Source organism: Vigna umbellata, chromosome 5, assembly GCF_029865625.1.
Source record: "Vigna umbellata cultivar VRB3 chromosome 5, Vumbellata_1.0, whole genome shotgun sequence".
Taxonomy (NCBI): domain Eukaryota; kingdom Viridiplantae; phylum Streptophyta; class Magnoliopsida; order Fabales; family Fabaceae; genus Vigna; species Vigna umbellata.
This window is the reverse complement of record NC_142169.1, coordinates 6,456,493-6,528,581: the sequence shown is the minus strand read 5'-3', so window position 1 is coordinate 6,528,581 and position 72,089 is coordinate 6,456,493. Positions and strand designations below refer to the sequence as shown.

Below are 72,089 nucleotides of genomic sequence, written 5' to 3'. Positions count from 1 at the left end.
GATTATCCCAGAAAAACAAATTTTAGTACGACTCGCAGATAATCGATTATCTTAAGAAAAATAACTTTCAAAATGGTTCGCAAATAATTGATTATCACTAGGCACAATCAATTATTAGTGTAGTTGTGAAGAGACTCTTCAACTTCTTACCTTATTTCAAACTTGGGCCTATAATTCTAAGTACTTTTGAAACTTAATCTTTTATGAGAAGTTTAGTGTTTGTCCTAAAAACTCTCTATGCTTTAAGTGTGGCTCATAACCCTTGTGTTGGTAGAAGGAAGTGCTCCCTTTAATGTGTTTAAGTGAGTGCACTCTCTTGTTCCAAGGTTAAGTCTCTATCCTTTTGTGTGTCAAAAGAAAGTGTTGGTCATCTCTTATGTATTCAAGAGTGGTGAACTCTAAACCTTTACTTTATTGTTGTAAGTTTTGGTTACTTATTAGTTATTGGTTAATACTCTTTTAGAGAGATTAACAATTGGATGTAAGATCTTTTTATCTGAACTAGTATAAAATCACTTATGCAAACTTCTATTTCCCTACATTCGTTTATTTACTTGTTATTTGAAGTAATTATTTGTGTTGTTAAGTTACTTTTTAAAAAGGAAACATTTTATAAAAAGGCACTAATTTTATCGAGAAAATCAATTCACCCTCTCTTGGTTATTATTTGTCCACAAACATTTTGTTGCGTATTTCTAACATAAATGAGTTATGTTGGACGAAAATTTGAAATAGATCGTCATGGAGACGAGTTATCTCGAACTTGAGATGAGCTAACAATTGAGACACCTCGAACCAAGCTGAGGGTCAAGAAAAGTCTATCCAGACTGAAAGTCGAAATGTGTCAGCTAACGTCGAATGTCGAGACATGCCAACCCAAGTCAAAGTTTGAGATAGATTGACCCAAGTAGAAGGTCATGACAAGCCGGCTTGGCTGAAGGTTAGGATAGACCTACTCGGATCAAAGATCGATACAAGTTAATCCAAGAAGAAGGTCGACAAAAACATACTTGAGTATAAAGTGAAAAGAGAATAATCCCGATTGAAGATTAAGACGGATTACATATCCAAGGTCGAGATGTGTCGACCAAAGACAAATTTGATTGAGTTGGTCTTAACTTAGATTAAAGGTTTAGATTGATTGTCTTGAAGATCAATCTTCACTACTTTAATTAAAGTTTAAAACATATCTATTTAAGACAAACCACTTAAATTTAATAATATATTTGAAAAATATTTTTTCATGTTTATAAAAAAATTAATATTTTAATCTGAACAATAAAACTTTTGTAAATATTTGGATGTTATGAATTTCATTTAAGGACTTTTAACCTTATAAACTTTTTTCACTCTAAGCCACCAGCGTGACAACCAGACCCCATAGAATGGACCAGTATCTCAAGAAATTTTCCAACAACCCCCACCTCACCCAAAGTTTTATTGGATGAAAAATGGGCCTGAATTTCAAAATCATCATGTCATGCATATGCCTGCAAGATCCAAATTCCAGTTTAATCATTCAATGCGAATACAGAACAAAAGTCATGATTGCAATGTAAGTACAACATTAATGTGACCTTCTTTGGCTGAGACTCATGCCACCCACATGCATACTTACAAAACAACTAAACTATTTTCCGAATCCAATGTATTCTATCTTCAGACTTATATTATCATAATTTATTAAATCTTAAATTATTACATTAAAAAATAAACTATTATTATTTACGTCAATCAACGTTGAAAAACGTTATAACAAAATTAGGAGAATAAACTTACAAAATAAAAGAAATTGAAAAAATGATAATAAAAATATTTAAGCAATAAAAGTGGAAAATCAGAAGAGAAAGATAAAAATTAAATAAAAATAATATAATTTTTAAAAAAGAATTCTAATTTACCTTTTTCACCCAAATGCACCATATTATTTTATTCTCTAATTTCTTACCTATTATTTCAAGAGTGCTTCTAAAATGTTCTTATTTTTCATTTTCATTTTTTTATTTTTGATCTAATGGTTTTAATAAGTAATTTATCTCCGTAAATTGAATTAAAAAACAATATATTAAATTATAAATTATTAGTATCCATAAATGGAATTATTTTGCACTACTTTCACTTTGTTAATGATTTAAATAAGTAATTTATAATTTAATTATGAGAACGCCGTGTAGATTATATTGTTAAAATAAAAAAGATTGAAACACTAACGATTTTTTTAAAGATGGTAAAATAGATATATAATGATGATTTTGCAACCATCGTAATTTTAACCGTTGTTAAAGATGTAAAAATTTGACGACAGTTGCTTCACCATTGTTAAGAGTTTAAACAAGTAACAACTGTTGGATGAGAATCGTTGTTGAAAATAGGTGGAAACAAAAAAAAATAGTTTTTTAGCTCAACATAAATTGTGAATAAAAAATATACAAATTTGAGATATTCACTTGGTTTACCACTCAATATGTTATATTCATTGTAAGCACTACAATAAAAACATTTTATGTTAGATAATGTGATATTGTATATTCAAGGTCAATGTAATAATAAACGTTTTTTTAAAAAAACTTACTAATACTAACTATTTAAAGGAACTAGAGATCTTTTTGTGCAAGGAACAAAACTATGCAACAATATAATGAGTCTGATATAATTAGGATTGTCAATAACGACAAAAATTAAAAATTAGTTATAACATATTTAAATTGCCAAAAGCAAGTACCTAAATTTGATATATTATTAACAACATATGTGTAATAAGGTAATGAATAAAAATGATTTTAAAAAATGATCTTACATCTTCCGTAACTGCATAACAGATATGTTTAACTCTTGATTGCTGATACAATCTCTATCAAATTAGACATATACATGTACAAAGGAAGCTCACTCTTCTCCAAAAAGTAGTTACATCCCAATTGTTATTGGCTTTGTCCCTACAATTGTAACATTCTCCTTAAATGCGACCATTGGATCCTTGTTAGACACTATTTTCTTTTTGTTCACATGCATGTCTATTTGATGTTTCTACACACAAAGAGACATTGACATTTGTTAGAATATTATAAACTACATATGTAACAATATTAGTGGAGATACAAAGCGAAGTGTTTGATGCCATCCTCATGAAATATTGGGGACAAACGATGAAGGTTTGCAATGTTTCTTATTCAATGCCAACCTCCAATGTTGGCATAGGAACTGAAACATCACTATAGTATACCTTCTCCACCATAACCTTTACCAAAAGAGAGGGGAGAGGCTGACCATGTAACATGGTGATGTTACCATTGAAGAGCATTGGTAAATTTGAAGATAAATGATTTTGATGATGCTGAAAGATTATACATTGTTATAGTTGTTTTAAAAGCAATTTGTAGATTATAAATGTATTAGGAAAAGCCTTAAACATGTAATACTTAGAAAAATTCGTATTTTTAAAACTGTTACGCATTTAATCGATTATTAGAAGCTATAATCGATTATCCTGAGCCCTTCTGAAAAACCTCGTTGCTCTGGAATAATCGATTATTACTCCAAATAATCGATTATCACTAGTTCTGATGAGAACTGCCAAAGTCTCTGGAATAATCGATTATTCCTCAAGATAATCGATTATCACTTTTTGAAAACCCTGTAACGGACTCGAATAATCGATTATAACTAACAATAATCGATTATCTGCGGCAGTTATAATTCATCTTTGCGAACTCAGACCAGTTGGCTATATAGGTGAGTTCCAAAACTCTTAGAAAGAACTCTGAGCTTTTGAGAATACAGTGTGATCTGAGGAAGTTCCATAAGCTAGTTCATTGCACTGCCTAGTCTCGTGAAAAGGAGAAGCTCTTGCTTTGTGGGTTAAAGGTCGGAGCGATTCTCTTCGAGTTGGCAACGCTACTGTTCTTCTGGTTCGTTGGTCGAAGGAAGAACTGCTCTGCACTATTCCGGAGTCGAAGGAAAGTGTAGATTGCTTGCTTCCATTTTGTTGGTCGAAGGAAGGTTTTATATTTCTGTTTTTATTCACTCTTAATTGTATTTTGTTGAAACTGATTTTAGTGAAATCGTTAATAACTTTTTATAGTGATTAACAACTAGACGTAGATTCTTTTGAATCGAACCAGGATAAAAGTCCATTGTGTCAACTTTTCTATTCCTTACACTCGTTACTGTTTTATGCACATCAAGTGTTTGTTAAATTTTCTCTAAGAAAATTGATTTTCTAAAACGGACCATCATAACTTGATTTGTGACCGTAACACGCTTTCCTAGTATTTTATTCCGCTACACGACTCTATAACGGTACCGATTGTTCCGACAGGTGACACTTTTAAAGCATTTCCCTTGGGCCACCAATCGGGGGTCAGAATCATAACCAACCAATATGTATAACTTTTATTGGCCACTAAAGTCAATGACATCCCAAAATTGAGTTATAGTTGAAAACTCCCTTTAGTTCTAACTCTGATGATAGGAAGAAGGTCAAGTTGTAATAGTGGGGAGCTAATGTGAGAGTAATAAGCTCTTTAGCCGCTTGTCAAACTTCTTCATTAGCTCTTGTTTGAGGTAATCTTTTAGTTGTTTCCTTAGTTCCTTCATGTATACTTAACTAGGTGTTAAAGACCAATGGGATTGACATTGCAATAGGCTCTAAAGTAGGAGTGAACCCCTATTTCATATCCAGTAGTATGAACATGTATAGGGTGTTCGGCTCGTCTAATAGTAGAAGTAAGAATATAATCTCGACCTTGAGGATTAAAAGTACCCTAGGTGCGTTGCTCAACTAGAGAATCCTACAACAAGGCCTCATAAATTAGAAGACTTTATATTATTTTAAAATTTAAATTAACACTAACAAAACATGATTACTTATAATTCGCTCAGGTATCCTTTGTGATTCATTGGAAAATCCATTAAACACTTCAATCCCATCATCCCATAAAAACTTCAAATTATCAATCAATGGACTAAGATAGACATCTATGTCACCTTGGTTGTCGTGGACAAGAAATCATCATAGATATCTTCATATACTTTCTCTACATACAAAAACCTAGAGCTAACTTATAAATCACTAGAAAAATAAACCATGAACTATGATTGCTAATTAAATTTTCATAAGGATTCATTCCATCAATAGTAAGTTTAACCCATAAATACCTTGATTCATTTTAGAATTAGGATATTCTTTATCAATGTTCTTCCATTTCATAGAATCAGTTGGATGACGAAATAGTATGCCACATTTCTGCTCTTTAACATGTCATCTAAGGTTTTTAGCATCATCTGGAATTGCAAACATATGCTTAAATCGTGAAATTATTGGAAGATACTAAACTCCCTTTGTAGTAGGCTCGTGCTTTATGACTTAATCAACACTCTCTCGATCACCATCTTTGACCTTATAAAGTGAAAATCCACACTTGGGGCAACTTTTTAACTTTTCAAGCTCTTTTCTATATAAAATACAATCATTAGGACATGAATGAATCTTTTCATATTCCATACCCATAAAAAAAGAGTATCTTTGCCTTAAAATTTTGATTAAGTAGTGTATTACTTTTGGAAACATTTCCTTCAACAACTGAAGTAAATGCTTTTAAATTCATCAACCTTAGCACTGTTCATAATCATGTGAAATTATTAGAACCATGATATAACGAAGTATCTACATTGGTATACATATTTTCAAACATCACTTGAGCAAAGGATTACTCTCTAACATCACAGATCATGTCCTCTTATTGTCCAATCAACATATTCACTTGTTTTGCAGACACTTGGCATGTTTAACAATTCACTACGCCACATTCGTGTTGTATAATTCTTAAGAAATTCATTGCACAGACACATTCAAACAATTTACACAAAGACACCTTATCCTTACTTTATTTTCTACACTACCAACATTATGTTAAGCGAATTGTATAAATTCTTCTACCCCTATCTTGTAATCATCACTTATACATGGTGAATAAATCTAACTCTAATGTATATGTATTTTTTGTAGATGCGTGGTTAAAATTAGTTTTCTATAAATATATGCAAAGCTCATTTTTATAAAATGTGTGATCCTATCCTATTTGAGAATATTCACTTAATATATTTGAATAGTACACAAATTATAATCAAAATTCCTTATATTTTACAAAAATTAGTTGTATTTCAGAATGCTATTTAAGTGACACAAAATCTCCATAAACAAAATATGCACCCGAAGATTAACACTAAGTGCAATAAACCAAAATTAAGTAAAATATATAAAATGTAGATTATAATTCATTTATTAATAAATTAATAACACATTATTACCCTTTTCAAACTATCGAATAAGATAATTCAAAATTTAATACAATTATTCTCAATACATCATCCATTAGTTTTGATATAAAATTGCAGAAGTATTGGACAAATAAATCTATTAAATCTTAAACAAAAAACTAAGATCACTCAATGTATAACTCTAACAAAAAATTAGTAACTATAACAAATAAAAAAACAACAAATAAGTCCAACAAAATATTTGCTGGGAGTTAAACACCCCTGGACTCAACCACCATGTTTGAACCAAGCAAATATTTCTAAGACCTTAAAACATAATCTAAATAAATAAATAAAATACATTTTAAAATTAAATACTATCTAGAATTTAAAAATAAGTAAAGCTAACTAAATTTAAGAAAAAAATATACAACATTATAATATCTAACTTGGTATGCAAGTCCGAGGGAATTAAAAAACATGGGGAAAGAAGACCGTTGGGAGGGAGAGTGACACCGAAGAGGGTGAACAACAGAGAGGGAGGCACAAAAGAAGGGAGAACTATGAGCCACCAAAGGAGAAAACTTGAGACACGAGTGACAGACTTGACAAGACCATGGAGAAACTAGCAATGAGCGAACCCACGAGCGACCAAGGATGACTGTGGCGAATGCAATGTGCGGTGATCAAACCCTCTAGTGATGCAAACATAGAGACCGATGAGAACCACCAGTGGTGTGAACAACAATAATAGCGAGAACCCAACAACGTTGATGACTAGAGTGCACAAAACTTGCAAAGGCATGTGCGATGATATTGGACTGAGCGGTGACGATAATGAGGGGTCAAAGGAGGGAGAGGACAACAACATAAAAAAAGAAGGTGAAAACTAGGGGTGAAGAACACATGTAGTGCGAGAAGAGAAAATGGAATGTGGGGGAGGTGCAGAAATTTTAAAGACGTTTGTAGAGGCGACCGTCATTATATCTCTTCTTTCATGGCTTTTAAAGACAATTGTATATATCAATCTTTGTTGTATACCTTCTTCATCAGTTTTAATGATATTATATTATAAGATGCTTCTCTTTTGTAATCAATAATTTTTTTTCCTTGCATGTATTTAGGTGTGTCAATTTTTGTGGGACTACTAAGATGTAGTTTTTTGAACCTTTAGTTGAAAATATTTGTAATAAATTTGTTTTTTGGAAAGGAAAGTTGCATAGTATAATAACAAGAATTCAATTAGCAGATTCAGTAATTGTTGACTTTTGTTTTATAACTTATAGATTTACAAATGACTTATTAAGTAAGAGTAACAATACAAACCACCTCAACTCGTTTAGACTCGACCTATAATTGACTTGCAAAATATGAGGTGAGCTGGTCCACCTACATTTTGCACGTATTCAATTTCACTTCTTAAGCTTCAAATTTCAATTGAAGAAACAATCTTCCTCAATCTCCATTATTTTGTGCATTTCAACTTTTAAAGCTTCAACTTTCAATTGGAGAAACACTTTTCCCCAATCTCCATTACTTAATGACAGATTAACATACCACACACCAAAATCCTTATTAAGATGAAAAATCAAAATAAAATGAGAATAGAGAACTTGATGAAATTTCAATGTAGGTGAAAAATATTGTTGTCCCAATCATGTGACTTTCGATCATAATCAGAGTTATTGATGAGTTCGGTTGAAAGAAGTTTGACTATGATTGGTGTTTGAGTACAAAACTAGGAGACGCGTGGTAGAAGAGGAATAAAGGTGAATTTTATCGCAGTGGCTTAGGTCATTTTCCATTTTCCATGCTTGCGATGAACTCAGGTTCTACGGTGGTCCTTTTCTTGAATCCAGCGACGATGATGAAGGCTCTAGTGATGACTGCCTTTGCCAACGATGACTCGAGTGAGTTAAATGATGTTAGGCTTAGGGATGAAGGAAGACTTGCGATTTGATTTCACTAGTCAAAAGGATGACAAGGAGAGAAAAAGCAACATCGATGAAAGTGAATCCTTGTAGAGTGGAAGAAGAAATAGTGGCCGATGAGTTTGATTGAACAATAACGAGAGGACTTGATAGGTGTTGTTGTGTGAGGGTGAGACTAGAGAAAGTGGAAAATTTGAGCTTTTCAATGGGAGTAGGAGGGATTTTCGTAAATGGAAAACGTGTAGCGATTTCACAATGTTATTCTTTTCACATTGTTAAAATGGGCTTATAAGTTGGCCTGCCATGCCTCCTCCAAGCTTTCTCGAGTTGTTATGCAAGTCAAGTTTTAGCTAGTCAATGGGCTCAAAACCTCAGTCCGCCCAACATTTTTCACTACGGGCCTATGGGTCGACCCATGTGGCTTGTATCTCATTGTCACCCATACTATTAAGCTTCTTCTTGAGGTAGAATAAAGAATTCAAAATTTTGTTTGGACTAGAGATATATAGAAATGAGAATGGCTCATTGTTAAATGGTCTTGTATGGTTTTAAGGTGAATGGTGGTTTGCTTTTTAGTAATACTGAGTTGGAGAATAAAGCCTATCTGCTGTGTTTAACTTGAGAGTTTGCTTATGGAAAAATTACTTGGACTGAACTCATGCATATTCACTTTCTTAAATGTATATACCAAAAATATATGTTCTTTAAATCATCGTCAATTTGGCATGGTATTAAGAATGCATATGATATTTTTCTTGAAAATACTTTTTGGACACTAGGTAAGGGTGATTTATTAATATTTGGAATTCCTTATTTTGACATAATAGGGTTATATTCTATTGTTAGTTCAGCCTAAATAGGTACTCGCTGAAACTTTCCTTTTTTTGTTACTACTTTATGTGATTTTTCTTCTTTAATTGTTAATGCTAATTAGATTTTGGACGATACTGGTGTGCATTTCCAAAAAGTTGCAAGAAGATTTTATTCTTCTCGGATGGAATGTGTGGACTAGAGTAACTTGATTTAAATGGATGAGGTGCCACAAACTAAAACTTTGGTTCTTTGGAAGTTGTTTACCTACTAATTTAGATGTTAAAAAAAGAGTGACTTTATGTTTTTTGCGTTCTTTGTGTGGGTTGATTTTTTTTTTTCATTTGTTATTTCGTTGTTATATTGTTATATGATTGTGAGAATGGTTGAAAGACATGTTTTAGGATTTACAGTTTTTTTCTTTGGATTTGGTTGCTCAATTGTTTTGCTTAAATTGATTAAAGTGGATGTCATTACTATAGTTATTCAAATGATTTGAAGGATGAGAAATCATAATAGATTTCAAGGTTCAAATGTATTTCCCTATGTTATTTTTCAAATTAAAGAGTTAGTGTGTATGATTGGAAACTTCAAAAGAATATAAAAAAACATATTTTTTTTTGTGTTAAATTTTTTAATATTCAAACTAGGAAAGGTAAATGGTTTCATTTATGAACATAATAGGACAAGTTCCATATATTAATTGGCTTCAAGGTGAATATTGATGGTGTGGCCAGGGGTTGTTCTAGTTTGACTTCATATGAGGAAGTGGACCGGGGTGAATATGTGAGTAGTTTTTAATTTTTTTAGGGGTACATACTTCTTTATGCTGAGTTTATGGGGGCCATTAATGCTTGGATTTCATGATTTTTTTTTGTTTCAAGTGGTTGCTTGATGTCTTAAAGGTAGATGATGTTGGTGCTTACATTTTTGTATGCACAATTCAAAGTTTCTCATATTTTTTCATGAAGGGATTCATTGTGTTGATAAGTTGGATAATTTGACTTTCATTCATAGATAATCATATAATTGGTTTAATATTTTATCTCTATGTATTTATTTATATGTTTTTTTATAATATTTATAATTTGTCTATATTTTGTGCAATTTAATTTTTATCATGGATTTAGTGTGATTTCTCATATTTTGTATTCTTTTGTTTTTTTTAATGAATCATCATGTGATAAAAAAATGATTAATAATTTTTAAAATATCAACATATTGAGATATCAATATTCATAACAATGTCTAATATGAAATATATTATTATGTGATAAGAAATATATACTCAATAGTTATCTTGATGTAAAAGTAAATTTTCTATAACATAATAGAAAAACAAGAAATAAATGATGATAATGTTTAAAATTTAAAACAAAAATTAATACAGTTAAAATAATTAATTAATTCTACCTTCTATATTTAACATTTCTCATTATTAGAAGTAAATTAGTTTCAGTGATATAAATATTTATCATAAAAATTTACAAATTTGATCCTGTTTACCTTTAATGACAATAATTAAATTGTTATTTTTACTATTTATTACTATACTTGTAACATTATTGTAAGTCATCACATCGTAAATATATTGTAGGTAATATTAATAGTGAAAATGATGATGCATTATGTCACGTCTCATTTATTATTGTGCTGAGTCACCACTGTGCTTCCATAAATACACCCATGTCCCACGTGCACGCCATTAAAACGCACTCACATTTCCTGACCCCTCTCTGCCATGTGTCAAATTGGAAGGTTCTGAACTCAAGTCTGGAAGCCAGGTGTCAGCGCATGAGGGAACGTCCGTTTGACTTGGGAAGAGAATTAAAATTTTTCTGAAACACTCTTCCCCTTCTCTGTGTGCACTTTCATCTTCCTCAGAAATTCAGAACCTCCATTTTCTCCTCCTTCTCTCTAGAACCCCCTTCTTCTCTCTTCGGTAACTTACCACCCTTTTAATCTGTTCACGTTTCAGCACCGTAGAAACGTCCCCTGCACCGTGAGCTCCATATTGGACCGAACAACTTCCGGTTCTGGTAAGTTTACACTTGGACGCTCTTTTCTGGAATCCTACAAACCAGTTCTGTCTGCATGCATGGGTCTAAACCGAGCTCTTTATGTTTCTTTTAGTTTTAGTAGAAGAGTTCAAGAGAAAAGTTGATAGAACCATATTTGGACAAGCCAAGACCACTCGTTCTAGAACGATCACTACTGATCCGGGTAAGGGAAGCTTATTAGATTTAATTCATGTGATTTTTGTGCTGCATGTGCGTTTATGTGATGCTTGAAATATGATTCATGATATTGGACTGTTGGTATATGAAAATGATTCTGAAATGATGTATGAAAATGATGCAATGTTCTATGGTTTGATTTAATTGGAAAATGAGTTGTATGATGAGATGATGTGTGAAAATGTATGGATTTGTACTATGATTTGAGTAAATTGATGTTTGAAAGCTTATACTGGAAAATTTTGTATACTGTAAGATGAGTTTGATTATTTAAGTCTATGAAAATAAACGTTCGTTATCGATACGGTCATTGGCCGTTCGGTATTCATAGCAAATTCCTTGAAATAGTCGAACCCTTTCATTTGGAAAGGATTTCCCTTTTAGGACGAACGCCCTCTTACACATAATTTACGTTTGAGCGTTCGGCCAAACGTAGATCTCATGAGTGTTGTGTGAGGAATTGAGAAGCTTGAAAATCTACCATTTTACACTTAGTCAAATTGTTAAAGCATGAACTTTAAGTATCCCATATTATGAAAATTCCAAATTTCTATGATTTTGAATCAGCAAATAAGTTTAGACTCAAAAGCGTACGTCCTAAGTAGCGCTCGGTCTTATACCGAACGCTCGTCCAAATGCGTATGTGGTAAAAGAACGCTCGGTCATATACCGAACGTTCGTTCCTTCCTTAATTATCAACGAACGGTAATAATGTTCGTCCTGAATTGAAATAGCGTTCGTCCATAAATCTAAATAGCGTTCGTCCAATAAATCTAGTAACGTTCGTCCAAGATTTCAGTGACGTTCGTCCAAAACTTCATTAAATGCCTATTTTTACGCTCGGTCATTGACTGGCGGTTTGGCTCCTGAATTTACTCGTGTTCGGTTTAGTTATCTAAACAAGTTTGTGATGTATCTATCCATTGGATTCGCTCTAGCGATATTGAACTTAAATTATTCTAAGTATTTTCCAGATCGTACTAGATTCAGTTCATCTAACTGATTCAAGTTATAACGAAGTCTGTCTAATAACTTGTCTTGGTTTTATTCTACTCGTGAACGAGCCTTTCTTGGTATTGCATTAACGTTCGTCCTATATTACAAAGAGGGCTGGACGTTCGCTCTTTTAAGAAAGTGGAACATAGAATGAAAATGTATTTAAGAGGATGAATTAAGATGTGCGAACACTATGAGAACTGAAATTATGATTGTGTATTTTGAACGAGCGTTCCAGAGAGGAACGACTCTTGAATGGAAATTGAGATTTTGTAAAGTATGAATGTGGTAAGCTTAGCTGGCGGATCATCCTGATATTCCGTGAGTGCTCGTTCTCAAGTAGAGAGGAGCATGTCATGTGTGGGAATGACAGGAGGTCTTAGTCCATAACTGTAACTTAGACAGAACGGACTAACCTCAGGTGGCAGCTGACGAGTATTCCAGCTCTTCCACCTGGGTGCACGGACGTCGTAGCTACACAGAATTCATACAGTCCGGACGGTCGGTCTAGTACCAGGAATTTGATTGAGTTAATGAATGAATTGAATGCATGTATTGTGAATTAATTAATATATTTGGTATGTATGAACTGTATGTTTTACTTGAATTAAATTCAAATAAGCTTACCCTTACACTTCTATTGTGTTGTCTGTTTTTGTATATCCGTCTTGTCAAATGCAATGATCATCCGTGTGGATGTGAGCAGAGGGAGATGCGTCTCTGGAGCAAACCCTTGAAGAGGAAGTTATTGCTGAAGATAACTTAGTAGAAGTAGAGGTGAAGGCCGAACAGTAGTGCGTTCGGTTTTTAGTTAGTGTATTTTTGAATAGCGGGCCGCTTGTGAGCGAGCGCTCTTTTTCTGGATGTAAATACTTGGACGTTCGGTATTTTATTTTGTAAACCGTTCGTCCTCAGTGTTTTGTAATCGCTCGTTTCTTATGTATGTATATTAGGCCGTTCGGCCATTTATGAATTTCTGCTCCCTTTAATTTTAAAAATGTTTTATCATATTAATATATGTTAATATTCTATTATATAGTTGGTGACTGTATAATTTTGGGATGTTACACATTACTTGTCATTGTTATTAATTTGTAATTAATAATTATCATAATTTTAATATTAAACTTATAGTGAAAATTAATAATTTTTTTATTATAGATATTCTTTTCTTCATATTATTAGACATTATTTTGATGTATAAATGTCACAAATTAGTTCCATGCCATAAATAAATATTAATTAAAATAAATAAACATTAAAATATAAATTATCTATTGAGTTTTCAATGTAAAAAATAAATAATAAATCCAAAGTTATATTCAAAACGTCATAAAATTTAAATCAAAGAAGTATTTCAAAAATAACAGTAAATGACAGTATCTTTAAAAATTTTGATCCTGCAAAATAAAAAATAATAATATTAATAAAAACAAAAGCAATTAATAATATTTTAAAAATATAAAGATACAATATTATAGAAATATAAAAGAAAAAATTAAATAATAAAATAAAGTGATGTACTTCAAAAATAATAAATTTTAGGTTAATTAACATTTCATCCCTCTTCAAATATCTTGCTTCATTATTTTAGTCTTGACTTTTTATATTAAGTTGTTAAACTTTAATTAATTAAAGTTGAGATTATAATTAATTTTGAGATTTTTTCGTGTAATTAGAGCTATTAGTAAGAATTATTTTTTGTGTGTGTTTTTGAAGTAAGGAAAGTTGAAAAGTTATAATTAATAGAACTAATTGACTTAAACTACCAATGGATTATTCGTTGAGCCGAGCCAAACACTAACTAAACAAAATATTTTAATTTAAAATTCAATGAGCTCAAGGGAACCATGGTCGTTGAGCGAATTTTGAAGAATTGCTCTCCATACTCAGTTCGTTGGACAAGTCAAGATACCACTGAATGAAAATGTCATTGAAATAAAAATGCTCTTGTGGTATGATTTCTTTGAACAAGTTGTTGGAAGTTTAACATTGACTAGAGATAAGGCCAAATTATAATATATAAGTGAGGTGCAAACCTCACCTTACAAGTCGGTTTTGTGGGGTCTTCATCTTCCATTTCTTTTCAGGATCAAGGTAATATCTATTCCCAATGGATTCTAGAAACAGACAGTATCTCTACCCAATAAGAACTCTTCATTTGCTCATTTTTCTGGCACAGTTTCTCTTGACCCACACCTTCTCTTTAGTCGATGTAAGACTTTCAACACAAGTCATACGGTTTAGTGAACTCCCTTAGAGGAAGGTCTTACTGGGTGAGTCTATAGGGCAGTAAGTAAAAAGTAAATTGTATAAAGTTTATAACTTCAATTTGATTACTTTTAATTTCATGTTTATATAAATGTTTGAGATGAAATATGGGATGAATGAACTGTCGTGTGAAAAAATGAGGGTATAGTGACTTTTTGGGAGGAAGTATTATATTGAGTTGGGTTTAGGGTGTATTGAATTATGATTTGATGATATTATCTTGAGTTTGCTAATATTCAACTTACTTGGAGAAATATATTTAATTGTGAAAGTTGAGGAAAATTCCAATATGTCTTTATTGGTTTATTATAATTATATTAACTTAGCGTTTGATTTGTGATTTGTTAATCTACTACAGTCTTATATTATACCTAAGTAAATGATGGTGTAGATGCAAGTAGTGGGTAATAATAAGTCTGCTAGTGGATTGTTTAAGAATAATATATGCTCTATTTATATAATTGTGTTTGTACATTTCTCTTAGTATATAAAGGTTTTAAATTTTGAAAAATAATTATATATATATATATATATATATATATATATATATATAATATTTTCTGTCTATAGGTAAACTTTTTTGTGACTATGAGAATTTTCTTCTAAGAAACTTTTTTGCCAAACGTTATTGTTTATAATTGTAAAATTATATACCTATATTAATTATTATGATTATTATTATTGAAAATAAAAATCCCAGAAAAACTATTAGAAATTATGAATTATTTTTAGAGTTTTTTTATTAATATAAATTTGCAGATAGTAACATTATAATAAGTGAAAAAAATTAAATAATGTTTCAAATTCGTGTTAGCTTTTTGCAAATTATTTCGTGCAGAAATATAACATAAAATACTATTTTAATTTATTATATTTAGAATACAAGCTAACTTATCAAACTATCACATTTAAATTTGATAGAAATAAAAATGTTATACATTTTTTATACATATTTAAAGGACATTAAAAAAATTTACAAAAAAATAATAATTGTAATTTCTTTCACTGCCTCAAGTCCTCTAACCCTGTTGGCAACATCAAAATCCTCACTTCATCTTCACATTTCCCTTTAGTCTGAAATTATCTATTGTTTACAATTTTTTCCCGTGAAGTACTTAAGTGACATTATTAAAAATAGGAATTAGTTTGATCGAGCTAATGTTTTTGCTTAATTTATGTTGAATGAAGGTTATGAATGTATGAGTTGTAATATGATCAAATTATATGATATTTGTAAGTTCTTGCAATAATCTACAAACTATGTAAGAAACTAATTTATGTTGTATTAGTAAAAAAGAGACTTTTCATGTTCAAGCTAATTATGTTGGTCGGATAAGAGTCCAACATAAAAGTAGGAGATATAAATTTATGTTGGTCTTAATATTCGAATATAAATATATATTGAACATGGTAAAATTCAATGTAAATTTCATAAAGTTAGAGTGTTTTCTTTCTTTATCTCCATTCTTCCTTTATTTCTTTTTATAGTGTTTGTCTATTTCCTTAATCCTAAGATCATGAATTTATATTGACTTTTACATTGAACCCCAAAACTCTCAACATAAAAAAGTTTCACTTATTTCCTTATATGTTCGCACATTTCTTTTGTCATTTTTGTGTTGATCCGACATGGTGGTAGACTAATTTGGCACAGTAATGACTCGTGAATAAAAAACAATTGAGTATATATTAAGTTGTATTCATAAAGAAGATAATCATGCACTAGTTGAAATAAATCTACAAAGTTGCTCTTATAGCACATTTAAAACATTTTAAATGCTACAAAACAAAAGATAAGGTTATGGTTAATAAGGTTTGAAATAGAAATGAGTTTAATGTCAATATAGGTACACTTCAACTATGCTTGTTCATGAAAACAGGGATTTACATTGATAAAGTCGAAATAGCATGAAATTTCTTCATCATCATTTAGGCTTTTTCTTTATTTGTATTGGTGACAATTTTTTCAAAATATAGAAAGGTAAGTTAAGTTCAAGTAATTGGTACAAGAGTTGAATCCATTTAATTCGGTTCATTAGACTAGGAAGAGTCCTTACTTTAGTGGAAGCATAGACTTAAATAGGAATATCCCAAATATTCTTGCAAACATAATGAAAATTCCTTTATCTAGTTTAATGTTTAAAGTATTTATTTACGTTTTGAATATAAAAAGTTACAAACAGTTTGTATTAAAGGATAATATGTGATTCAGACGTTGTTATTACGCATTAAATTAAAGTTTTAAATGATTATGACCAATTAAATTTCAATGAGTGTAAAATAGTGTATAATGTTTAATTTTTCCCTAACTTTAAATATCTTTAAATATGACCGGTAACAATATCATAAATACTTTAATTGTCTTTTTAACCTTTGTTAATCAAAAAATAGAGGTCAATTATATATTGATTTTTCATGGTTTTACTAACGATAAATATTAACAAAAAATTTTAAAAAAACAAATTCATAAATTGACATGTGATGTGTAAAAACAATAAACGTAATATAAATGCAAACGTTAATTAACGTTTATTCAAAAACAACAAACATTAATTTAATATCTCTCGACGTCAGACATTTTACATATGTCATGTCAGACATTTTACATATGTCAAAAAGTCTAAAACAACTTGGGTTAGTGTTTTCAAATAAATTCATGTTAGTATCACTTTTATGAAGATTTTATTAAAGAAAATAAAAATAAAAAGTGAAATATCAAAGAAAAAATATTATCAGGCTGAGAGTTTATTTATCAGAATGAATGAAATATGTGAAAATAAAATATTACCAGCACTTATAAAATCCGAGAGATCTTTTAGATGGTTTTTCTTTCCTGCTTAGTTTGTAAAAATCCAATGTAAGGGTCTAAGTTTTAACATTTTTAACGTTTCCCTGTGATTTTGGTACCTCTGCTAGACCCGCGTTGAGTGCTTGTAAATTGGATTTTGAATAATGTAAGCTAGTTGGCTAAAAGAAACACATTATTGTAAAATTGGCTTTTTTTTTTTACAACAATAAATTTATATTGGTCTAGGAAAAAAATGACAAAAATATACAGTGATGCTTTTCTAAAAAATTGAACTTTATGTCAGACAGTACCAACGTAAGACTTGATAATTACGCCGTTGAATTTATATCGAACCCTAATAATCTGACATAAATTAAGATTCTCAATTTCTTCATGATTTCTTGTCCTTCTCTTCTCATTTCTTTGTTCCGGATGGTAGCAACACGATTGTTTAAGAGGTTATTTTTGTGCTTTGAACAGGTGGGTTTTCGTGGTGGATATTTCTCTTTGATTGCCTTGGAGTTTTTTTTATTTAATTGCATTACTAATATATATATATATATATATATATATATATATATATATATATATATATATATATATATTTTGAATTATGATTGATTTTAGGCATCCAATCACTAAAATGTATGAATTTTTATTGATTTTTTCTTTGTTTACCATTTCCCATATCATAAAATTTAATGGTATTCTTGTTTATTTTTGTACTTTTACAATTTCAAAGTTATCAAAAATGTTATGTAAACATAAAGTATCTAAGTATAATTCTTTCTCTAAATTAGATATAAGAGAATCATATAAATGATTTTTTTTTAAAAATTTTACCAACATAATAGACTATTACAAAAAAGACTTTTGACGGCTGTTATTTCCGACATTTAACTTCTAACCAAATTCTGACGTCTTACTGGAAGATGTCAATTTGACGTCGAATTCTAAATATGATGTCTATTGACATCAGCTGCCACATGGACATACGTCAAAATTGACGTTAGACGCCTACAAAACTCACATCCACCACAGTTGAGCGCGTTCTTTGCCTTGTTAAGCGAGAAAATGCTGGATTGTCTTATAAACTAATTTAATGTCGGACTCAGAATTAACAGGCTTCAATTGACGTCTGTTTTGACACTAACAAACATAAATTTTATTATTTTTTAAAATAATTATTTTGTTTTTACAATTTTATCACATCTGAAATATAGAAAATCATTCCAGAATGCAGCACATCACATAATTATGTATACTATTCGTTTCAAGTAATGTGAATACTAAAGCAATCCAAAAGTAAAAGTATCAAAAGTAAATTAATTAATGTATTCAACAAAAAATAGAATTGTTCGTAATGGGATGACCGTAGGTCCTAAGTCCATCTCTGCAGAAGATACATTGTTCACTTTTGTCGTATCTTATTAGTTGTGTTGTTGAAGTGCTGCAAAATTAATTCAAATTCATTATGTTTGCATACTAATGTTCAAAGCTAGATGTGATTTGTAATGCATGGAAGCTAAGTATTATTACCTCAATTCAATCATCTATAATTCCTGCTTGAATGATGATTTTGATCCAAGACATGACATAGTAGCCACATTCCCATGAATCTATCTTCTTGTTACACTAAAAATGACAAAGAAAATAGTCACATATGTAGATCATACAATAACATAGAAAATGAATAAGTAAAATATCAATGGGTTACAACCTTTGGCTAGAGTATTTGAACCAGCTGCCCTTTGAGTTTACCCATAACCCTATTTACAATTGAAACATAGGTTAATATTAATATAACTATATTCATCATAAGAAAACCACACATTAAAAACATGGATTTGTAGCATTTGAAACATAAAAAAAAACACTTACGTTTGTAACATAGATTTCAAGTAATTTTTCATCCTTATGTGCAAGGAACAAAACCATAGAACTGTGCATTGTCTTGGTACGATGACCATCAATTTCCAATGAGACCTATCATGAATCACAAATAGTTAGTGGATTAGTTAAGTAAACTTTAATAAAATTTTACATTTTGTTACACATACCCATCAATGTATGACATAAGATATACACTAGTGTAGAAAGGGCTTTAGACGCCTGTTATTTTGGCCTTTTAACGTCTGATCCAGATCCGACGTCTTTGTGGGTGATGTTAAGAAGACGTTAGACTGGATATACCAGACGTCTATATAGACATCAGACTGGATATACCAAACGTCTATATAGACGTCGAATGTGGATATACCGAACGTCTATATAAACGTCGGATATGGGTATACTAGACGTCTACATAGACGTCAGATGCATCCATATCTGACCTCTATTGGCCCTGGAACGTTTTGTCCATTGTAACTCATTGGACGTCTGTTTGTGCACTGACAGACGTCTGTAGACGTCGGACATGGCTTTAACAGACGTCTACTTGGTGTTTTTTTTCAAATTAATTTATTTTTATAATAAAACCACACTTGAAAAACAGAAAATTGTCCCAGAACAGTATACTATAATATATATATATATGTATATATATATACATATATGTATACATATATGTATATGTATACATATATGTATATGTATACATACATAGATATATATATGTACATACATATATATATGTACATACATATATATATGTACATACATATATATGTATGTACATACATATATATGTATGTACATACATATATATGTATGTACATACATATATATGTATGTACATACATATATATGTATGTACATACATATATATATATATATATATATATATGTATATATATATATATATGCGTTTGAACTAAAGAAAGTTCTGCTTAATCTAAAAAACAATTGAATACCAAAACTATCAAAATATAAACTTAAACTAAACCTAAGTAATGTTCAACAACAAATATAAGTGTTCCTAGTTCCATCTTTGCAGAAGATAAGCTGTCCACTCCTGTCTTATCTGCTTAATTGTGTCCTCTGGTATAGAAGATGTACTCTTGAAGCACTACCAAATGAAGAAAGATTCATTATGGTTTTATATATGTTCAAAGATGAATTTGATTTGTAATGTATTAAAGGTATGCATCATTACCTCATTCCAGTCATTTGTAATGGCAGCTTGAATGATGGTCTTAATCCAAGACATGACATAGAAGCCACATTCCCATGAATCTAGCTGCTTGTTACACTAAAATGAAAAACTAAATAGTCAAGAATTTAGATCATTCAATAACATAGAAAATGAATTAGAACTATAAATGACTTACAACCTTTGGATACAAAACTTGAACTAGTTGACCTTCGGATTTACCCATAACTCTATTTAGATTGAAAACACAAAGTAAAATTAATATAACTATATTTATCATAAAAATTTAAGGTCAACTTGAAATTCAAAGTCATTCTTTGGAGAAACACTTACCCTTGAAGCATGTTTCTCAAGTCATTTTTCGTCTTCCTGTGCAACGAACAAAACCATATAATTCTACATTGTTTGGGAATGATGACCATCAGCTGCCAGTGAGACCTATCATGAATCATAAATAGTTAGTAAACTAATTAAGTAAACTTTAATGAACTTTTACATAAAACAACACATACCCATCAATGTATGGCATAAGGTATAAGTCTCTATTTGACTCAGTCATCCATGTTTGCAAATAATATTGTTTGCTTTCAAGTGTGTTATCAGAAGGTTGAATGGTTTGAGGATCAAAACAAATCCGTACATGGAAGACCGACCTTGGTCTACAATGATTGTGTTCATGTACCTAAAACAACAAAGTTAAGTTGTTAGAAACTACGAATCTAAATAAAACTAATATGGAAGACAAAATTAACTATCTTACATGCACCATAGTTGAAGGATGGAAATATTCAACATCCTGTCTCCCCCAATGATCTCCAATGCATAATTTAATGTGATATATAATGGCACATGGGGGGAGACCAAATACTCTCAAATCCTAGTATATTTCTAATGCTCCTCTCTTCAACCTGGGTAAACTTGTCATTAGCTTTGATAGAGGTTCATCCTCCGCTTCAGCCATCTCATCATCTTCACTGATGCGATGTTCATTCATCCAGCTTCGATCCATACTATGTTCGTAACATACTTCATCAATTTCAATTTTTTAACTCTCACAAGGTTATGCCCTACCCATTCAGAAAAATTATTTTTCATAAATTGCTAAGACACATGCAAAGAAGTCTACATCATAAATTTGATAAGATTTCGGCAGCATTTCGCATTGGTCTCCAAAATACACGAAATGAGAGTAGTCAAGGATGACAACAATCAAATATGCATCCGGAGAACAACACAAATACTGAACCGAAATTTTATCAATCTTATCCATAAACTCCAACGTACATGTTATAGCAAATTATGAAAAATAATTTTCCCAAACTGTCCAATCGGACAATTCAAAATTTAATACAAACGATTAAAAGATTAATCGTTTGTGTTAAATTTCAAACGGAAACTAAGTTTCACTCAATGATTTGATACTTATAATCTAACATGCCAATTATAATAACACAACTAAACTTTATCACATGCATAATCAAAAGCTAGTAACACATGCATACCTAAAAGCCAAAAACATGCATACGCAAAAGCTAATAACATGCATACACAAAAGCCAATAACATGCATACACAAAAGCCAATAACATGTATACAAAAAATGTTTGCAACAAAGAAGCTAACCTTTTTACCAGATTAAAAAAGCAATGGAGGGAAATGGAGGAGTGCATGCCCAAAAAACGTAGGCCAAAAAGGGTCAAAAACGTCGCCCAAGAACACGCCAGAAACTGCACCAAAACGCAATGAAAACGAATTTTAATCGGTTCAAATGGAAGATATTTCATGAAAGAGTAATATAATCAAAGTAAAAGTAAATTTAAACGGTTCAAAAGAGAAAAAACGCACTTGGAAATGTAATGCCGCAGAGAGAAAACGCGAGAGGAAGACGGTGAAGATTGAGCGTAACTCCTTGCGGGTTTGCGTTTTCCAGTATAATAGGCTATAGACGTCGGGCTCTGGTGGGGACTGACGTCTATAATAGTATAGACGTCGGGGCCCTCACTAATATGACGTCTTTCTGATTTAAAAATTAATATTCGCGGGGCATATAGATGTCGGTTAGGAGGGTGCCCGATGTCTGAATTAACTTTTCACCTACCCTGTCAGACATATAGACGTCTGTTACTAGGGGCCGACGTCGATAATCGTATATAGACGTTTGATAACGGTTGAAAATACCGTTATCTGTGATGTAATTTTGACACTAAATGCACCATTTTCTGCTTAGAAACTTGCTTGAAATCATGTTTTTCAGTTAAGTTGTGTGAATAAGAGAGTTGAGGTTGAATTTGATGGTTTTATGACTAATTTCCCTTGTTTTGGCAGGAAATGAGATAATATGGAAAACAGAGATGAAGTGCCAAGGAGATAGAGCTTAGAAAGACCTGGAAAAGCAGTAGAAGGGAGGAATGCTCGAAGCTTGGGCGCCCTTTTTGGAGGCTTAAGTGCAGAAGAGTGTCGCTCACCGCTCGGGTGCCCCTTTTGGGCGCTTGAGCATCAGAAGCACGAAGCTTGGACGCTCCTTTTTGAGGCTTGAGCGCCAGGAACCACCGTTCACTACCCGGGCACCCAAAGTGGGGCGCTTGAGCGCCAGCGACACGGGCCTGGGCCTTAGTTTTGGTTTTCACTCTATTTAAAGGACCCAGACGTCCTAGGTTTTGTATCTTTGGCTTGAGGAGCGCAGCAGCACATTCTTGCACCCTCTGGAGGCGGATTTGGATGCGAGAGCTTCCATCTTCTACTTTTAGGGTTAATCTATCTCATTCTTCTCCATTGTTCATCTAGTTTCACCATGTCTATGGTGAACTAAACTCTATTTGTTGTTGGGGGATGATGTAACCTTGTGAACTCTCATGTATTTGAATTGATTCTTAATAACATATGTTTTTTCATTAATTGTTAGAGTAATTAATCTGTGATTATTGCATGCTTTGTTTAACCCATTCATAGCGTGGTGTATGAATTGCATGAGGGTCGGGAGGTTCCTTGCAATTCAGGTTCTTGTTGAATTACTCCCAAGAGTAATATTTCTCAGGGATGAGGGTATGAGTCTTGGTCGTCTTAAAGCTCTTGATCTTCACATTTACTTACTATGAATGCTAGGAATTGCATGAACTGGTGATTAAGGACAGATTTATTTTGCCGAGGGATCGGGTTTAAGTGATTTAGTGAGTGACATTAACATTAATGCATAAAGAAGAATTCTTACATAGATGAGAGGGAACTTGGTGAAATCTAACCCCAACAACATACTCATCTCATATTAAAAACAACATTCGTTCGTCATTGTGCTATTCTGCTATTGATCAAACTGCATTCATATTTAATTTTCTGTTTTTGCATTTGAAACCAATGATCTCGTTTTCTTTAAGTCTTAATTAATCAAGTTATCATACGACTGTCTAGTGTCGAGAGTCATTTGGGATACGATATTTGGTCTTACCATTTTATATTACTTGTGCGATTCGGTACACTTTTTGATTCATCAACAATGTCGAGATGGTGGGATCAAACGTCTATATGGCGGAAAAAAATGACTTTTCACCTACCTGTCAAGCATATAGAAGTCGGTTAGGAGGGCCCCGACGTCTATAATATTATAGAAGTCGGGGTCCCTCCTAACAGACGTCTATATGCCCAACTTATTTACGAAAATGCCACTAGTCAATAATTTACGTTAGTTATTTTGTGGTCCGACGCCTAAGGGGTGACGTTAAAGGTCATTTCTACACTGGTGATATGTCTCTTTTTTACTTAACCATCCATGTTTGTATATATTTTTCCTTGGTATCAAGTGTGTTACCAGAAGGTTGAGTGGTCTGAGGTTCAAGAAATCCATATATGAAAGCCCCACCTTGGTCCACAATGACTGTGTCCATGTACTTATAACAAGAAAGTTAAGTATATTGTTAAAAACTAACAATCTAAATATAATTGGTATTGAAGACAATGAAATATCTTACGTGAACCATAGTTGTATGATTGAAATATTCAACATCTTGGCTCCCTTAATGACCTCTAGTGTATAATTTAGAGTGATATATAGTGATGCATGACACTCGAAGCCAAATACTAGTGCAACTACTGGTCCTCTATTCAACTTGGGTAATTTTTTCATTAGAGGATCATCCTTTATTTCTACCATGTCATCATCTTCAAGGATCACAGACTGATGCATGGGTTGCTTCTCAGGACGTAAGAGTTGAAATAAATATTTTCAAAGTAGTTTATCAATATTTATAAATTTAACATAAAAATATTAATAATAAAAGTATAATACTTGTTGTGTGCCAATGTGTGGCTTGATCAATTCTTTAGCTCAAGCTATAAATGTGCCTATAGCCTCCCCCACAAATTGGATTTCTGAAGTTGGCATAGACACTTGAGCATGGGGATCACGAAATTCATCCATCGTCACACGCATGTGGTGGAGTAATAAGGGAGTACCATGAATATTCTGTCCTCCTTCAACTACTCGTCGACAACCACTACGTGTGGGAGATTTGTATCAACCAACAACTCATACTGACCTAGTTAGTAGGATCTGCAACAGAGAATGAGCCTTTTGTGCTCAAACAACGTCATATTGGAGCATTAGTGGGAAACCCCATGCTTGCTTGGGTCATGGACTGAAATTTTCTTCAACTACTCTTTGAATTTCTTGTTGTTGTTGTAGCTGCTCCATGAAGTGTTGCTCCATAAAACTCATGCGTTGGTTGAGCCTTTCGTTTATTTAGAGCTACATCTTCCTCTATGCCTCCTGACTTAAGGATTCACTACTTCTTTACGTAGTGCAAAAGTAGTCTCGAAGACCAATTGCTCCTCCAACGTCACACACACGCTTTGGGTGCTCTGGATTTCCAATGACCATTCTAGGAATATCGTCCCTACCTTAGCCAACAAAGGAACCCTGAGTTTGTTGCTCAACCAACTCATCATGCATATGATAATGAAGTTTGTTACATAAAAAATTTGTACATTCAATAGACTGTTTATCTATTCAGAATTTGTACTTACAATTCTTTGTGATATCAATACAGCTGATTGTGATGTCATGTTCCCATCAGACTTAGTCCGAGCAACCTTCCACATCTCGTGCCTAGCAGGTGCAGGTGCTAAGTTAGGGGACTCAAGTTCTAAAGCCTCTACATGATTATTTCTTATCTTTCACTCGAATAATGCCTAACCCATCTCGTGATAGTACGTGTTGTGCATCATTACGTCTTTGTCTTTCTTGGGCTGCTAACCTTTTACCCTATCAAACCCTGTATATTCATAAGTGTAAATCACAATTGAATGCCTTATCCCACTATAGCGAAACTTTAAGAAAAAAATATGTCACTCTCCAAACTCTCTAGATGCACGAAACTGCATCCACTCCTCTTCAGTTATTATGTACTTCACACAAGGAGTTTCATGTTGTTTGTCTTCAAACACATATAGACATGCCAGCCTTGTCCTAAAGTCCCTCCATCTAATCACTATGTGCGATAAGACTTTCTTTCTAATTTACACAGTGTTTGGAATATCAAAATTTTGTTGTTGAAAAAAAAACGTTAGTGATATAATTAAATCATTTTAAACAATATATCAATTTTGTTTTAAGTAAACATACCTGATTGTCCTGTCATAGAAGGTTTTTGTCCATCTCTGGGACGTCATCCCAAGATGCAATGATAATAAAGAAATGGGTTTTTGCCAACATGCCCAAATAGCTCCTAAACTTTTCTGCATGTGGCCCTAAAGGCATACCTAATCAAGGGATCAATCTTGACCACCAAACTCTCCATGGCAACGCGTCCGGGTGTTACATCAGACAATCGAGTCACAAATCTACAACGCTGCTCTTTCCTTATCTGAAGCTCGTCATACATGAAAACACAATGTTAGTACAAACTGTAAACGTGATAAAAAAAGTAGAACAAACTGTAAACGTGATAAAAAAACTAAAAAAAAAACTATTAAGGTATTCTTTTCTTTCAGATCCCTTCATTGTGATCACTCTAAATTGCGTTGATGTCATCAGCTACGTCATCCACCTGGCCTTCAATGGGTCTTGATGAAAAAGATATCGTTTAAAGTATATCCAAAGAATCTTCATCATCATATATTTGTGCATGTTTTTACCTTCCAATAGCATTGACCATTTTTCATTGGTTGGATCATTGACATAAAATATTTGTCTTGCTTTACTAGTCATAATAAATGGTTCATCCGTGTAACTCATCTGGCTAAGGTCCACCAAAGTGAACCTGAAGTCAGCTATCATCACATCGGAATTTATATCAATCCATTTACACTTGAAAACTTGAACTCTAAATCTGACATAATCAACTTTCCATATTTCTTGTGCTATTCCAAAATAACTCATGGATATTGTAATTGAAATTTTATCTTTAGAATTGATGAAACGTACAGCCTTAGCTTGTAGTCTAACACCACTATTTTGAACCTTGTCACGTAAATCTTTTTCTTAAACCATGGTAAGAAAGTTTTGATATGTTCATTAAGTTTTCATTTTTCACTCATTTGTGGGTATATGCAGACTTTGTTTCATCAACATGTTGCAAAATGTAAGGAATCACATAACAATATTGTTTAAGATGTACAAATGAGCTTGATCAACTTCTTTTCTACTAACACTTTCAATTTTTACTCCTCGAACACCCTTACCTTCACATTTACCTTCATGTCTACTCTTAGGAAGTCCCACTGGTTCAAAACTTGACATATAACTTGAACAAAATTCAATGACTTCTTCTACAATTTATAGCTCTATGATTGAAGCTTTCGGTTGATACTGATTCTTGATATATATCCCTTTAAGATTTTCATGTATCTTTCAACGAGGTACATCTCCGTCAAGAATAGCAGCCCACATATCTGAATTTTCCTGACTAGATGAACAATCAAATAAACCATGATATAAAAAAATGAAGGTGGAAAATACATTTCACATTGGCACAATAGTGTGATGGTCTCACTGTCTAGGACTGGATATCATCATGGACAACATCACATATTTTTTGTTCATGAACAACAAAGGAGAAAGATTGTATATCATCAACAAAATATCCCATGAACTATCTTTGCTACTTAACTTCCCAAAAGTGTTCATACCATCAATTGCAAGTGCAAGTCTTAAGTTTCTTGGTTTTGCACCAAATTTTGAAAATGTTTTATTGATCTTCTTCCATTGTGGGGAATGAATTGGGTGTCAAAGAAGATTATCACACTTTCTTTCGTCAATGTGTCATTTAAGGTTCTTTGCATCTTCTTTAATCGAAAATAATTGTTCAAACTTAGGTATTATAGGCAAGTACCACACCACCTAAGTAGGTGGACTATTATTGCCTTCATCACCATTTTTTTTCAAATTTATTTTTAAACCGTGATAAGCCACATGTTAGGCACAACTTTGGTAAATCAAACTTCTTTATGTACAAAACACAATCATTAGGACAAACATGTATCTTTTGGTAGTCTAGATCCATTGAACATAAAATTCCTTCAGCAACTCCAACAACTCTATGAAACTTTTATCAGTCCATCCATTCCTTGCTTTTAAACTAAACAATTTTAAAGTTGTAGACATATGTGTAAAATTGGAGCATCTTGGATACAACTCTTGCTCTAAATCATTCTTAAGAGAAACATACAAATTAGTTCTTCCAAAATTTTATTCACCAACATCACGTATCATGTCCTCTAAATGATCACTCGATCATTCTTCCACGTAATTTGTTCCTCGTAACATGATAGACTTATTTAGTACTTCTCCATGCTAAGTCCAAACTATATAAGTTCTCATTATACCAAACATGAATAAATGGTCACACATATTGTCTAAGTCTTAAAATATTTGATTAAGACAGTGAACACAAGAGAGAAAGAAGACTCAGTTTGAACTTGGCGATTAGGTGTGGGTTCACTTTAAGAAGGAAATTTTTCCTTCCAAAAGGAAATCCAAACTCCTACATAGAGTAGATGGTCCATTTAAAGTTCTTAAGAAAATTAATGATAAGGTCGTTACTTTACCTAAAGATTATAGTGTGAGTTCTGGTTTCACTATCAATGACATGCCTTCAATTGATGAAGGCACGAATTTAAAGACAAATTTGCTACAAGAAAGAGGATACGACAGAGAACTATCCTTGGAACCAATACAAGAAGAATTTTAAGAGGAACCATTGTAGTTCAAAAGACCTATGACAAGATCAAGGAGCAAAAGCTTGGAAGAACAAATCTCTTCAACACTCATGATGTTTTTTATGTGGCTGAAAACTTAAAGGAGATGAAGATTGTGACTTATAATTCACTTCTATAACATTTTTAAGCAATTTAAAGGCATTTATATTTTTTTTTAAATTTTGCAAGGTTGTTAGGAAAATGTTTCATTATGAGTTATCACATTTTGCAACTATCGTTGAGCGAGTTAACTCGTTGTGTGACGAGTTGTTGGGCGAGCTCCACTCATTGGGTGATGAGTTCAAATCTCTTTTTCTATTTTTGAATTTGAAGTTATTTTATAGCCCGATGTATTTGGGATTTTCTTTAGAGCTCTTAGGTTGTTTTAGTTTATTTATACTTTTCTCAAAGACAGATTTTTAAACACTTTGGTTGGTCATTATACGAAATTAGTTTTCATTTAAGAGAGAATTCTCTTGATTCTTGTTATAAAACATTGGTTCTTATTAAAGATTGACTTCTTTGTGATGAATCTTCCTTGACTTATCAATCTGCTAGATTATGGCGTCATTCATCTCTATCTTATTTTGGATTCTTCTTATATAACTCTTTGGTATTCTTTGTGTTGAGATTGTTGATAAGGGGAGCACTGGTTTAGCTGAACCTACAATCTCAGAGTTTATGGCTTTTTATGATGACAACACATAATTAATAACACATGTGTTTATGTGTTACATGTTCATTAGTTTCATGATTATGAATATATGAGAACATGTTTGTGTTGTGTTGATCTTTGTAATTCACTATGTTATATGTGAGATCTTATATGTGAATGCACGACATATGTTTTAGAAAAGGAAAACCACAAGCACTTTTGTTGAACTTATAATATGTGGCAAAACAGTAGTTTTGAGTCGACTTCATAATGAAGTAAGTCGATTAAAACTCGTGGCTTTGCACAAAATTTTTCAAAGTGTGCTGTAAGAATTTTTGAAGAGAATGTTTTTCAAAACTTTTTTTAACTATGTTGTATAGTCGATTACATGCAACCTGCATTCGACTAAGTTTGTTACAGTTTTGAAATTCTGTTAATGCTTTAATTAAATGTTACAATGGCTATATTTTTAAATATGTTGGCCAAGCATTTATTGTGATTTGACTGCATTAATTGTACATTCAATTAACTGCATTGATTGTTGGTAACTGCTTTGACTGAAGTGTTGTATTCGATTTCATTAGTAGCTAAGTCGACTTGAGAGCGTCAGAATTGTGAAAAACTATAAATAGACGCGAAATTCAATTTTGTAAGAACGGGTGTGAATTCTAAAATTTTCATATTCATTACAGATTAGTGTTATCTTATAGAACATGGAAAAGCTCCAAGAATCAAAAGAAGAAGAATGTGGTGATCATCTCTTGTGATTTCTTGAAGAGCAAGATTGTTGTGCTTTGAAAGAACTGATCAAATCTGCACAGAGTGGTGTCTACTGAAAGATCAGAGTTGATAATCTACTAAAGATTGGGTTATTTCCCTATTGTGATTACAGGAAGAAGAGTGTGCGGCGTTCTTGACTTGGAGGGGTTTCTCAAAGGGTGTAGACAACAGAATAGGGGATTCTTGCTGCTGGTCTTTTTGTTGTATGCCTATATTTTGATTTAGAGGGTTAGAGAGGTGTTTTATATTTTTGACGTAGAGGTCTCTATAAAAGCCTTGTTGTAAAAACCTTGATCATTATAGTGCATTTGCTTCCTGTGGTAAAAGGACACTGGATGTAGGCTTGGCCGAACCAGTATAGAAACTCAGCGTTTGATCTTTGTATCCCTACTCTGTTACATTTAGTCGACTTTATTTTTCACGCATTCAATTATATTCCGCTGCACTACAAAGTCCTTTTCCTTGCGTTTCAAGAAAGCTTTTAAAGGCATCTACTTTGCGAAAAAGATTTAAAGAAAACATTGTTTTTGTGTTTCACCAATTCACCCCCCTCCCCCCTCTTGGTGTTGAAAACTAAGCCATTTTATTTTAACACTTTGATTTATTTTATCTATTTTATAGAAGCAATCCAAATTCATAAATAATCACAATCTTTCATGGATAAGGTCATATCACTTCTTACTCCAACAAATCCAATACTCACAACTAGCAACATCTTCATTACACAACCAACATTGAACCTTCATGCATTCACCAGAAAACATTAAAACATGATGATTGCAACGGAAACCTAAATCGCACACCATGCAAGCCTAGATGCACTAGCTATACCATACAAACATCGAAGCAGATCTCAAAATTATAGAGAACCTCCTTCACACACTTGTAGCAAATCACAACTCATATATCAGATCTGTATCACACATCACTCATCAAGCAACAGGAGCACCAACTAAAACTTTCTCTGCAGATCGAACATGCTTCACCATCCTTCCACCTTGTTGAACCTTTACAAACCCTACTACGGATTCATTGTGCCAACATAGTGTCGACATAGATCCTTCCATCAAATTTTTCCATGTCAACTCTTGCATATAACATTGCAACTTCAACGACCAATAATGATTCTTTAACAATAAGGAATTCATCTTTTTTTATTTGGAAGATCATACCAAACTGCAACCACAAAGCATACTAAGAACATCCTACCAAATCATAAGCTTTATACCACTCTTATAAGAAAAAAACAAATCATCAAGAACATCAATGTCTTTACCTTGAGAATCACTCTACATATATACCAATAGAAAAATAAGATGAAAACCATCAACACAAAAATATAACATGGAAATTCCAAAACTTTAGAAAAATAATGATCGTTATTGAATGACAACTAGAGAACAATATTATGTGAAAATTTGTATAATACATAGATAACTCTCCCATGTCATTTAACCTTAAGTACATTTGCACTCTCCAAAGCAAGAATTTAACCTAAATCTCAACAATCTAATATAAAAGTATAAGAAAAGTCAAATAAAAAGTTTAGAATCCATCATATAGTGATTACACTAGTGCAGTCAAGGGAAACGACAGCGGTTATTTTCGCCCATAGCAGTGGTTCCGCAACCGAGGTATATACTGGCGAGGTAAAAAGTTTACCCCTTTTTGCCTCGGTTCTGAACCGAGTAAAAAAGGTGTATGTTTTTGCCTCGATTGAAATACAACTCAGGTAGTAGAGGGGTCTTATGCCTCGATTTGTAGTTGAACCGACGTAGTATAAAGGTTTATTTTTTTTTTTCCTTAACCTTTCTACAACAGAGGCTGCAATAGAGGGGGTTTAAGTTTTTTTTCCTCAATCAACAGACATTTGGGCAAAGCTCCAAACCAAAAATTGTAAACAAGAGATGATGAGCTACTTTTGAAGTATACCAATTTCATTCACAAAATATACAAGTGTGAAGTGATGTGAATATCATCACCAAACAGAATGATAAGCTGAGAGCATCACCTATTGAGGAGTCTGAGCAGTGCATCTGCTTTTCTTCTAGCTCTCAAAGATCCATCAGAAGCCAAGCTTTCAAGAGAAGGAATACTTCTTGGATTTGCCAAGAGTCTTCTTGCTACCACTTCTCCCTCTTCTTTGCAAAATCCAAGTAAAAAGGTTATTGAATTTTCCTTCCCTTTCACTGAACCAAATCTCAGAAGATCAATAAGAAGTGGCACCAATGCTCTACTATTTCTTATCTCTTCCAATCCCTCAGAGCACCAATGCATCCACTGTTATGCCAGCCTTGTCATCCATCAGCAATTATACCAGTACAACAACTACACCAGCCTTAACAACACTAACTTTGTTAGGATTGTAAACTGCAAAGGCTTATGTAACACAGAATCAAAGTACCTTTTTAGTTTGGTGTCATAAGTAGCTCCAGGCTTCCAATTAGAAGGGATAGGGATGTTTGGTGTAATCCAATTAATGCCGACTTGAAACCTCAGCAGGATTGAACCTCTCAATGGATTGGCAAAGTCAAACACCGCCCCATACACTCCTTCCCTTCATGAGCATTCCATCGAACAGGTTCTGCGCGGGGGTGCCCATCCCACTGGGGAGAACAGGGTGGGGAGAAAGGGCAACAGAGGGCGGTAGAGGAGGCTGTCGCATAAGTGGGTGGCGTCATCGGTGCCGCTGGGGGCCTTGATGCAGACGTCCCAGAAGATCTTCTTGTGATCGGAGACGACTTGGAGGAATAGAGAGGGTAGCCGTAGCGGCAGCGGTAGGGGTTGACGTTAAGGTTGTTGTTAGGGGTGGAGCGGAGGTGGGTGTCGATGGCGCCGCACATGTTGGGAAGGGATCTGAGTTCCTCGAAGGCCTGGGTGGTCTCGAGGAGGTGGCAGCGGCCAACGGGTATTTTGATGAACTCGGGGTAGAGCTTGGTAGCGAGGAGGGGGTGACCATGTTGGTGATTTTGGAGACGAGGTAAGGATCGAGGGAGTAGCAGGCGGCAAGGGTTTTGGCAGAGAGTTCGTGGGCGAGGTGGGAGAGAACCATGGCAGCGGCGCAGTCGGAGGGTAGGGAGAGATTGGAGAGGGCAATATGGGGATTGAGCTTGTCGACGACGATTATGAAGACGAGGTAGAAGAGGCCGTAGAGGGAGCACCATTGGGTGTCGCCTGGTGGTGTTGGGGTTGTTGTTGATGGTGGTGGCGGCAGCGTTGGGGTTGGGAAGGGAGTAGGAGGGGCGCGTGGAAGAGATGTAGGAAAAAACAGAGGCGACAGTGAAGAAAAGGAGGGGGCCGATGGAGGAGGAGTGGAGGAGGGACGAGGGATTGGCAATGGTTGATGAGAGTGAGTCGGAGAGGAGGGAGGTGGTTGGGTCGAGGGAGTTGTGGAGGTGAAAAGCTAATATCAGATTCATCCTCTCTCACCTCCTCTACTGCCTCGGTTGGTCAGATAATCGAGGTAGAAGCTCTGTATCAGAAAAGTTGTCAGGTGAAAAGTCCTTTTTGCAAGTGGAAGCAGAGTTTTCTCAGTTTAATATCCACTTTTAAAAATGCCTTAATACATCCTCATGTTGTATAATTTGCACCAATCGAATTCCTTCTGTTAAATTGGCATAAACGGAGTTAACTCCGTGGTGATGTGGCTATGAAATCTGATTTTTTTTTCTCTCTCGTCTGCTCTTCTTCCTGCAACGATCAGCTTGACATGACATGGGATCCATTTTTAACTTCCTCCTTGACATTGGCCTCTGCTCCCGATTTTATCATCACCGTTTACTTTCTCTTCTTGTTCTTCATTCTTTACTTTATCCCCAAATTTCCTTTGTTCCCTCCTCTCGATGGTAACCCTAATTTCTTATCCTCGAAGTTCCTCTCCTTGCTTAGCTCCCTTTCTTTGCGCTTGTGAGATTGCGAGGAGTGTCCCAGCTCCACCAAATCTTCCCTCTCCTCATCACGTTTCACCTTCGACCTACTCTCTCTTTCTTGAACACTATTCCTATCCCTATCTTTGTCCTTGCTTCCTTCTCTTTCATAAGCCCTATCCTTATCTCTATCCCTGGATTTAGGGTCACGCTTGTGATGCTTGTCTGATCGATGATGGCGGTGGTCATCAGAGTCGCGAGGGTGGTGGTCATCGGAGTCACGATGGCGTTCGTAGTGACGATCTCTACTTCTCTTTTCGGATTTGTCTCTGTCGTCCATTTCAGGGTTTGGATTGGAAGATGCTTTTTCTCTGCTATTGTAAATGGGGCTCCCATAAATTCTCCAAAATCCTTCTTCCCAAATACTTCAAGCACAACAATTTCTCCAGCTTCGTTCGCCAACTCAACACCTATGTCAATTTTTCTGCATTCTCACCTTTTCTTCTGTGTCTCCTTAATTTTCTCTCACCTTACCCTTCTATTGTACCTCTCTGGCCTCTTCTTTCTCAAAACTACTGCTCACACTATGATACATCACTTCTTCTTTTTTAATAATGTTATGAATTAGGATCAAATATTCAAATCTATAAAATAACCTTTGATTTATATCAACTGACACCACTTATTCTTCCTAATTAATCTATGGAACGAAAGATTTGTAATTTGTATAAATTGAATATTTGATTAATAAATTATGATTTCATAATTTTACTATAACCATGTTGATAAATTTCTTCCACATTTAATAATAGTTTAGCTTTAGTCTGATTGCATATATAGGTTCTGTGTGAAGTAATTGGATTCATCTATGTTTATATATAATATCATTATTGTGATGTAAACGAGGATTTATGGTGTAACGGATACAAGCTTCAAGATGGTTGATTTAGACCATTGGAAGTTTGTAAGGAGGGAAGAGGCATTTGCTAAAGAACATAAGAAGGAGGGGTAAGTATAACAGACTGCATCAAGGAGCTTTCAATATGATGAAGCCAGGCGTGGAGGCTGGAGTGGAGAAACTAAAGAAGGACCAGAACATTTTGAAGGTGGAAATTCTGAAACTGAGGCAGCAATAAGAGAATTCGCATGTTCAGCTCACTAATGCTCAATAGAGAGTTCGGTGTGCAGAGATTGGTAAATTTAAAACCCTTAAAACGAGACATTGATAAAAGAGAGAGAAGAAATTGGTCGTTACAGGAAGAGCATAGGAGAAAGAAAAAAAAAACGGGATTTTATAGCCACGTCACAACGGAGTTAACTCCGTTTATGTCAATTTAATATAAGGGACTTGATTGGTATAGGACGCAATAGAGACATTTTTAAAAGCGGGTACTAAACTGAAAAAACTCTTTAAATGTAGGGACCAATTAAACAATTAAGCCTATATATTATTTCTATCTAACTCAACACTTCCCATAAAAAAGTTAATAAATTAGCATGAAATATTTATCCAAAAGAAATTTGTATTTAATTAGGATTTATTTTCTCACAAATTTTTAATCAATCCCCCACTCTATCTATATATTTTTATTCTCTATATATTTTTATTTGTGAAGAATGTATAAAGAATATGTGAAAGAATAATCCAAACTGATTTGAAAATTTCTTGTACCTCGTTGACCTTTTATGTCGGTTTATAATCAACAAACAAATTGTATACTTTTTAATTGTCTTATACAACGTTGATTCTAAATTTGATGTCATATACTTTCTAAAACTGACCTTGTTGGATATGTTTATGTAAATATATTTTTTTTATTAAGAAATTAATGATAATATCCATGCATTTGTGATTTTGGGAACTACCACCTTTTTTGGGTTGAATGAGCTGTTTGCAGTAATTAGCATAAATGTAAAGGATATTGAATTTATGGCATTCAGATATGATCAGTTGAAGTATCTCCCATCTTGAAAGAAGTTGTTACTAAATTGTGTGCAGCATCATAAATGCATCCTTCAAACGTTTAGACATATGATTGAATGAGAAGCTTCATCTTGTCTATGGAGAAATACCAGACAACTTCCAGCACATTAATTTTCTATAATTAGATATGTGCAACTTCATCAACTCAGTGTGGCAAACTATATTACATTTTAAATAGCGATTACACGTATTTTTGTCCAGAGATAATCCTATTAATTGAGTGGATAATATATATAGGAGTTTGTTAACGTGCGTACGCCTGTTTTTCAGTAGTATATTTTAGTAATCTGTATCAAGTTTTAGTAGATAAAAATACTCTTATATATCATGGATTCTAAGTTTTAAGGTTAAGGGTATTTTAATAATTTCATTCTCAAAACTAAAAAAAAACAAGAAACATCTGAATCCTTATTCACCTCCCTCGTTCTTTTCAACCCTTTCTCTTTCATCTCTCTCACTCTAACATTTTCTTAGTCCCAAGTGAAAAAATCAGAAACATCTTAAACAATTTTCCTTTGTAAAGAGTTGAGTCATTGGCATATTCGCCTGTAGGCAAATGTTAATTCAAGATGTCTTCAATTTCATCATCTTCACTAACCTCTCTAATTTCATCATCTGGAATCATCATTTCTAAAAAAAACCCCAATTACCAATTCTTTCATATGTCATTATGCTTGTGAAAATTAGATAAGAAAAAAATTATAAAATGAAAACTCATTATAAAATCATTTATTTAAGAAATTGTTTAACTGCGAGTATTTCTGATTTTTTGCAAGCCAATTACCAATTTCTTTGGATGTCATTATGCTTGTGAAAATTAGATAAGACAGAAATTATAAAATGAAAACTCATTATAAAAATCATTTTTTGTAAAAAATTGTTTAAGAGCGAGTGTTTCTGATTTTTTTCCAAGCCAATTACCAATTCCTTCATATGTCATTTATGTCTGTGAAAATTAGATAAAATTAGATAAGATAAAAATTATAAAATAAAAACTCATTATAAAATCATTTTTTCTAAGAAATTGTTTAATAGCGAGTGTTGGAAGGAGAGAGATGAAAGAGAAAGGGTTGAGAGGAATGAGAGAGGTGACTAAGGGTTTGGTTTTTTTTTTTAGTTTTGAGAATGAAAATTATTAAAATACCCTTAACCTTAAAACTTAGAGGATATTTTTATCTACTAAAATGTTGTACACATTGCGTCAGCAAACCCCATATATATATATATATATATATATATATATATATATATATATATATATATATATATATATATATATATATATATATATATATATATATATATATATATGTAATTCTTTTTAAAGTAATTGCATAGCACTCACTTTTTTTTTAAGTTTTCGTAGTATCAATTTTATTGATTATAATTTTTATTAGAGAATGTAACTATGATAAAATATCTTCTTCCAATAATCAATATTAATGCAAAGACTTAAACTTAAACCTTACTGTATCCAGTCTTCTCAAAAGATAACCTAAATCAAGATAGAAAAATAAAATGCATTTGAATGGAGAATATTTCATGATAAAATATTTTGTTTGAGTAAATTTTTGTTGGAAGAAATTAAAATTTTAAATTTTATGAGCAATTTAATTACTTAAATTAGGAAACTTTAACTTTTTTAGTTTTTCTTTTCTTACACATCAATATATTTCTTCTTCATAGCCCTTAACTGTCTCCATTAATACATCATTAGTTTAGTTTTGTCAGTTCATCTTAAAGTTGAAAAATCACTGTCTCGATTAATAAGACGTTGGTCCTTGACTCGACAACATTCTTTAACTTGTTTTAACAAAATTTCTTTTATAATAAAGTCAAATCATTATTATATATTAAGTTAATCAAATTTTGTTTTGAAGTTTAACTATAATATTTAAATGAAATAACGTTTAAAAAAGAAACTGTCTAAAATAGAAATGTTAAACATAATATATTAAATCTTAAACGCTAAACGTTACTCAAATAGATTAAGTCTAAACGGTTATACACGAACAATGTCTAAATGTTTAGGATCATCTAATGTTTTAATGAATATACATATTAATACTATTTTGTCTGTTGTGATGTGCTCTATTTTTCTATGCAAATCAATTCAATATACAAAGTTTTATACAATTGTCTGCATCAAATCAAAAAAATGTTAAGAAATAGAAAGATATTTTAGAAATATTTTTGTCATGCCTTATGTATGTCTCGTCCGTACAAGCAGCATTTGCCTCTACAAGACGCAACATAGCATTTGACCTCATATTAAAAGGCTACATCCCTACGATAAAGTCAATGCTCAGAATAACAGATCCTTTTTTAAAAAGTTTATATAAAGAAGACTACATGAAGAGAAGAAAACAACATGAATCTTTTTTTGCTTATGTTCATGTTGTTGTTTTCTTTCTAAGATCACATAGTCTAAGACTCTTTCTTTGAAAAAGAAAGACTTTCTTTATAAGTTTTCAGAACTTCATTGTATTGATTTCATATCCTCTTACAAGAATAATTTTTTGTACTTGTTCAAAAACACTTTATTGCTTTTAGATTTAGAAATGATTTAAAATACTTGTAAGTTTAACTCAATGGAGTTAAAGGTTCTAGTCAGCTGGACTAGTGTTGTACCAGAAGTGGTGAAACTCGTCTAATCAGTTGAGTTAGTTATAAAATCAGGAGTGGTTAAACTCGTTGCAATCTTTAAAATATTAGTGAAACCCCTTAAAAGTGTTTAAGGGAGAACTGGATGTAGCTCAGTTTTGAGCGAACCAATATAAAAATAAGTTTTTCTTATTGCTTTTTGTTTTAACAAATTTCCTAAACGCTTCTTTTTGTAGATTAATCATAATAAATTTAACTAAAGTACATTTTCAATTAAATATTATTGTGTCTAATCATGTTTATTCTTTTATCTCTTATATCAAGTAAAAATATAATTAACCAAAGTACATTCTTAATTAATTCTTGTTAAATTTTTCACTTTTAATCAAAGTACATTCTCAATTATTGGTAAAAACTCATTCAATTACGTGAAAATTTCTAACTTTAATCAAAGTAAATTCTCAATTAAAAATAAAAATCTGTGGACTCATATGATTGATATGTAATGTAGATTTAATATGATTCTAACTTGCTATAATGTAAAAATTATTACTTTTACTTGATTAAGAAGCAAAGACATAGATAAAAATAAATCACAACAAATTTATTTATTCAACCTCATAATCCAATTAAGAAATTACAGCAGAATCAACCTTAGAGGCTTACCACTCCATGGAGTGTAGAAATAACATGAAAACAGAAGAAGAGATGGTGAAGAACATGAGAAAAGAGAAAGAGGAAGAAATTTGAACCCCTAAAGGGTTTCTAAGCTCCTCTAATGTGTTTTTCTAAGTCTCTTTATATAGAAATTGGTTTGAGCTTTTTTTCAAATTTTCTTGTTATTGTAATCCTCTTTATGATAATGTAATCTCCTCCCATTATCTTCTAAATAATCAAATATCTTCAAGATATATTTGATTATTGTGGAGATCTAAAAATATTTGAGAAGATATTTGCTCGATTAAAAACGATTTGGCAAATATTATCTTTTGATATTTATTGATATTGTTAAATGCGGTAATTATTTAACAATATCAAATAAAATATCTTAAGATATATTTTCCCAAAGTTTAATCATAAACATTGTCAATTATCAAAGCCCTTTAAGTAGAAAAAAAAATAGAGAAAACCACAAGATCCACTTTTTGTTTCCTATTCCCTCTTCTTGGCTTAGCCAAATTTCTTCACTTTTTCATGTTATGCTTGGATTGAGTTATTGTGGTCTTGATTATTTTCTATTATTGGATTTATCTTTAAGATATCATGAAACTTTAACTAATTTATTTTCACACCTCAATGAGCTCAACTTAGCTGCAATTCCACTAACATACCTCAAAATATCCAAAAAACATTTATGTAACTAAAAAGTTATTTTTAACATGATTTTGTATCTCATGCTAAATAAATCCAATTATAACAAATTCTAATTAAAATATTCTATTAAAGTACAAAAACCAATTAAGATCTAATATTAAAGACTAAATGAGGACATAAATATGCCTTCATCAGTAACACAAAAAAATTATACTATAACATGCAATATAATTCCTAGACATACTATTGGATCAAGTTGAAAGGAAACTAAGGGTGAAACTAAAAAAATAGTTCTAAACTAACAATCAAAGGTTGCTAAGGTTAAAACAATAAAAGACGACCTACATATATGTAGTTCAATTTTCATATTTTTCATATTGTAAAACTTTTAGCACTACTCATACTCAAGTAAATCATGCAAAGATCAACACAAGAAATGAAAGAATAAAATACCTAGTCTACCACTAACACAAAAAAACTTTTAACGTCTGTTATTTTAGGTTTATGACATCGGTTAAAAGTCTAACTTTATAGTGAGAGACATAAAATTAGTGTTTCTTGTCCTTGAATAAATGTCAATTAACGTCTGTTGTATTCATAATAGATGTTAATTATTGTACGTTGTAGAGACAGTAGATGTTAATTTATGGGGTTATTTTTTTAAAACTTTTCGTCAATATTTTCTTCCACTGAAACCATTGAAAATCAATACACAATATAATAATACACAACAAAATAAAGTAGTATGGACATCTTAAATAAATGTATAAGGTATAAAAAAAATGGGTGAAAATAGTAAGGAAATAAAAAAAAGCATACCATAAGCGATGAAATTTTTTAAATTCCAAAGCTCCAACTCCTTCTATTATTGTCCAATGCCTTTGTCACCTCATATACAACATTTTTCATTTTTGAAGCATCTCCACTCAAAGTTCGTAGCAAAAGTTATGACCATTTGAAGTTTTTAACCTAAATCTTGACAACTCTAAATATGTGATCAATATCTCATAATTGAACACTTTACATTTGGATACAACCTAATAAAAGTTACCATAACAAATTTGGGTCAAAAATAATTTTCTAGCTATTTTTAGTGAATTTTACAAACTCGACATTAAGCTAAATTCACAAAAACACAACCTTTAGGGCACACAACAATGGCTAGTGAATGAAGAAATCAACCTTAATGCGAAATACAATCAAGGAGAGCGAAAGCTTTAGCCCAAACAAGCACCACAATGGCAAGATGGAGTGAAATAGGTTGAAGAACTTACTTCTACGAGTTTGGCATTATCGTTTCACTTTGGTGGGAGGTTTTATGCAAATGTGATAGAGAAATGTGGGGACGATGACACTGTTTTTGATATTTTAAATGGCAAATTGACGTCTGTTGTGGCTAGCTCTAACATCGATTTGGACGAAATATTTATAAAACTATCACAACTCATTTTCAATGTCGAATTTATCTATTTAGACAAAGACATAGTGACGTTATAAGCTCTTTTTTTTTCATTAGTGTACATATTTCAAATATAATACCAATCAAGTTACCTCTTTTTAATCTTCCTTTCAACTATATTAGTAATAACGTGAAACTCTACTTAGTGAATCTGATCTCACACTTAGAAAATTTCAAACCAAACAACAATAATATTAATGAAGATTGCAATTAGTCAATTATCATAAATATAAAAAACATGACACATAAAAAGGTATTATTGGACAAACTACAGGATCCAAAACTTTGTTACATGCCTATGAGAAAGATTGAAAACCATAAATTCAAGAAAAATTTAGGCTAAGCAAATACAACCATAAGAAAGGGTAGACTACAATGCAAAACACAGCTTGTATGAATTCTCGTTTGGAATGCATTTTAGATGAACTAACTCATAAATCACAATGCTAAACTCTAAGAGGAAACCCAATATGAAAATGAACAACATAGTCATCCCTAAACCCTAAATGAAGAAAAAAAATAAGAGCATCCTTATACCTTAGACCAAAATGTTGTCGACGAGGCACCCTAAACCAGGACAACCTTGACAAAATTTTCTCCCTGTGGTGACCCTCCAACAAATGACAAGGGTGGTGAGAATTGATCAATCGATTAGGAACACTCGAAAAGCTCCAAAGACCCAACTTGGAGACGTTATTGCCAACAGACACTTCAATCCTCACTCAAAGAGGGGTTTTGTAGGCAATATTGAGTGAGGAGCTAAGCTTCAAGTAATTGAAATAGTAGGAAGAAAGAATTTAAGACGAATTTTAGGGGAATTAAGAATTTTTTGGAAAAGGAGAATGACGATTAAGAGTGTGTGCTACCTAATAATGAGGAAAATGTCTCTCTAAATCTAAAATTCATTTTAATCCCACTAAATTATTAATAATAAATAACTGTTAGTAAACAACTGTGACAATGTATCGACGAAATTTATTAACAAATAATTGAACTACAATAACTTAACTTGTTTATCGACAGAAACTTCGATGTATAAATAAAATATCAAAATCTATCAAATCATTTCTTTGACATTTGATATTCTTGATGGATTTTATCATTCGATAATTTTTCATTAGTAAATTAAGTATTTGTAGTAGTGATCAACCAAATAACATAACTTTGACTTTTTTAAATGATTAACTAAATTTAGTATTAAAATAAATTTTTGTATTTTATGGTAATTAAAATATTTTATCTAAACAATAAAAGTAAAATTTAATAAATTTGAATTATTTATTAAAAAAACATTTAAAAAAAATCAAAGTAAAAGCATTTGAAATTAAATATATTTGAGTTTTTTTGGGAAAATTGTAAAACCACTATGTATCCAAGCACAAAAGATTGGATAAAGATTACTTACCATGTAATTATTTTCTTTAGAGAATTTAAAATATTTAATAATTAAATATGCTATTTTCTTACAAATTGTAAAATTAATTAAAATTTTAAAAATTTATGAAATCAATTTGATTAATTAGAGTTACAAATTTTCATATTTCACATACCAAATAAGAATTTAAAGTAATATACACATCCCCTCTTTGTACTCTCTTTGTAAAATTAGTTTTTTTATTATCAACTGGATAGTAGATGAAGTATGATAATGAAATTACTTTTTTCCAATGAAGATTAGGTTTTTTTCATAAGTGTGTGTATATATTATTAGGTTTTAAATGAAATTATTTTAATTATTTTTTATGTAAATATAGTTCGAATATTTTTTAATTAACGTTACTTAAGAATTTTATAATATTGGTTGTTGTTTTTTTTGTTAAAATTAATTAGAGATTTGAGTTCAACAATGTTGATATTATCTTTTAATTGAAAATTGGATGTATTTTTCAATTGCCATTACGATTATTTTTGTCAAAATTTAACTAAGTTCTTTCTAACATCATTCAATCTTTTGAAAAGAAAATTATTACTAATATTAATAAAAAAGTTGAAAAAACTTGATTTAAAAATATTACCAGCCAACACTAAGTGAAATAATGAAAAGAAAACTCTTGACAAAACTTGGTTTACAAGTAATCTCTATCAACATTAAGAAAAAAAAAACTTAGAAGTAGGATTTTTAAATGTTAAATATTATGTAATATCAGAAAAGTTATACTAAACAATAATTAAAACATTTGATTGAAATTTAATAAATTTAAATTAAATATCTTAATAATTTTCGTGAATTTGTTGAATTTCCTATAACTAAAGTTTATAACTTCCATTTAGTTTAAGTTTTCATTAAGAGAAGTATAATGGTGGTTCATGGCATCTCATTCTATGAAGTTGATTTGGACCACCTTGGTGTCTTAGTCTCACCCTCTTTCAATTCCACTAAGTTTTCCATGGATAGTGCTTCAATGAAGCTCTGTATGGTGCAGGGAGAAAGATGGATTAATTGTGGTGTGGGGACATGCATGTTATGAGGAGAGGAATCCGTCATTGTTCCAACAGTTGGACGACAAAGATGAATTTAATCACCTTAATTAGGTTGTTTGCTTGCTTTTGGAACTTTGACCCACATACATTCTTTAACATGTCAACACCCATCCCAAAATTTCAAGTGAATCTATATAAATTAAATGTCAAAACAAAAATATCCTCCTTGTTTTTTTTCTTTCAAAATTATTTTATTTATATTAGAATTTTATACATATTTAAAAATTCATAAAAAGTTAGAATATTAACAATACAAAAGTAGTTTAATTCAAGTTGGGTAGGATTTCTTAATATTACAAGATTGTTAAAAAAAGTTCACATCATTTTAACTATTATTCAATAAATTAAAAATACTTTTTTGTGATGTGCAGTTCTGTGCTTATATATGCTAAGTTACCGTTGGAGGGTTTTATAGGGTTTAGGGTTTTTGTTTTCTTGTTACTTCTCCCTCACCAGTTACTCTTCACCATTCTTCTTTAAAGTCTCATTCAGAATCATCTAAGATAATATATATATATATATATATATATATATATATATATATATATATATATATATATAAATTTAAAATGCATTTAATAGTACTAATTGAGTTAACTAAATTTTTAGTCTCTCTAAATTAATTAAATTTTTAATCTCTCTAAATTAATTAAATTTTTAATTAGTTATAACAAACCAAGAACAAAGAAAGCTATGCCAAAGTTTTCTTAAAATACAACTTAAAAATTAATATATTTCATTAAAAATCACTCATTGATCCTTAATATCATTAATACATTCTAAATATGAATTCTGACAAATAAAAAAAAAACTATTAATTTGAATTTCTTAATTCTTGAAGACAGAAACCCTAAAAACATAGACTACTATAGATAGTATTCAAAACATCTAAAGATGCTCTGTTGTAAGGGCTGACACAGCTCAAAGCTAAATTCACAGTGCGGTTATAGGTCGTGTTTGGATGTTCTGGTCCCAAAACCAATATTGGTGGAAGAAACGGTGAATGAAGAAGCGTTGTTCATCGTAAGAAGACAGAGTTTATAGTTATTGACGAGTATATGGGAAGTTCTAATTCCGAATCCAATCATGATCCTTCTGAGAACCAGAATCTAACAGCATTGACACCATTTCTCAGTCTCTGCTTTTTCTTCACGAAAATCCAAGTTTTACGATATGCTTCCCTTTCATACGAGACCATTTTAATGCAGATAAACGCCTTTTCTCATCGGATTCCATCTTTCTATCTGTGCATTCATCTCATTGGATCTATGTATGTGTGCCCAGTTGCTTGGTGACAACTATCGTATACCAGTATCATGCTTTTTCCTGTGAGCCTTTTCCGAAAAAATCATGCAGCAAGAACAATGCTTTAGTGTCTTCTCTAATTAAGATTGTCCACAGTAATTTAAATTTCTCAACGGCTAGAAAAATTTACTTTTAATGCTGTATTTTTTATTGAATAAAATTGTGTTAATAACTCTTTCCGGTCTAAACCCTAACTCTAAACTTATTTCAGCCGTGTTTGAAAATTTTGATTTCATTTCGGACATTTTTAGAATCAGAAACTTCATGTCAATTTAAAAATGCATTGAAATTAAAATCTTTATTTATATTCCTCATAGACTCTCTTAGGAAAAGTAAAATAAAGCTACATTAAAATGGGGAGAATTAATTTGATAGATAAATTAAATTTTCTTAAATGGATAAAAATGAATATAGGTGAGCAGAACTTGTTTAATTAATTGTTTATACATAGTCTGTCTTTTCATAGTGCAACTAGAATCATGTTATAATTTGAAAATAAGAAATATTATTGTACAGGTTATAATTTTTTTCTAAAACAATTTATGCATCTTTACAACAATATATAACAATAAAAGTAATACAATTTTATTATTGTTACGTGATATTTAAAATAAAGAAAAATCTCAAACATCTTTAAAGCAAGATATTATCTTAAAACAAGATACTTTGCAACAACAAAAATGAAATAAAATAAACAAAAAATAGATTTTTTAATTTATTTGTATATTTGAAAATATATTGAGGATGACATGTTTAATGTAACAAGATTAAATTTGACTCATTTATATTTCTTAATATTAGAAGTGATTTAGTGGTTACATGAATAGTTAGAAAAATTGTTTTTCTTTAATTTAAATTTAAATAACATTTAATGGTCTATACTTACTTGTACTGATCATGTAAAAAAAAATGTCCGAGTTGGTATATCTATCGGAATATAAATTTTGTTGAAACATCCCCTTATTCTTTTGAAAAACTCTAAATAATATTTAGGGTTTATGAAATTGTTTGATGATACCTTTCTAAAGCAACCCAAAATTCATATTATCTGAATTTAGTTTGTAGGGTAAACTTAAGAAGTTATAATAAAGTAAATATTTTAAGAAGTCTTAAATTTAAGTTTCAAGTTTAATAAATAAAAAAAATTCTTATTAAAGTAAAGTTGCAAGTTACATGATGACATGATGACATGCTTAAAGTAAAGATAGAATTTTATATAAAACTATATTAATAGAATAGAATATTTTTAGGTCATGAATTCATAAAGTTTTATAAATATAAATAAAAAATTATAAAAATTAGATTCTTATAAAATTTGTCATTGACTATGAGATGTTTGTATTAGGTTTCTAGCAGAAACATTCTGTCCAAACTCACAATGAATGAAACCTTAAGAATAACAAATAAGAAATCTGTCACATGAAAATTATTTCAACTTTCATCAGAACATCAACAATAGCAACTCAATGAGTTTGATGCACCCGACATAACAAATTAAAGAGACCGAATTGTACCAAAATACAAATAGTAACTAATCTATTGGTGAGAACCTGAACGTTACAGGGCCAATACTTCATATCATAAAGGATTCTTGTCTCCTAACCCTTGTCCTCTTGTTGAGGGTCGAACAAAAAATAAGTTATTTCTAAAAACTAAAATTAATGTGTCTGAGTAAAAATATAATGAGATTTTATTTTCATATTAATTTATATATAAATTAAGCTTAGTTTATGAATAAACTTCCTCTAATTAATCTTAATTCATTCTTCTGTGTGTATGGTTTATTTTATTTTATTTATCAGCGTGAGTGTTTGGTTTATGAAAATTAGCACGTGGAAACCTGTTCATGAAATTCTTCAACTAGATAGATATATTTTTCTATGGAGCTTTAGTAAAGAGAGACTTTTTTTTTCTACAAGATGGAACAATATAAGTTGAAGATTAGTCTTTTAATTTACAAATAAATTATCAGTTATAAAAACATAACCTATCACATATCTTCTTGTATGCAAGTCTTTAGCAAAGCTATAATTATAAAATACTACGGTTTTTATTCTCCCAAAAAAATCCATAAACAACTTATTTATTTTCAATTTCATTACATTTTATATTTTGGTTCCTTAATTTTGTATACATGTCAAATTGACGTCGAATTCCAAACAGGATGTCAAAAAGACATCGGCTGCCACATGGACAAACGTCATTCTAACATATATTCATTAATACATATTCAATATTACATATTAATTTTTTTTTTTACAATATTACCAAACCTAAAATACAAAATATCATTCTAACACATTCAATAATTAATAATCAATCACCAATAATCAATAACCAAAAAATTAACCTCTTGGAGGGACCAAAAATATTTATCAACCTAAGAGTGGAGGAGGGAAGTCATCCAAGCAATGGAGATCGGACACTCAATGTCGTCGTTGAGGTTCGTCAATTCGCGCATAAAACTACACCATAAGCCAAAATTAAACGGTGCAAACGAAATTTAATTAGTGCAAACGAAATTTAATCAGTACAAACTAAAGTTAGTCGGTACAATCTAAATAAATTGGAAGAAAATCAATCAAACTTATCTTGCAACAGCAATGGTGAACGAGAACGAAGCGAAAACCCAAACGAAAACTCGAAAGAAAGTGAGGCTAGCGTTCTGAACTTTTGGGGTTTAATAAGGCATTTGACGTCAGCCCCCCTCCCCAACCAACGTCTAGTTGGTAAAAAAAATCAACATTGGCCCCCCTTCCCAACCAAAGTCTAATTGCTAAAAAAAGTGACCTTTCAGTTCTAATTTGGTAGGTTTTGGTAGAGGGTTTGACATTGGGGGCCAACGTCTTAATGCATAGAGATGTCATCCCTTGCTATGTCTGACGTCTCATTGCTAAAAAAAGTGACCTTTCAATTTTGATTTGGCAGGTTCTAGCAGAGGGTTAGCGTCTGGTATGAGGGAGTGACATCTTAGTGCATAACATTGGGGGAGCTACTAACCAACGTCTATAAGGCTATTTTATTTATAAAACTGTTGCCGGTCATTTTTTATGTTGATTATTCTTTTATGAGACGTTGTGTGCGTGATGTTACCGGTCATTTTACTCATTTATGTTTATTATATACCAACAAATTATGTCAAATATAATATTTGTTCATCACAACATATAAAAAAAACTCTTGCATTAACATAAGTAACACAAAAACATATATTTCTTCTTGATAAAACAAGTAATTTAGACATATACATGGTGACAATAAAAGAAGTACACATAGATTTAACATTCCAAATTGATTCATCATCTTCTAATCTTCTAATCTTCTAAATGTATTTATAATGATACAAGAAAAGATTAGTTTAGGTGTGATTATTTCGACCTTCATACTCCAATTTTTTTTTGCAACTCATTATTTATCTCAAATTAAATTGGTGCCAAATAACAACTTTAGTTATTGAATATTTGACTACAGATGCCACGAATGTACGTTATCCGCACAAAAGTAGATAGATTTATGAAATCATCTTTTACCTTTCTATAATAGACACATGGATATATTATCTTCTCATTATAATCATTGATACACTAACTAAATTTATTAAATCAAAATTCTTCTATTATATTATTGGATGATTGTTTCATGAGGGAATCTTTTAGAACTTAGAAAATGTCTTCTTTGACCTTGCATATGTTAAAACCTTTTGTATATATAATACTTCAATACCAGTAAAAGAAAATAATATTTTTTAGATGGTTATATACGTGCTTTCTAGGGATAATATAGTTTTGATCTCTTATTAAAAGTTTAATTAAACACATAAAAAGTTTCAACGTTCCTCATATAAAAAGCAGAGTAATTTATCTTACTTTATATTAAAAACTACAGTCTTCAAAATATGCATTTGTTTTGTTTTTTTTTTTTTTTTGTGAAATTTCTTCATTTTTGTGTTATAACATCTTATCTCAAACATATATTCCATATTATAACTTACTCGATGAAAAATATTCCTAAACTATTGTGAATTTTTCATTCTAGAAGTTCAGCTCCTTTCAATTTAAACACACATCCTATAAAAGATAATTTTAAAGTAAACTTTTACAAAAACACTAAAGTATGAATTGGAAATAAAATGAAAATAGTATTTTTGTAGTATTCGAATTAGGTATTTTTGTGTAATCAACAATAAATGTACATGCAAAAAGTTTTTTGTCTAGAACTAGCACGAGCTTCACTAAAGATAAAAGAGCTTAAGAAAAGAATTATTAAAAGTTGAAAAAGGCAATACTTATTGAACTCATAAAAAGAATGGGATACACTTTTTGTTTGTAAGTGAAGGAAAAGAGATTTCAAAAGTGTCACCCAAAATACAAAATTTTAAGGTCCAAATAAAGCATCGTCATATAAAAATGCATTCAAAATTAATCAACTTTTGGGACCAAAAAATAACCTCAACTTTACATATTATTTCAGGAAGAGAATGTGAAAAGAAATATTAAGAACTTACTTAGTTCAAATATATTTTTAATATTAATTCAGATATATTTTAATTAACATATTATCTTTCCATTATTACAATAATATGTTTTCAAGTAACTTAAATCACTTTTCCTCAATGTTAACGCATAATAACTGACAATTACGTTAATTAATTCACTCACTTCATTAACCGTTTACTTCTAACCAAGCAATAAATATACATATATGTATATAGAATAAACTTTTAATATCATAAACTAAAATAGAAAAAACAGCTTAAATTCATGAATGAAAGAGAAAAAAAATTAATACAAGAATATAAATAATGAAGATTCGAGACAAAAGATCTAAAATTAATCAAAATTGAGATTGAAATGAAAAACAAAAAAGGGGCTGTTATTAATTTTGAACAAACCTCTTTATTCAGAGAAATAAAATTCAATTATTGTTTCCCTATCTTGCACAACTCATAATTTTAGCCTAATATTTTATAATAGAAATATTGAATTGTTTTATTATGAAATATTATTTTTTAAAGAAAAAAATACATAAATAATAAATTGAAGAAATAAATGCATTAGACATAAGAGAGAGAAAGAGAAAGAATGTGCCCCTAAAACCCCAAACTAAGCCCCCAACCCTAAAATAAAAGCTCTCCAATCCTTCCCTTCCCTCTCACACACACTTACAAATTTCCCTCTTCACTTTCTCTCTCTTCTTTCTCTCTCTTAGCCCATGCCACTTTCTGTTTCACTCTGAATTTTCTCTTCTTTCACCATTTTCCCTCTCAATCAAATGGGAAAGTACATGAAGAAATCTAAAATCGCCGGTGACGTCGCCGCCCTAATCATGGAGTCACCGCCGCCGCACTCGCACCTTGGCGTCCGTACGCGCGCCAAAACCCTCGCGCTCCAGAACTCGCCCCAAACTCCCGACTCCGCCGCCTACCTCCAGCTCCGCAGCCGCCGCCTCCTCAAGATACCCCCTTCCATCCCGGAAAAGCCCCGTCGCTGTGCCGCCGCCGATTCTGCCTCCAATTCCCGCCTCTCCCAAACTGCGCTCTCCAAAACGCCGTCGTCCCGCTCCGCTGAAAAGTTCGCGCCTTTAGATGACGACAACGCTGAATGCTCCTTCGGCCAAAATTTCCTAGATGTCGAAGGCAGAGACGAAAGGTATATTATTCCCTTTCTTCAATTTCCCCCCTTTTTTTTTTCTTCCTCTGTTTTTTCCCTTGAGTTTTTTGAATTGTTTTCTTCGTGTGTTTTGCTAAAATTTCATCCTTTTTCTTTGCAACGTGATTTTGATACTTTATTTGAGTTTTTTTTTTAAATATTTTATGGGCATGTTTTTCTTTTAGGTTTTTGCTTCAGAATCTTACTGTTTTTTTCTTCATGCATTTGTTGATTTTTTTGGGGGCTAAAGTGCGTGTTTGTAATAAAAAAGAGTATTTCAAAGTTCGATTTTTGTAAAATTTAGAGATTTTAAAGATGGGTTTACTCATGAAATTTGAGAGGAAAAACATAAGAACTTTTTCTGTAAGCATTATTTAAAACTAACATCTTAAAATGATTTCAAGGACTATTTATCCTTTTTCATGTGTTGCATGCAACTGTTACCTTGATTTTTGTGACTTTTCACTAGTGTGTTTATATTTTCTTTCATTTTTTTGGTATTATTTAATCTTCTATTTTCTCCCGTGTTTTTAGTTTTTGAATTTTAGTTTGCTGAATTCTGGTGATGCTAAAATTGTTGCATTCTAAGTGAAGCGGGAACCGTGTGAGTTGGTGGGAGGATATTATTGAGTAAAAAAATGATATTCTGTATTGAAATTTACCATTCTTTTGAATCTCTTGTGTTTTTAGTGTTGTTTCCATTATTATCCTTCGTTCTTGAATCTCTTGAGGTCTTGGTCCCTTAATTTTGGGTTATTTATGTCTGTGATTTGACTCTGTCAAGTCTAGGCACTGAGATAAAGCTCTTGTTTGTACGAGTTGCTTAGATTTGAGACTTGTATGTGACTTGTGATAGGTTCTGCGGCATGCATGTCCTCAGGATAGTTACTGCAACTTATATTTATCTGCAGTATTAATGTGTGTATGTCATTCTTTAATTTCTACAACTATCCTGCGTATTGAATCCTTCGAACCAAAAATGTTGTGCATTGATAAATTTTCATTTTTTTTCCAGGTAAATAGAACCCACTAAGTGGAAAATAAGTTTCATAAATTGATTATAAAAGGAAGAACATCTCCAAAATCCAAATTGAGTGCAATTTGATGTTACATTAATTGCCTCTGCAGATCCAGTTGACAAATTGTGATTTGATAATTTTCATGCAATTATGATTCGACTCTCTTTGTTGTTTCTACTCCATTTTTCTCAACATTTTGGTGAACTTAAGAGCTTAATAATTAGATATGTTTCAGCAGTGACTCCAAAATGCATTCAGGCTTGATTGTCCTTGTTTTACTTTTGATCTGCAAGAACCTGCATGACCCTGAAGCTTAGCCCTGTGTAAATGGTCAAGTTGGAAAAAATTGGATTTTAGTAATAGGAGCAGCCGTAACTCTTATGACTCGTGTTAGCAATGATGTGTCATTTACATGGGGCCAAGCAGCAGATTGATGTTTTTTTGGATTCCTATTTGGGTTTGCGGTGAAATGAGAAAGATTTGGCCGTCTCTTTCTTTGTATTTTTTTAGTGCATGAGCCCACCGAGTCAGAACTTGTCCCAATAAATGCCAGTTACTTTTTCATAGTAGAAAATTTTGTCTCTAGTTCCATACTGAGCTGTAGGAGATTGTTGGAGAAAAAATGATCTGTTTTTTCTCTCACTTATTTTTCCTGTCAGCGGTTAGCATGCAATTTCTGGTGTAGAAACTTTTGATTCCAAGTCAGCATTTGTATTAATATATGGCTGCTATTTTATTTTTCTATAAACTTATCTTTATTAACATTTTATTATGTTTAAACAGAAGCACTAGGGAAAGCACACCCTGTAGTTTAATAAGGGACCCAAATGTCATCCATACCCCCGGTTCAACTACAAGGCAAAGGACGCTCCAAATAAAGCATGATCACATACAAAGGAACATTCCACCGGCTCATGAGTTGGAGGAGTTCTTTGCTTATGCAGAGAAGCAGCAACAGAAAATGTTTATGGAAAAGTATGTATTCTTATCCCACAAGTCCTTTTTTTTGTTTTTTACTTGTGGTTTTATTTTTATCTCTTAATTGATTTATCAATGTAATTATGTCTAAATTTTCTGTATTTTGCAGGTACAATTTCGACATTGTCAATGATGTACCACTGCCTGGACGGTACGAATGGGTCCCAGTACTCCACTAAGATGATAAGCTTCAGTGTCATATGGTGATAATATGGATTTCAAGGATATCTGACATGTATTTTAACAACTAGAAGCTGTCACTAACCATTTACTTTGCTTGAGGTTCTTGTTCAAGAAGCTACTAGGGAAAGGATATGTTTAGGAATTTATTATATCTGAGTAGTTTAGAGTTTTTATGTCTTTCTGATTTGTAGGGGGTAGGGGGTATATGGTATATCTAGTTGCAGCTCTTCTTTAATGTAATTTCATTTTCTTGTGTTTATAGTTCAGTGGGGATCAGATCAGACATCATGTTACTTTAAAGTGTTTCTCATCAATTTAAGTTCCTCAAGTTTGAAATTTGGAATACTGTTAAATTTTAATCTTGGGGACCATCTACTTGTTCCATGGTCCCACGTCTTCATGCAACCAGTAAAAAGTTCTCATAGCCTACACTGGTGCATAAATTAATATAACTTTTTATTTTGGAACATTGATATAATAAATAGCTTTACCAGCAAGCACAAGAGAGAACACTAAGGTAAATATATTTTTTGGTAGTAATATAATAATAAACTGTTTTTTGTCCTTAATAACATGAATTAATATTTTTATCTTCACTATGCAGTGGTTGTTTAGTAATGTGTTCTGTGGTCAAATTCAGAAATGGGTAAGATTAAAAGGGACAATCAAAGGGTATAAGCATTTATGGAGATTGGGAACTGCTTGTTTTGTTTCTTCCTATGTATCCTTTGCTTTAACATTTATTTTAAGAATTTCTGCAAATTTAATTGATAGACAGATATTTTTTAAAGGAAGAAAAAGATACAAACTAAAATTTATTACTTTTATTCTTAATTTATACATAAATTAATTTAATTAGAAAGTTTGATTATTATTGCTTTATTTATAGAGAATTCTCTCTAAATATGATTATATTCTTTAAATGCTTACGGTGTTATTTACCCAGAGTTGAACTAAATTTAAATAAAACTATATTTTTTATTCAATAGTTTGAAGTAGAACTGATTTTCAAAATCCAAAATAATCTCACCTTTTCTTTTATTTGTATTAATGATTAAGAGTAATAATTTAAAAGAAAAATATTATTTTAGTCTTTAAACTATAAAAACTTGGAAAATAAATTATTAAAGTTGGTAGATATATAAAAATAATGATAGATATATAAAAATAATGAGGTCGGATATTTTATTATAAAAAAAAAAATTTAAAGCTTTGGTTCATTATCTAAAATATCTCTATTTCTCTAAAACATTATTATCTTCTTATTCTCTCACTTCTGTCTACAATTTCTTACTTCTCAATCATATGTTTAACGATCAGAAAGTGTTTAGGCGATCCTTACGTCAAGGACTATCAATCTGACCGATCAATTGGTTGAATCGAGCAGGTAAGTGGTAAACCCCTTTTTTTCTTAATGTTTAGGGTTCTTGATCATGTAAAGTGGTTTTGTTTTGCATGGGTCAAGAATCCCTCCCTCTTGATTCTTAGTCTGTTTGTGGTTCTAAGGTTGGTCTTCAATCACCAATCGATGATTTGTAAGTTTTCTAGAAGTTCTTTGTGTCGTAAGAAATCTGTGGAGTGTTTAGAGATTTTGGAGCTGTTGAGTCAATGTAAGGGAAGCTAGATAATTGCTTTTAATTGAAGTGTGTAGTATAAGTTTAATGGTATGTGAGTACTAAACTGTTTAGATGAAAAATGTTATTGTGTGCTAGTGATAATTGAACTAATTGGGTGATATTGATGATTTAAGTGACAATGAATGTTGTATAACATGTTGAATTTGTTGTGTGTATGTTTGTGAGATTGGATTTGATGTTGATGAAGTGAATTGTGCTGATTGAACTGTTAGAGGAAAAAGGGTAGTCTTGGTTGTAATTTTGTTGGGTTTAAGTGGAGGTTTAAGGTAGTGAAATGGTGAGAAATGGTTGGTGAACTGAATTGTTGAAGTTCGGGTGTTTAGGAACTAGTTTGGGTTATGTTCAACACTTTAATTGGGCAAGATTTCAGTTTGGGATGAGTGGTGGTAATTGTGTAGAGTTCAACTTGGTTTAGAACTCAAATGGAGGAAGTGAAATAGTGAAAACTTGGTTTTGGGGTTTTGTGTGAAAATGGTCATTTTGGAGGGCTTTGGTAAGTTGTTAGGGACTTGTTTGAGTGCCTAAGTTGCTTGAAATTGTGTCATAAGTGGTAAAATTCAATTTGAGTCTCTAAGTTGAGTTTTTGGTTGAGATCTTGCGGCCATTTGTTAAAAATAGGTTTAGAAAGGTTTAGATAGACTTATTTAAGTATAATTGGGTATATAACATGATCTAGGAGGATTAGAAGTTGGGAAAAATATGTTCATTTGGTCAAGAGTGGTTTGGAGTAATAATTCTGCAGTTTTCGTGCTGCAGAATTATGCAGACTCGCTGAGCGACTCCACTCGCTCAGCGAGAGGTCAAGGAGTCTGGGTCACTGTCTCAGGTTTTTCACTCAGCAAGTTAGGTCGCTGAGTGAGTGAGTTGAGGGTCTGAACCATTGTCTCTGCTTTCGCATAATGAGAGGGGTCACTGAGCGAAAGGTTGAAGTCTGGGAGCACTGGAAATTTTATTCGCTCAGCAAATTGTGTCGCTGAGCGAGTGGTTGGAGTTTGGGACCACTATCTTTTTATTCGCTCAGCAAATGGGGTCGCTGAGCGAGAGGACTCTGTGGTCGCTCAACGCGCTTAGTCGTTGAGCGACTAGTCCAGGGGGTGTTTTATTCTTTCTATTCTTGTTTTCTTATGGAGTGGAGTTACATTTCTATTCATTGTGAATGATGTATAAATATGTATGAGATTATATGATCAAAGAGGTGATGTGATGATGATGTTCAAGTAATGTGTGAGGTGTGGATTTCAAGTACCATGTGAGAAAGGAATTCCAAGGAGGAATATCCTAAGTTGGTTGTGTTGTGCTATGTATTGATGTAGGGGCTCATGGATTGGGGAATGATCATGACACTCTCAATAACCCCATTTCATGTAGAGATGGGTGGTTATGTCGTGGAGAGTAGCAAGAGGTCTTAGTCTATGATCACTGGTTAAGGCCATAGATGTTTGACAGATTAACCTTGGTGTATGGTTTTATTGGATGGTGGTTGAGGATGTGGTTATTATTATTATTTCTTAGCTAGATTGCTCCATTATACACGGTTGCAGATTCCCCATGAGTCTGATATCAATGCATCTATCAGGATAGTAAAAAGTGTTTCAAGTGGATTGGACAAGTTGTTGTGTTGTTTGATTCATCATATGCATGTATATTGTTATTGCTTTAAATAATATGTAAAATCTTTTGATACTCTAGATTATCCTTGCTTTTCTGTGGTTTGTCTTTGTATGTTGTTTCTCTTTTGCAATGATCACTTTAATGGTGCGAGCTTAGGGATGTAATCTTTTCAGTTGACGCAGCTGAAGATGAGGAGTGGAGCTTATATTATAGATAGTTACTTTTTTTCTTTAAATGAAAATTTTTATTCACCTATGTAGTTCTTATTCTATTATTATTTATTATATATGTAATGTTCATTTTAATAATTTTATATTATTAAAATTAGGATGTTACAACATCAAAAATTAGATTCTTTTTATACTTTGATATATTTTAAGACATTTATTAAACGTGTCAAATGTAAACAACTTAATCAATATTGAACACTTCAACATATCTAACATAATTAAATTAAGAAATTATATTCTCATTTTTAAAATTTAAAAATTAAAATATATTAAAATTAGAGATAGAAAGAACTTCTAATTTCGATAGAAAGATATTTAATTTATTTTAAAATATAACCAAAGAGGTTAACTTTTTGTTGTGTACTGTCATATATATCTTTTTTCTCCAAAATATACCGACTAAACGGTGAGTAACACTAATGATTAAGTATGTGTTCTTTGAATTCTTTTCAGAGAATCACATTTTTTAAATAATAATAGAATATTTATATAGTTTTCATGTGTTTGTTTTAGCATTTTAAAATGATTAAATTTATGTTAAGCAATTTCCCATAAAATCATGTTTCTTGTAAAAAAAAGATTGTCTTTTATGATAGTAAAAAGAAAAAGCGTAAAATTTGTTCTTTTCTAGCTGGTTTCAGTCTTTTAAAAAGAAGGCTGATACAGAAAGCTTAATGATCTCAAATATAAATTCAAAAATATTTTTAAATTATCATTGATATAAATTTTAAATAATAATTATAAAAGGTTTGTTTTCCCTCTATGCCTACTGGGAGGAGATTCAATAAGAGTTAAACTTCCACAAACACAAAAAGTATTACATGATTAATCAAATATAAATGGTAGCTATTTTTAAAATAAAAAGAGTATTATATATAAAAATTGAAATTATTAATGAGACCCTAACAGAAAACAGACAAGAGTGACAGTTAAAGGACCCATTTCAAAGCATTTATTTATTTATTCTGATCTCTGAGTTTTGACTATGATTTCTCAGTATACTTATCATCAGATATGTTCCATTCTTTTAAATATTTAAGCTTATAATATAAAACATTTATGATTAGAGCCACAAAAAGAAAACAATTGAAAAGAAAGAGAAAGAAAAAAGAGAAAATTGGAATTGGAAATGATGTGGCATATGGGTTTATTTTAAGAATATCCATAGGATGTGTCTATTGGAATTAGATATGGTCACATGTCACATGTGGTTTTTTGTAGCAAACATCATTCTCAAATACCAAACAATTATTAACACCACAATCACAATCTATGTCACTGTCTGTTTGATATATGACAAGGACCATTATTAGAGTCACCCAAATCATTTTGTAGATTTGGATGAGATTGCATCCAATAATAATAATAAAGTAGTGTAGACAAATATATCAAAGAATATATTATCAACATTCTTTCATTGTTAAATACTTTAGACAAATTATTTATCATGATCCAGTAAAATTTAATAATTTTATCATTTTATATGATAGATTATAATTAGATAAGAGTGTAATTTATTATATAAAATAAAACTCAGATTCTTTAAATGGAATTAACCAATACTAAAGTTGAATTCAGTGAAGAAATTCTTCAGCATAATAGCAGTTTAGGTCTTTCAAGATTTCCAATCTCCCATTATTTTTCTCAAAAGTATTTTTCTATTTATTTTCTTTCAATTCCTTTGTAATATGTTTCTTATCTAGCTTGCCAATTTAATTTGTTATTTGCTACAAACTTCAGAAGAAGTAGCACTTTTGTGTCCTGTAAGCCTTTTCCTTCAATATGCACATACCAAAAATTTGGATTTAATTTGGTTAAATACACAAATAATACTTATGAAGAAATTTCAACTAACTCAGTTGAAATCTTGAAACCTATTTAAAAAGGTGTTTTTGTCATTGCTGATCTCCTCAATGGGCTAAGAAGACTTCATGAGGTTGAAGTTTCAGGCTTCAACGCAAATGCATCTTATTGGACAGTTGTTTTTTCACCCCTATTATTTATTTGTTAATGTGAATTCTCGTATATTAGTTTTTTAGATAAATTCTATAATTCAGAATGTATTTTCAAATTATACAATCCAAAACTATATTTTAAATTGAATAATTTAAAATCTAATTTTCAAATGAAACAATTTAAAAAAGCATCATAAACTATAAATTCTGGAATGCATTTCTAAATTCCACACTAAATAATACAATAAACAATACGTTTCCAAATTGTATAATATAAATATAGAATATATCCAAAAATGTATTTGAAACTATACAATCTATAATACATTTTTAGATTCTATAATCCATAATACAGTTTTCAATTCTAAATTATTTAATTTATAATAAATTTTCAGATTAAACAATACAAAATACTATGCATGAAGAAGGTAGGAAGGTGCTAAAAGAAATTCACCCTTCGTGACTGATCGGTTTTAAACAAAACATAGGTATCATTCCTTATGTGCCGACAGTTCTTTAATTCGTATCTTTATCATACATTGTCAAAGAAAATCTGTAGTTTCACTGATAATTAATAACTAAACATACCAGCCTTGGCTGCTAGGAAAATTGTTTAATGAAGTCATAAATGTATTGGGGAAGTACTGAAGCATTTTGCTTTTTAGCAGAATCTCTAATGTTATATTCCAGTCATTGTTTCTGTGTCGTGATCATATATATATATATATATATATATATATATATATATAATATATTCAAGAGCTGCCAGAAAATTACCTTTTTATAAAATTTTAGACAAAATCTGGGAGGTGACCATGACACCAGTGGACCACACTGTTCCCTCTGCTGCTGACAGTTAGCTTAAACACAGTCCATCCACAGATTTGTTTACACTAGCAGTGAATTTCCAAAGCTTCATATTCACCCTAACGGTCAAAAATATCATATACACCAATTAACAGCACAGACAGAGAATATTGGTATTTTTTATTTTTATTTGGCTGTGTATAATCTGAGCCTACTAAATTGTGAGGGATGCAAAGAACATACTAAAGCACTGATAGTAAAGTAATGTAGACAATATAATCCATACAATTATGTGAAAACTGAGCAAGAGAGAAAATAGCAATTTTTAATTGATCAACACGGGGATTCTGAAATGGAGTTCAAATGTATTTGCAATATACAAGTTACCACCATTGTAAATACTATATAAGAATAACAAAAAATGCATTGGTCCCTTCTGTAATCAATATAGAAACTGAAGGTCTGTGAACCGTGTACACTGCAATGATATTTGTCCCAACTTTAGGAAGAAAGATATCAGATATAGTTTTTAACAATTTGTTAAAGATATAATTGAGTATTTTCCTCTAATGAATGAGTTGATCTGATCAGGGGAGCAAAACAAAATCATTTCATATCCCAGGCAACTACAACGGTAAGCTTCAGTGATATTGATAGAAGTAAACTAGACAACTTGACCATGATAAGGATTCTTCTTATTGTAAACTATTTGGAAGATTTATCAGCAGAACCCTTTTCAATCACTTTGGTAGAGCTGGAAGATTTATCAGCAAAACCCTTTTCAATCACTTTGGTAGAGCTGGAAGATTCTTCAGCTTCAACAAGCTTCCGAAGTTTTTCATGCAGAGTTCTTACTCTGTCCTCGGTTTTGCGAAGCTTTCTCCATCTATAGGCAGTCCAAAGACCAAGGCCACCATATACGACAATATAGGAAGCCCAAACATAAGGGTATGTTTCTGCATGCTCTTTGACTTTTAGATATTGATTTTGCAATGACTCTTTCAAGCCCATTGCAGTACTGGCTGCTTGATCTTCCTCATTTTTCTGGATGGAAGGAGCGGAGCTTGTTGATTGTTGGTTTTGTTTTGGTTGATTTTCCATGTCTTCTACTTGTATAGTTCCAGAAATGGATTATTTAGAGAAACTGCGAAAACATTGACATTTTTTAAGTATCACCTATTTTGAAAATGAAATCTCATTCAGCAAAACTAAGCAATGGTTCCTAATGCATGCATAATTCTTCAAACCCATTGCTTCCCCAAAACTGAATTACTTGTCTCAAATATTTATTAGCGAAAAATTCCTAATCCAAGAAATCCAAATACATAAGCAGTAAAATGGTCGTATTTCTAAAGTTTTAATACACAGCTTTCTCCCACTGAGATGTCTTCAAGTGTTCCTCTATTTTAGAACACAAAAAGCCAAAAGTCTCAAATGGTGACATTTTCCTCTATGAAGAGCCAAGGAAGCATGTGGAAAAAGTGAGAATAAGCACGCTAATTTGAACACTTAACATTACGAAACATGTCAAGACACAACAAAATACATCTCAGCCCAACATACGACGTACCAATAAACCAAAAGGATGAGGAAGGATAAACGCACATAAACGATGGTAATGTGGAATATTGCAAATATTTATTTGAAAAGATATGAAGCACCAGGCCAAAATACATCCCAAGCAGACATAACACATTTGGTTTCCCAAGTAGCAAAAATGTTTTCAGATAAAAGGCAACCAATGACAACGAAGCTAGTAAACCTGATCAATTGTTCAAATGTTCGGAAAAGGTCACCAGGAATACAAAGCTCCTGAGTCAACCAAAAAAGGCAGTTTTATATAAGCAGAGTGAAAAATCTCAGGCACAATACACATAAGGAATAGGAGAAGGGTGAAGGAGATACTAAAAAGAGATTTAATAGTTCTGTCCGTAGTTCCAGATAGTATAAGACTGTAATAAACATTCAAACAATATCACCAAGCATTGTATTTCCCGTACTTGCTCAGCCATTGATCATACAATTCATTGCCATAAAAAATTAACATAAAATGGAGTCATAAAGTATGATTTTTCTGGTTGCTAATCTTAGCATTCCCGTAATTTACATGTTAACTATGTGATCTAGAAATATACTTCCACTATCCCGGCTGAAAAGACAGAGAAGAAGATAAAAAATCTAAAAATATAAACAAAACCACAGAAATTGGCAAAAGCATTCAACCCTGATGTCAGTGTTGAAGGACAAGCTCTACAGCAAGTGCAGGGCTTCATTTAACTAGCTTTCACTAAAATAGAAATTGATCCATAGTCCAGACATGACTCATACAGAAGAGTTTAAAGATAATCTTGCCCGCACACAACATACCAACATACTGCCTTTGTTGTAAGTGTAGAAATAAAATTAATAACTCTCATAATGAGAAGCTTCTTTGATCACGAAAGGCCCCTAAATAGATGTATTATAAGTTATAAATTCTAAACATGTGAACTTGGGAAACATTTAAAAGAATGCAACCTTATGTGCACCATACCAATCATCTTCCAATGTAAACTTTACACTGACATTTATCCCTTCAAAGTTACTACAATGCACAGATACAATACATATATCGATATGACACGTATCTGATACACCAATAGATTTATTTTAAAAATAATAAGATACTATATGTGATATATACATATTGAAAGTATACAAAAAATTCTTAAAAACATGATAAATATATGATTGTTATTATGTGAATCCAAATTAAAATCATATGTATTAAACGCTGTTAAAATAAAAAATTATAAATTATTGTCAACATAAAAGTACTATTGGTAAAGTATCCACAAAGTATCGGACACAAAAACATGTCAGACACTAATCATGACCCAAATTGAAATATTGGTGCATCATAGGTTACTAAACTAACATACTGTCTTTATGCCACAAAATTATGCCTAATAGCATATCTATTGTGCACAATGGTATCATACATTATGCAAATCAACAGAAAAACAACTTTAATGTAAACTCAGCATATAAAGATGATACTAGTCATGTAACAGGGGTATTTCGAGGTTCCAAATCACCATTTTTAAGACAAAAGTCATCATTCCAAACTCCTTGTTTTTTTCTCTCACAAATATTTCAAACCAAAATTGTTTTCCTACCAGAATTTTTATCAATAATTACAAAAGGTAGAGCTTCCACATTATACCTATCCTATAGCATAACTTGCAGAAATGCTGTATATCTATATTGACCATCAAGTAAAATTTCATTGCGGTTTAAAAGTACTTAAAAAGAAAACTCAAATCCATCAAACAACCTAGGTTATGATTAATAACAACTCAATTTCACTTTAACAACTTACGAGTCTATTTGGATCAAAATCTCAAACGCACAGAGAAAAAATAAATTAAGAGAAAAATGAAAAATATTTAAAATACATTAAAATTAGCTCTTAAGCAAGCTAATTTATGGAAGCTTTTACATATCAGTTTAATCTTGTTTTGAAGTCAGCAAGTTTCAGTTAAGGGTTAGAAAAAGACATGTTCGAGGCGAAAATTTTCACTGTAACATTGAAAATATTTGCTCCGAACCACAGAGAGATAAAGAATCCATGAGAGACAACAAAGAGAGGTACCTGACGGTGAGGCCACGGTGGCGAGAGGCGGAGCTAGCTTGGTTGTGGCTATTGCAGTGCGGCGAGGAAGCTAGGGGTTTTGGTTTTGGGCACCGGGTCAGGCCTAGGTTCAATTTCCATAATTAATTGGAAAATTGTTATTATTAAAATTGTTTTTATTGGTTACAAAAGAACCTTTTACAATTCAGACTTTATTGTGTATACACTGTATTATTATTTTTATTGAAGAAATTGTTTACAATTTTTATTTGAATGAATTATTTGGTAACTTTTTAAGCATTATAATATCACTTTTATATCACTGAAATTTATAATTGTTTTAAATAAAAGCAAAGACTGCAAATATTTTATTGAAATTTATCTTACTATTGTAATAACATTGTACTGTAATCGATTTTTAATTCAAATTAAGTATGTTTTTGTAAAACTCTAGAAAAAAATATTTTTAGAAGTGGTGGTAGTCTAAAAACAGGGAGACTCGATTATTTTAATATTAAAAGGTTTTATTATAAATAGTTTGATTATAAACGAGTTTCATTATTTTAAAATCAATTTTTCTAGAAACTACTTTTCTAGAGTTCTTTACTTTCTCTCTAAGAGTTCTAACTCCTAAGTCATCTATTTCACGATCAGTAAGTATCTAATCAACCACGGTAACGAGATCTACATTTCTACTCGATCAGTTTCTTCAATAAAGCAAGTAAGTTTTGATTCCTTTTTTCCCTTTCGTTCCTAAATTTGTTATAGAGGAATATTGTATTGTTGCATGTGTAATCATGCATCTCCTACATGTTCTTGATTCATCTAGAGTTCTAAAAGCTCTGTCAGTTTCCAATTTGGTGTTTTGTAGGTTCGTTTAGGTATTCCTTGCGGTTCAAATAATTGGTGGAGCGTTTCGCGAAGTTTGGCAGTTGGTTTAGAGGTAAGGGAAGCTAGATAATTGCTTTTAATTGAAATTGTGCCACAAGTGGTATAATTCAATTTGAGTCTCTAAGTTGAGTTTTTGTGAGTTTTTGGTTGAGATCTTGTAGCCATTTGTTAAAAATTAGTTTAGAAAGGTTTAAACACACTTGGTTGAGTGTAATTGATGGTATAATACAATCTAGGAGTGTTAAAAGGTGAGAAAAGTGAATAAAAGTGGTCAGGAGTTGTTGAAATGCGCAAATTTTGCAGTTTTGGTGCTGCAGAATTATGCAGTCTCGTTGAGCGAACAGACTTGCTGCGCTGAGCGAATGGGCTTTAGCTGAGCGAACATATTTGGTGCGTTGAGCGAGGTGAGTGAGCATAACTCATTGTTTCTGTTTTCGCACAGGGAGTTGGGTCGCTGAGCGAAAGTTTGGGGTCTGGAACCATTGTGAGTTTTATTCGCACATCGAATTGGGTAACTAAGCGAGTGGTTTGGGGTCTGGAGGTACTGTCTATGTATTCGCACAACGAGCTGGGTGATGAGTCAATATTTTCTTCACTGCACTTAGCTTATTGTGCTAGATTTAATCAGGGAATTATGCTTGAATGTCCAGTATTTTCCCATTTATGCTAATTGTGCTTAATTTGATCAGAAATTCTTATTTTAATTAATTTGAATTATCTGAGGCTAATTATTTGCATTATTAATTGTAAGGGAAATTGTTGGATAATATTTGGGACATTTGGAAGGTTGTCACTTAATTCAAGACTCTTCATAAAAGAAGTGTGCACAAGAAAGAGGACACTATGGTGATTTTACTCTTTGGCCCTTTGAGAAAGGGGTGCTTCAATTGAAAAAGGGGGTGCGTCCAACAAGCACAGGCTTCAATTATTACATCCAACAGCAGCCCACATTGAATCACATGTCTGGGAGCTTCTTTGGGAGGTGCACACGATGTAGAGTGCTGGAAGCAAATAGCACACGGCCCATGGGGAAACGCGGTCCAGCAGCTTGAATGAAGGGTGTGACACACAGCTGGTCCAACACGTGAAGAGTTGCAGCCATTTATTTTCATACGATCCAGCAGCAAAAGAAAGGGGTGACTGCAGCATGTGGTGGCAACAAAAGAAGCTGTCCAGCAAAGAAGTGTTGATCCACTTGGGGCTGAATGAAAGCAAGCAGGTGGCTAAAAGTAGAAGCAGTCCAGCACACGTTCACGCGGAGAATGGGAAAAAGAGGATGTTGGGATGAAGACGTGGTGCTTGGGAGAAGAAGAAGGTGCACGAAGAAGGGGGAGCAGGCCCAACTATCTTCATTCACGCTTCCAGCAACACGTCCAGCGTTGGTCCAGCAAGCAGCTTCAGCATCCAACAAAGTGGAGGGGTGCATACGGAAATGACTCCACGCTGTCCAGCTTGGATGAAGGAGCACACGGAGCATGGAAGGGGGGAGACGCATAATATAGGGGTCCAGCCGCCACCTATGGGGGATGGTTTTTGGCTTCACAGAAGAGGTGTTGTCACGACTGCACTTTAGAAAGCAATGTAGTCAAGGAAGGAGCAGCTTTGGGGGGGCAGCGTGTATGCACGCACCACACGGTCCTGTGGAGAACTCTGGAGCACATTTCATTTTATTTTCATTTTGAGTGGAGCTGGAAAGGAGCTGTTGCGGTTTAGAGGGAGAGAAGCGGTGCAGCAAGGGGATTTCTTTTGGAGGCGCTGACACACTTTGCAGAGGAGGACTTTCATTGTTCACCATAGAAGAGACGGACGATCACTTTGCTGGAGTACGTGACTTCATATTGAAAAAAAGAGTAGATGTCTCGTCAACAGGGAATGGCACTAAAAGAACTTTGGTTTCCTTACTGTTCAAGTACCTTTTCTTTGCACATGATGAATTACATTTAATGTTTATGCATTCTCTTTCTTTCTTCAAGGAAAAGTGGTGATTAATGGGTGAATTGGAAAAACACACGGCTTGCTCCACAAAGTTTCCTTCTTTTCTTTCTTTCGCAAGCATGAACTGAGAAACATTACTCATTGTTAAGCATTTCTTTCTTTTTAATTATTAATCCCGTGATGAATAGCATCCATAGGTTTTATTGTCTTTTTTTTATTAGCTCAAGTCTGCACTGAACTCATTGAATATTATATATATTGGAATACATTTAGCTTGGAAGCAGCTTACTAATTCATTTTATTTTCATTGTTCACACGTTTTCAATTCCTTGTTTTAGTGTTGGATGTGCAATTCAAGTTTTATTTGACCTACCGTGTGCATTTGATTGTTTAGCTCAACGTTCCATTTTAATAGCTTTAATTGCGTTTGGATATTTATCTATTGTATTATTCAGTTTACTGTTTTCGTTCACTATGTTGTCTATTTTGTTCGTCTTTAAGTCGTACTGTTCAGTTTTCCTTTTATCGTTCGGTTTTCAGCCTTTCTTTCCTACATTTCAATTTCCACTTTTGGTTTAAAGACCGTTCGGTCTCAATGTAGAACCGTTCGGTCTCAATGTAGAACCGTTCGGTCATCTGTAGGACCGTTTGGTCTTCATGCTTTGTTTATTTAATTCAATGTTTTCAATTATGTTTGGTTGTATTTAATTTCCAGTTTTCATTTAGTTCATTTCGAATCACAAATTTCAAAATCCCCCACTACGTATCTGACCTAAGACTCGAACCACATTTGGTCCTTGAGAGACGACCTAGGAGTCACTTCCTAGCACTATACTGCATTCTTTAATGCACATCAAATTTGATGGGCCGCGACAGCCCGCATCACTGGGTCGCTGAGAGACTAGTTCAGGTTTTGGTTTACTTTTTCTTTCTTTAATCTGGATTGATGTGTGTGATGTTTTGGATTCATTTGGGAATGATGCATGATTATGTATGAGTTTATATGTGTATCAAAGTCATGTGTTGAGATTCAAAGTGAAAGTATGGTTGTAAAGTATGGTTCCAAATGATGTGGAAGAGAATTCCAAGGAGGAATTCTCTTAGTGGTGGTTTCAAAGGTTGTAAGTATATGAATATGGAAAGCTTAATCTTGGAGTTCATCTTGACATTTTAATGGTCACCTATCCTCAAGTAGAGGAGGGTGAGGCATGTCGTGAGAATAGCAGGAGGTCATAGCCTAGGGGCTTTACCTTGGCCTAAGGTGAGTGATAACGGACTAACCTTGTGTGGTAGCTTAGGGTGCGCCAGTTGTTTCACCACAAAAGGTGCACGAACTGCCATAGCTACATAATCATACTAAATCTGAATAGTCAGTCTAGGTCTTTGTATGTTAAGATGTTTGGATTGATGTATTTGATATAAATTATTCATGTATGTTATGTTATAAACGTGATATGATTTCTTTGGTATCTAGTTTACCCTTATTTTTCTGTTGTCTGTCTTTGTATGTTGTTTCTCTTTTGCGATGATCACCTAATGATGTGAGCTTAGGGATTCACCTTTTCAGTTGTTCCAGCTAGAGGTGAAATAGAAGCAGATGAGTTGTTAGATCGATTTACAAAAATAGATATGTTCTTTAAAGGAGGTTTATTTTACCTAGTTGTTCTTTTAGCATCTATGTAACATTTCATTTTGATAGTTTATACTATTAAAATGGGATGTTACATATTTTCCCCCATAAAACACATTTGAATAATTTGTAAATTCAAAATTATAAATTTAATATTAAGATTTTATTTAAAAAAGTTGCTATAGTATATAATAGAATAGTATATTATAAAAAATATATTATAGTACAATATACATATATATTATATATTATACTATACTAAAGGTGTATTTGTGATTTTCTTTAAAAAAATATACTATACTATTAAAAGTTTTTATAGATATTAAATGTATTATATAATGTTAAGTGTGCGAATGGATTAATAAAACAATAGTCTAAAAAAGTCATATATTAAAGTTTTAAATCGTATTTCATATATTAAAATTAATATAAGGGTAAATTTTAAATTTTATAAAAAAATAATTAATAAATATTTTTAAAATAATTGAAATGTGTAAATTAATAATATTTTTATATGCTATATAAAGCATAAGACTTAATTAAGTTTTAAATATTTGATAAATTTGAAAACGTTAAATTAAGCTTTTATTAAATTTTTGTGGTATTGAGTTTTAAAAAATCTAAATTTTTTCCATTGAGTCCTTGATGTCATATGTTTTTTAGTAATGGGACTATTAAATAGGTGATTTGTTGTTATCTTGTCTCCTCATTTTACTTAGTTTTCATAATAGGAAATTTTATAATCTTATATTTTTACAATTTTATAATGTTATTATTTTTTAATATTGGAATTTTATAATCTTATAATTTTGTTAAGTAAGTGTCTTTTTTAGCTTAACAAATGTAAGTGTCTTATTTAACCTAATAAAGACAAGTACTGTAGTTGAACACACAAAAACTCTACTTATACATGTTTGATAAAATTTTGTTCGGATAGACAATGACATACTTTGTCTAACAAAAAGCTTGGAATATTCACTATACATATCAAAAAAACTTATAGATGTTTATTATTTGTGTGCAATTAATGGTTGTCTTTTCATTTATCCCAAGAAGATCTTATTTTGATGTGTTAATATTAAGATCTCTTTAAAAACGTGCTTAAAACTTATCCACACAAACAAATTTTTATAAGGGCTAAATGTTAGTTGTCGAGTCAATAACTTGTCACGTCCTATGCTTTATGCTACAATGGAAGGAATCCATCTACTTTAGGCCTGATGTATGAGAGTAGTTGCTTAAAGAAACAACATGCATTTAATGTTGCATGATGAACATTTAATGTATCAATGTTCTTGAACATGGTCAAATGATAATTCAACAAGATGAAAGGCTTGTAGATTTCACAAAGGCTCGAAAAAGGATTTAAAGACTGTTAGATAACACAATGCCTCCAAAAGAATTTGTAATGGTTGTTTTCTTTTCAGTTCTATACATTCTCTTCGAAGAAAAAAGGTTGATGAGGATGCTTATGAAATACTTCTTAATGCTTTCAAGTAATCCTTAGCCTTGTGTTTGTGAGGAAGAATGTTATTTACATTCATAACAATATAAAATAGTATTTATCATCTTGTATTTGTTTTAGGATGTTTATCTCTTTTAGTGAAAAAAATCTTGTAATATTTTAGATCACTATCTTAGTTTATCAAAATATTCTAGATTCAAATAAATCCAATACTTAGCTAGAAGTGTGTATGTCCAATGAATGTGTGGCTTAACCAGAAATGATTATGTTTAAAACATACGAAAACACTAGGGGAAGGGATGAATAGTATTTTTTAAACTTTTTGCAAATGACGTCTGATAGGTTTTCAAAAGATTAATCAACAAAGATATCTTCAGATGATGTGTTTCAAAGAGACTTTATGAAAACGTTTGAAGAAGGAAAGCAATAGAGCACATATTTTATACGGGTTCACTCAACCTGAGCTACGTCTAGTTCTTCCTTAAGAACTCTTAAAGGGGTTTCGTTAATCTTTTACAAAGATTATACGAGTTTTACCTCTCCAAGTTTACACAAGTATTCTTACTACTCCTAGTTCTCTTAGTCAAGACGACTAGTCTAAGTTTAACCACTCTTGATTTACAAGTATTCTAACCACTTTTGATCTCAAGTATTCTAATCACTTATGGTCTTAACCCTAGACAACACGCCTAGACAAGTATTTTAATTCTCTTCAAAATTTACAACATAAACAGTATTATAAGAAAATGTACAAAATTGAAATATACAAAAAAACACTAGAAGGGTAAATAATGTTTTCTAAAACTTTTTGCAAAGGGTCTCTAAAGAATTTTCAAGAGATTACAAAATAAAGATATTCTTCAGACAATAGTAAAAAAATAGCGTACAATGTCGAATATTTTGGGCCTTTCACGTCGAATTCGATGCTGACATCATATCGGGAGACGTTAAGTTGACGTCAAATTTAAAAAATTCGACGTTAAATTAACGTTGTATTTTGTAACTATACGATATTAAATTAACGTCGAATTTTGTCAATATACAACATTAATAATTTTTTTTTGTTTTTTTTAATTAATTGTGATCCTTTTTTACAATTCTACTAGACTTGAAAAGCAGAAAAACAACAAATTTCAGTTTTTGGTATTTTATAAAGCATGAACTATAAACGTGTAATGTAGTATCAACAACAAACAACAATAACCAACAACAAACAAGTTCAATCAAACAATAACAATAAACAAGTTCAACCAAACAAAAACAACAAACTAGTTCAACAAAAAAACAACAAACAAGTTCAACAAATAAGTTCTTCAAAACGAAAATGAAAACTAACCTTCAAAAGGTGAGTTCGTTGGAATAAAGTGTTGTCACCAGTGAGAGAGAAAGCAGAATGCGCCTATGAACACTAGTGCAAAAACAGCGTATAATGTCACGCATTCGACGTCCAACAACTGAATAACCAACGTTAAAAATGACCGGTGACATTTTTGTAAATAAATGCAATTGTAGAACGTCGAAGCCTCATTCAATTCGACGTTCTATGATGGTAATTATTTAAACCAGCGTGTCATTCTCTTTTTTCTTTCTTTTAAACCACCAATAGTATGTCGAATCCTGTAGGGGTTTGACGTAATATTTGTCCATCAGAAGCCAAAGACTCACCCTTTTTAATTCTTTTTTTTTCTTTTAAACAACAAATAATACGTCAAATCCTGTAAGGGCTTCGACGTATTATTTGTCAGCCAGAAGCCAAAAAGTAACCCCTTTTTAATTCTTTTTTTGCTTTTTTCTTTTAAATCACATATAATACGTCGAATTTTGTAGAAGCTGCGATGTATTATTTGTCAGCCAAAAGTTTCCCCTTTTTAAGCGGGAGATTGAAAATTCATTCAATTTATCTTAGCGCGTGAGACCCTATTGTCTTCTCAAACTTTTCCCGAACAAAGTTTGACAACCATCACATGTAATCTTTCTTTCATTTGATACAAATGCATGTTAATTAACTACTTTATGTATAATTTTCGTTTGTTTTGACCGATTATTTTTGTGTTTTTGTCCTTCATAGGTGCATTCTGCTTTTTCTCTCACTGGTAGAAACACTTTATTTCGACGAACCCACATTTTGAAGGTTAGTTTTCGTTTTCGTTTTGAAGAACTTATTTGTTGAACTTGTTTGTTGTTGTTTTTTGTTGAACTTGTTTGTTGTTGTTATTTGGTTGAACTTGTTTATTGTTGTTGTTGTTTGATTGAACTTGTTTGTTGTTTGTTATTGTTGTTTGTTGTTTATACTATATTATACGTTCATAGTTCATGCTTTATAAAATATCAAAAACTGAAATTTGTTGCTTTTCTACTTTTCAGGTTTCGTAGAACTGTAAAAAAGGATTACAATTAATTTAAAAAAAACAAAAAAAATTTCTTAACATCGAATATTAACAAAATTCGATGTTAATTTGATTAACGTCGAATTTTTTAAATTCGACGTCAATTTGACGTCTCCCGATATGACATCGACTTCGAATTCGACATGAAAGGCCAAAAAACAACGTTATACGATATTTTTGTACTAGTGGAAGGACAAGAACACAAAAATAATCGGTCAAAACAAACGAAAATCATACATAAAGTAGTTAATTAACATGCATTTGTATCAAATGAAAGAAAGATTACGCGTGATGGTCGTCAAACTTCGTTCAACAAAAGTTTGAGAAGAGAAGAGAGTCTCGGTGAATGAATTTTCAATCTCCCACTCAAATTTTTATTGAATTCACTAACCTTTTGACGTCTAACACTGGAGCATTCGACGTTCAAAAATCATTTTGTAATAGATCACTAAGGATTATGATAACGACACTCAATTAATGCATCCAATCACTCCAATGCCCATCATGTCAAAGCCCCATGCAGATTAGACGTTCTATTGATGGTTTAAAAGAAAAAAGAATTAAAAAGGGTAACTCTTTGGCTTCTGGCTGAAAAATAGTACGTCGAAGCCCCTACAAAATTCGACGTATTATATGTGGTTTAAAAGAAAAAAGAAAAAAAAGAATTAAAAAGGTGTTACATTTTGGCTTTTGGCTGACAAATAATATGTCGAAGCCCCTACAAAATTCGACGTATTATTTGTTGTTTAAAAGAAAAAAGAAAAAAGAATTAAAAATTGGTAACTCTTTGGCTTCTGGCTGAAAAATAATACGTCCAATCCCCTTTAGAATTCGACGTACTATTGGTGGTTTAAAAAAAAAGAAAAAAGAATTAAAAAGGGGTGACTTTTTAGCTTCTGGCTGACAAATATTACATCAAAGCCCCTATAGAATTCAACGTACTATTGGTGGTTTAAAAGAAAGAAGAAAAAGAATGTCGCGCTGGTTTAAATAATTACCATCATAGAACGTCAAATTGTATGGGGCTTCGACATTTTACAATTCTAAACGATGTCTAATAATTGCATTTATTTACAAAAATGTC

General features: G+C 31.8%; 2 protein-coding genes and 1 pseudogene across 2 annotated transcripts; 1 reads left to right on the top strand and 2 right to left on the bottom strand.

The window, feature by feature from the left end:
- Positions 1–32,010: 32,010 nt before the first annotated feature.
- LOC124836752 (uncharacterized) lies at positions 32,011–33,422 on the bottom strand (annotated as a pseudogene).
- A 16,718-nt stretch (positions 33,423–50,140) lies between these two features.
- Positions 50,141–53,187, top strand: LOC124836757 (cyclin-dependent kinase inhibitor 4-like). The gene is made up of 3 exons (XM_047311953.2): positions 50,141–50,664; positions 52,467–52,658; positions 52,771–53,187. Exons 1-3 carry the CDS (start codon positions 50,288–50,290, stop codon positions 52,838–52,840), a joined length of 639 nt encoding a protein of 212 aa, XP_047167909.1. The 5' UTR covers positions 50,141–50,287; the 3' UTR covers positions 52,841–53,187.
- Positions 53,188–59,390: 6,203 nt separating this feature from the next.
- On the bottom strand, positions 59,391–62,874 carry LOC124836758 (uncharacterized). Its single transcript, XM_047311954.2, has 2 exons — positions 62,719–62,874; positions 59,391–60,228 (listed from the first exon to the last, which is right to left on the bottom strand). Exon 2 carries the CDS (start codon positions 60,183–60,185, stop codon positions 59,790–59,792), a length of 396 nt encoding a protein of 131 aa, XP_047167910.1. The 5' UTR covers positions 60,186–60,228; positions 62,719–62,874; the 3' UTR covers positions 59,391–59,789.
- Positions 62,875–72,089: the final 9,215 nt, after the last annotated feature.

Bases quoted from the DNA above. Each gene is read 5' to 3' on its own strand.
- LOC124836757 (XM_047311953.2), top strand. From the start codon at position 50,288: ATGGGAAAGTACATGAAGAAATCTAAAATCGCCGGTGACGTCGCCGCC. The intron at 50,665-52,466 runs GTATATTATTCC...ATGTTTAAACAG, and splicing joins GTCGAAGGCAGAGACGAAAG to AAGCACTAGGGAAAGCACAC. The intron at 52,659-52,770 runs GTATGTATTCTT...TGTATTTTGCAG, and splicing joins CAGAAAATGTTTATGGAAAA to GTACAATTTCGACATTGTCA.
- LOC124836758 (XM_047311954.2), bottom strand. From the start codon at position 60,185: ATGGAAAATCAACCAAAACAAAACCAACAATCAACAAGCTCCGCTCCT.